The sequence below is a fragment of the Geotrypetes seraphini genome, chromosome 6 (assembly GCF_902459505.1).
Source record: "Geotrypetes seraphini chromosome 6, aGeoSer1.1, whole genome shotgun sequence".
Classification (NCBI taxonomy): Eukaryota; Metazoa; Chordata; class Amphibia; order Gymnophiona; family Dermophiidae; genus Geotrypetes; species Geotrypetes seraphini.
Genome location: NC_047089.1, coordinates 138,935,274 through 139,007,362, shown reverse-complemented (window position 1 = coordinate 139,007,362; position 72,089 = coordinate 138,935,274). Strand labels below are relative to the sequence as shown.

At 43.7% G+C, this 72,089-nt stretch overlaps 1 protein-coding gene across 1 annotated transcript; it reads left to right on the top strand.

The window, feature by feature from the left end:
• The first annotated feature begins 30,196 nt into the window (after window positions 1–30,196).
• On the top strand, window positions 30,197–71,247 carry LOC117362363 (inosine-uridine preferring nucleoside hydrolase-like). The gene is given in 7 exon segments (XM_033948636.1): window positions 30,197–30,293; window positions 32,294–32,483; window positions 53,149–53,328; window positions 54,765–54,876; window positions 64,219–64,355; window positions 70,209–70,433; window positions 70,435–71,247. Coding segments are annotated over 7 exon segments (987 nt in total). The 5' UTR covers window positions 30,197–30,237; the 3' UTR covers window positions 70,522–71,247.
• The last annotated feature ends 842 nt before the right edge of the window (window positions 71,248–72,089 follow it).

Sequence of the window (72,089 nt, the reverse complement as noted above, 5' to 3'; positions counted from 1 at the left end):
GTTCATGTGTACACTTAGCTGCTTTGTAGTAAATGTGTACATTTAGCTTCCATTGTGGTTCAGTTGTATATTTAGCTTTTCTTGTGTTTCAGATGTACATTTTAGGTGTTTTCTGGTTCTTGTGTACGTTTAGGTGCTTTGTGGTTGATGTGTACATTGAGCTGCTTTGTGGTTCAGTTGTTTATTTAGCTTTTTTTGTGTTTCAGATGTACATTTTAGGTGTTTTCTGTTTCTTGTGTACGTTTAGGTTCTTTCTGGTTCTTGTGTATGTTTAGGTGCTTTGTGGTTGATGTGTACATTGAGCTGCTTTGTGGTTGATGTGTACATTGAGCTGCTTTGTGGTTGATGTGTACATTGAGCTGCTTTGTGGTTCCTTTCTACATTGACCTCTTATTTCTCTCTCTACCTCCTCTCTCTCTTACCTTGCTACTCTCTTGCTTTGCTACTCTCCTACCTCCTCCATTAACAATTCTCCTGCCCTGGCCTAAAAACTACTGATTTTTTCAACTTTGTTGTTCATTCGAAATTTAGTTGATTTGTAGAGTTCATTTTAAAAGTGTTTGGAGGCATGGGTGTGGCTATAAGGGGAGATGAGGAGGCCACAACAGCTAAATTTATAATGTATTACCAAGTCAATGCTTGTTTCCTTATTTCTCTCTCTACCTCCTCCCTCTCTTGTCTTCTTACGCTTCTGCCTTTAAGCATACCCCATTAACAATTCTCCTGCGCTGGCATTATACCTGCACTTACTTGGTAGTTCATTGTAAATTAAGTTGCTTTGTAGATCATTTTAAAAGTGTTTGGAGGCATGGGTGTGGCTATAAGGGGAGATGAGGAGGCCACAACAGCTAAATTTATAATGTACAACAAAGTCAATGCATATTTTCCTTATTTCTCTCTAGCTGCTTTGTGGTTCATGAGTACACTTAGCTGCTTTGTAGTAAATGTGTACATTTAGCTTCCATTGTGGTTCAGTTGTATATTTAGCTTTTCTTGTGTTTCAGATGTACATTTTAGGTGTTTTCTGGTTCTTGTGTACGTTTAGGTGCTTTGTGGTTGATGTGTACATTGAGCTGCTTTGTGGTTCAGTTGTTTATTTAGCTTTTTTGTGTTTCAGATGTACATTTTATGTGTTTTCTGTTTCTTGTGTACGTTTAGGTTCTTTCTGGTTCTTGTGTATGTTTAGGTGCTTTGTGGTTGATGTGTACATTGAGCTGCTTTGTGGTTGATGTGTACATTGAGCTGCTTTGTGGTTGATGTGTACATTGAGCTGCTTTGTGGTTGATGTGTACTTTGAGCTGCTTTGTGGTTCCTTTCTACATTGACCTCTTATTTCTCTCTCTACCTCCTCTCTCTCTTACCTTGCTACTCTCTTGCTTTGCTACTCTCCTACCTCCTCCATTAACAATTCTCCTGCCCTGGCCTAAAAACTGTACTGATTTTTTCAACTTTGTTGTTCATTCGAAATTTAGTTGATTTGTAGAGTTCATTTTAAAAGTGTTTGGAGGCATGGGTGTGGCTATAAGGGGAGATGAGGAGGCCACAACAGCTAAATTTATAATGTATTACCAAGTCAATGCTTGTTTCCTTATTTCTCTCTCTACCTCCTCCCTCTCTTGTCTTCTTACGCTTCTGCCTTTAAGCATACCCCATTAACAATTCTCCTGCGCTGGCATTATACCTGCACTTACTTGGTAGTTCATTGTAAATTAAGTTGCTTTGTAGATCATTTTAAAAGTGTTTGGAGGCATGGGTGTGGCTATAAGGGGAGATGAGGAGGCCACAACAGCTAAATTTATAATGTATTACCAAGTCAATGCTTGTTTCCTTATTTCTCTCTCTACCTCCTCCCTCTCTTGTCTTCTTACGCTTCTGCCTTTAAGCATACCCCATTAACAATTCTCCTGCGCTGGCATTATACCTGCACTTACTTGGTAGTTCATTGTAAATTAAGTTGCTTTGTAGATCATTTTAAAAGTGTTTGGAGGCATGGGTGTGGCTATAAGGGGAGATGAGGAGGCCACAACAGCTAAATTTATAATGTACAACAAAGTCAATGCATATTTTCCTTATTTCTCTCTAGCTGCTTTGTGGTTCATGTGTACACTTAGCTGCTTTGTAGTAAATGTGTACATTTAGCTTCCATTGTGGTTCAGTTGTATATTTAGCTTTTCTTGTGTTTCAGATGTACATTTTAGGTGTTTTCTGGTTCTTGTGTACGTTTAGGTGCTTTGTGGTTGATGTGTACATTGAGCTGCTTTGTGGTTCAGTTGTTTATTTAGCTTTTTTTGTGTTTCAGATGTACATTTTAGGTGTTTTCTGTTTCTTGTGTACGTTTAGGTTCTTTCTGGTTCTTGTGTATGTTTAGGTGCTTTGTGGTTGATGTGTACATTGAGCTGCTTTGTGGTTGATGTGTACATTGAGCTGCTTTGTGGTTGATGTGTACTTTGAGCTGCTTTGTGGTTCCTTTCTACATTGACCTCTTATTTCTCTCTCTACCTCCTCTCTCTCTTACCTTGCTACTCTCTTGCTTTGCTACTCTCCTACCTCCTCCATTAACAATTCTCCTGCCCTGGCCTAAAAACTACTGATTTTTTCAACTTTGTTGTTCATTCGAAATTTAGTTGATTTGTAGAGTTCATTTTAAAAGTGTTTGGAGGCATGGGTGTGGCTATAAGGGGAGATGAGGAGGCCACAACAGCTAAATTTATAATGTATTACCAAGTCAATGCTTGTTTCCTTATTTCTCTCTCTACCTCCTCCCTCTCTTGTCTTCTTACGCTTCTGCCTTTAAGCATACCCCATTAACAATTCTCCTGCGCTGGCATTATACCTGCACTTACTTGGTAGTTCATTGTAAATTAAGTTGCTTTGTAGATCATTTTAAAAGTGTTTGGAGGCATGGGTGTGGCTATAAGGGGAGATGAGGAGGCCACAACAGCTAAATTTATAATGTACAACAAAGTCAATGCATATTTTCCTTATTTCTCTCTAGCTGCTTTGTGGTTCATGAGTACACTTAGCTGCTTTGTAGTAAATGTGTACATTTAGCTTCCATTGTGGTTCAGTTGTATATTTAGCTTTTCTTGTGTTTCAGATGTACATTTTAGGTGTTTTCTGGTTCTTGTGTACGTTTAGGTGCTTTGTGGTTGATGTGTATGTTTAGGTGCTTTGTGGTTGATGTGTACATTGAGCTGCTTTGTGGTTGATGTGTACTTTGAGCTGCTTTGTGGTTCCTTTCTACATTGACCTCTTATTTCTCTCTCTACCTCCTCTCTCTCTTACCTTGCTACTCTCTTGCTTTGCTACTCTCCTACCTCCTCCATTAACAATTCTCCTGCCCTAGCCTAAAAACTGTACTGATTTTTTCAACTTTGTTGTTCATTCGAAATTTAGTTGATTTGTAGAGTTCATTTTAAAAGTGTTTGGAGGCATGGGTGTGGCTATAAGGGGAGATGAGGAGGCCACAACAGCTAAATTTATAATGTATTACCAAGTCAATGCTTGTTTCCTTATTTCTCTCTCTACCTCCTCCCTCTCTTGTCTTCTTACGCTTCTGCCTTTAAGCATACCCCATTAACAATTCTCCTGCGCTGGCATTATACCTGCACTTACTTGGTAGTTCATTGTAAATTAAGTTGCTTTGTAGATCATTTTAAAAGTGTTTGGAGGCATGGGTGTGGCTATAAGGGGAGATGAGGAGGCCACAACAGCTAAATTTATAATGTACAACAAAGTCAATGCATATTTTCCTTATTTCTCTCTAGCTGCTTTGTGGTTCATGTGTACACTTAGCTGCTTTGTAGTAAATGTGTACATTTAGCTTCCATTGTGGTTCAGTTGTATATTTAGCTTTTCTTGTGTTTCAGATGTACATTTTAGGTGTTTTCTGTTTCTTGTGTACGTTTAGGTTCTTTCTGGTTCTTGTGTATGTTTAGGTGCTTTGTGGTTGATGTGTACATTGAGCTGCTTTGTGGTTGATGTGTACATTGAGCTGCTTTGTGGTTGATGTGTACTTTGAGCTGCTTTGTGGTTCCTTTCTACATTGACCTCTTATTTCTCTCTCTACCTCCTCTCTTTCTTACCTTGCTACTCTCTTGCTTTGCTACTCTCCTACCTCCTCCATTAACAATTCTCCTGCCCTGGCCTAAAAACTGTACTGATTTTTTCAACTTTGTTGTTCATTCGAAATTTAGTTGATTTGTAGAGTTCATTTTAAAAGTGTTTGGAGGCATGGGTGTGGCTATAAGGGGAGATGAGGAGGCCACAACAGCTAAATTTATAATGTACAACAAAGTCAATGCATATTTTCCTTATTTCTCTCTAGCTGCTTTGTGGTTCATGTGTACACTTAGCTGCTTTGTAGTAAATGTGTACATTTAGCTTCCATTGTGGTTCAGTTGTATATTTAGCTTTTCTTGTGTTTCAGATGTACATTTTAGGTGTTTTCTGGTTCTTGTGTACGTTTAGGTGCTTTGTGGTTGATGTGTACATTGAGCTGCTTTGTGGTTCAGTTGTTTATTTAGCTTTTTTTGTGTTTCAGATGTACATTTTAGGTGTTTTCTGTTTCTTGTGTACGTTTAGGTTCTTTCTGGTTCTTGTGTATGTTTAGGTGCTTTGTGGTTGATGTGTACATTGAGCTGCTTTGTGGTTGATGTGTACATTGAGCTGCTTTGTGGTTGATGTGTACATTGAGCTGCTTTGTGGTTGATGTGTACTTTGAGCTGCTTTGTGGTTCCTTTCTACATTGACCTCTTATTTCTCTCTCTACCTCCTCTCTCTCTTACCTTGCTACTCTCTTGCTTTGCTACTCTCCTACCTCCTCCATTAACAATTCTCCTGCCCTGGCCTAAAAACTACTGATTTTTTCAACTTTGTTGTTCATTCGAAATTTAGTTGATTTGTAGAGTTCATTTTAAAAGTGTTTGGAGGCATGGGTGTGGCTATAAGGGGAGATGAGGAGGCCACAACAGCTAAATTTATAATGTATTACCAAGTCAATGCTTGTTTCCTTATTTCTCTCTCTACCTCCTCCCTCTCTTGTCTTCTTACGCTTCTGCCTTTAAGCATACCCCATTAACAATTCTCCTGCGCTGGCATTATACCTGCACTTACTTGGTAGTTCATTGTAAATTAAGTTGCTTTGTAGATCATTTTAAAAGTGTTTGGAGGCATGGGTGTGGCTATAAGGGGAGATGAGGAGGCCACAACAGCTAAATTTATAATGTACAACAAAGTCAATGCATATTTTCCTTATTTCTCTCTAGCTGCTTTGTGGTTCATGTGTACACTTAGCTGCTTTGTAGTAAATGTGTACATTTAGCTTCCATTGTGGTTCAGTTGTATATTTAGCTTTTCTTGTGTTTCAGATGTACATTTTAGGTGTTTTCTGGTTCTTGTGTACATTTAGGTGCTTTGTGGTTGATGTGTACGTTGAGCTGCTTTGTGGTTCAGTTGTTTATTTAGCTTTTTTGTGTTTCAGATGTACATTTTAGGTGTTTTCTGTTTCTTGTGTACGTTTAGGTTCTTTCTGGTTCTTGTGTATGTTTAGGTGCTTTGTGGTTGATGTGTACATTGAGCTGCTTTGTGGTTGATGTGTACTTTGAGCTGCTTTGTGGTTCCTTTCTACATTGACCTCTTATTTCTCTCTCTACCTCCTCTCTCTCTTACCTTGCTACTCTCTTGCTTTGCTACTCTCCTACCTCCTCCATTAACAATTCTCCTGCCCTGGCCTAAAAACTACTGATTTTTTCAACTTTGTTGTTCATTCGAAATTTAGTTGATTTGTAGAGTTCATTTTAAAAGTGTTTGGAGTGCTTTGAAAATACAGCTCCATGTATCCACCACCTCTACCAGGAGACCATTCCATGCATCTACCAGTCTTTCTGTAAAAAGGTATTTCCTTAGATTACTGTTGAGCCCATCACCTCTTAACTTCATCCTATGCCCTCTCATTCTTGAGCTTCTTTTCAAATGAAAGAGACTCGCCTCATTTACATTATACCACATAGGTATTCAAATGTTTATCATATCACCCCACTCCTGCCTTTCCTCCAAAGTATATACATTGAGATCTTTTAAATCTGTCCCCATACACCTTATGACAAAGACCACTGACCATTTTAGTAGTCTTCAACTGGACCGACTCCATTCTGTTTATCTTTGTGAAGTGTTTATATCTTTGTGAAAGAAGGCAAATAGAATGCTGGGTATTATCAAAAAAGGCATTACAACAAGATCGAAAGAGGTCATCCTGCCGTTGTATCGGACAATGGTGCACCCGCATCCGGAGTACTGCGTCCAATATTGGTCGCCGTACCTTAAGAAGGATATGGCGATACTCGAGAGGGTTCAGAAAGGAGAAACGCGATTGATATGAGGTATGGAAAACCTTTCATATGCTGAAAGATTAGAGAAACTGGGGTTCTTTTCCCTGGAAAAGTGGAGATTTAGAGGGGACATGATAGAGATTTACAAGATCATGAAGGGCATAGAGAAAGTGGAGAGGGACAGATTCTTCAAACTTTCAGAAACTACAAGAACAAGAAGGCATATGGAAAAATTAAGAGCAGACAGATTCAAAACCAATGCTAGGAAGTTCTTCTTCACCCAAAGGGTGGTAGATGCCTGAAATGCGCTTCCAGAGGGTGTGATAGGACAGGGTACGGTATCAGGGTTCAAGAAAGGATTGGATGAATTCCTGAAGAAAAAAGGGATAGAAGGATATAGATAGAGATCACTATACAGGTCCTGGACCTGATGGGCCACCGCGTGAGTGGACTGCTGGGCAGGATGGACCCCTGGTCTGACCCAGCAGAGGCACTGCTTATGTTCCAGGCTTGTACACAATATTCTAAATGAGGTCTGAAAAAAGTCTAATACAGGAGCATTAATATCTCCTTTTTCCAACTGGCCATACCTCTCCTTATGCACCCTAGCATCTTCTAGCTTTTGCCATCGCCTTTATAACTTGTTTGGCCTCCTTAAGATCATGTGATGCAATAGTGTACAGTTTTGTAGAAGCCTAAAGAAGTCTGCGGCAGCATCTATCTCTTTGCAAACATGCACATAAATGTAGTCTGTGATTAAAACAAAGAATATGTGAAAGGCAGTTCTATAACTGGTCACCCTCATTTATGTAACATTCGCACACTTAAATGTACAGAATACTAGTACTTTTGTGGGATATGTGAACCCATATGTGCATAAGTGACAGCAAAGTGATTAAGTGTAAGAGCCTGTTTAGGTTGCATACCATATAAATGGAAGAGGTATTCACATGGGTGGAACATGGAAGGGGTATTGACACTGTTGTAAGGATATTTTAAGTTACGTGCACTTTTGATGCATTTAGACTCCCAGTTATGCCAGGTCTATGGCTGATGTAACCATGGATGCCTTAACTTTTTGCACATTAATATCAGGTTATTCTAGTATTTTATAATAGAAAGTGGGAGCTCAGATGTCGTTACAGAGTACGCATTGCGTGACACTGGAGCAACTAAAAAAGAGGTATCCACTTATAGATTTGCCCCCCTAGAGCTCGGAAGATATGATAGAGGTTTATAAAATACTGAGTGAAGTGGAAAGGGTAGATGTGAATCACTTGTTTACTCTTTCTGAAAATACTAAGACTAGGGGCAAGCGATGAAGCTACTATGCAGTAGATTTAAATCATACCAGAGAAAATACTTCTTCACTCAACATGTAATTAAGCTCTGAAATTCATTGCCAGAGAATGTAGTGAAAGCATTTAGCTTATAAGGGTTTAAAACAGATTTGGATAATTTCCTAATAAAGCCATTATTGAGATGGCTTGGAGAAATCCACTGCTTAATCCTTGGATAAACAGCATAAAATCTTGGGATCTTGTTAGATACTTGTGACCTGGATTGGCCATTGCTGGAAACAGGATACTGGGCTTGATGGACATTTTGCTCTGGCCCAGTATGACAATTCTTATGTTCTTAATGACTGGACCCCATTTAGAGAGCAGATTATTAAGCTGGCACCATCATATTCATAAGTCTGTGCGATGCATCTCTTTATATCAATGCTTATACAAGGATGCAAGGAGGCTACATTCAGAAGTAAATGGTTGAAAACCAAAACACCTTTCATAAAGAACTGAAAAGGATTGCTGCTTACTTGTGACCCTAGTTTCATCAGCAATTAAAGCAAAGAAACCAGCTTGGTTAATTTCTTGTGAAACAGATTGCAGCATAATGGGAAATTCTCCCACTAAGCCACTGCAACCACCACTATTGCTGCTGCTCCTAATGAACAGCGGTGGTAGTCGCAAACCAAGAAAAAGCAGGCCAAGGCCTGCACTGTTCAGGAGTCTGAAGTTTGCTTTTCCGGTCCCCTGCCCCAGAATAGGAATTGACATTAGAGGGGCCAGAGGACTGGCATGCCTGAACACAGCCCCACGCCTCTTTCTTCTTGGTGTAACATCATGAGAATTTCAATAGCAGTTTGTGCTGTGCACAGTTCATCATTTCATTCAAAAATGAGTGCTTCCATTTCTGGACTTTGCAGCCCTAAAAGACAATGGGAAGAGGCTGCCTGCATTCTATTACAGCACTTATCTCTAGGCTTCTGCCCTGAGCAGATAGACAGCTTTGAGCCAGTTTCTTTTTTGGCCTTTCTGTGAACTTGCTGATGCTGCACCTGTCAAGAAATCACATGTTCACACTAGAAGCTTCCAGAGAATTAGAGAACTAAGGGGAATAGTATAGAATCCTCTAGAAACTGAAGGAACTAGGAGGGTTTATGATCACTTGGGCAGGGTCTGGTGGCAGCAGTGACCTCTCCCCTATGTGTTATAAATTCCTTGTTTCCTGCCAGATTTGTCATAGATTCTATCTCCTACCTTTGACCCATGCTAAGAGGGGCATCCCTCCTGTCCAGCCCGATGCAGTAATCCTCAATGCAGAATCAGCCTGCTATAATAGGCACCAAGGGCACTTGCTGAATAAGCAAGGATTCAAGGGACAAGTAACAAACCTGAAATCCACTTGCCAGCTTGTTTTAATAAGGAGATTTGGGGAACATTTCCATCCCTGTTAGTCTAAGAAGAAGAGAGAGGCGATATTCAGGTTACCTGCTGTGTCATACAGGCAAATCCCGTAAATTACAACCTTAGCAGGCAGGAGGAGGGAAGGCTTCCAGCTTAGCCGCGGGACACACATAAGAGCCACTGCCCGCGGCTTTGTGCAGAAAAATGACTGCAGCTGGAAGGAGGAGGGAGCCAGCCAGAAAAAGGTAAACACCTGCTGGAGGGAGGCACATACTTGGGACACAGAATGGACAGAGGGAGGAAGAGAGAGAGAGTTACCTTGGGACTCAGAATGGAGAGAGAGGGGCGCATTGGGACACCAAAGGTAGAACGAGACCCCCATTCGTAAGTATAAGTCCGACATAAGTCGGATGTTCATAAAAGGGGGACTGCCTATATAATTTAGGGATCTTTAAACAATATAAAATATTGTTAGAGAAGTAGAATGATTAATTTAAGCTGAATTAAAAATAACTCACTATGACAAAGGCCCAGGAGGTCTGTTTGCAGAGGGTTGCTGGAAGAAAAAGTTCTTCAGTTGCAGATTGGTTGGGAGTGGAATATGGAGATGCAGAGAGATTCTAGCAAGATTTGTCCAGCAGCGAGCCAAAGAGAGAGAGCTTAGATAATTCTCTCCTTTTTATGAATCATAGGAGCTTGAAGTTAGGTTCAGTCCCAAGATAGGAGTATTGTCCAAACACAAGTCAGAAATCAAGTTCAAACTTGTTTCTGTTCATGCTGGATGATGTCATCTGATTTGGCTAGTCATTTGATTACTAGCAGTGCATAGCCTTGAATGGATTTTAATAGGGTCATATCCAATGGTTTTTGTCATATCCAAACCTCTAATTATTTAGTATTGGTCATGTAAACTGGAGTAGTTTACACTTCTGCTCCAGACCTCGTGCCCTTTTGATCTACTGCAACCTCTCTTTGCTGCTCATGGCAACTAAAATGGTTAAGGGGCTGAAGGAGTTGCCGTACAGTGAGAGATTAGAGAAACTGGGCCTCTTCTCCCTTGAAAAGAGGAGACTGAGAGGGGATAGGATCGAAACATTCAAGATAATGAAGGGAATAGACTTAGTAGATAAAGACAGGTTGTTCACCCTCTCCAAGGTAGAGAGAATGAGAGGGCACTCTCTAAAGTTAAAAGGGGATAGATTCCGTACAAACGTAAGGTTCTTCACCCAGAGAGTGGTAGAAGGAATGTTCTTCCGGAGGCTGTTAAAGGGGAAAACACCCTTCAGGGATTCAAGACAAAGTTAGACAAGTTCCTGCTGAACCAGAACGTACACAGATAAGGCTAGACTCAGGGCACTGGTCTTTGACCTAAGGGCTGCCGCTTGAGCAGACTGCTGGGCATGATGGACCACTGGTCTGACCTAGCAACGGCAATTCTTATGTTCTTATGTAAAAGTTCTGCTTTTCAGTAAAAAGAAGTGGTATTCTTTCCATCATTGTGTGCAGTGTGACATTCTGCCCTGGCCCCAACCAATAAATAATAATATGCACTCCCATTGTCCAACTATCCTGGGCATAGTCTAAGCAGCCATCTAGACCGCATCAACCAAGAATTTACATTGTTTATTTTGTTTTTTTGCTGCTGCTTGTCAGGAAAAGCAGCAGCAGCAAGCAGACACTGAATGAAAAGGGAGAGGGGGAGTTAGAGAGAGAAGTGGGAGATGCTGACTGAAAGGGGGAGGAGACATGCATAGAAGAGGAGACACTGGATGGAAGAGGGAAGAGAAAGAAGAGACGGCTAGAAGGAGGGAGAAAAAGATGACATTGGATGGATAGAGAAAGAGAGGAGACACTCATATATAAGGAGGGAGAGAAAGAAGGGAGATGCTAGAAGAATGAGAAGAGAAAGAGAAGATGCTGAATGGATGGACAGGGAGAGAAAGGCGAGATGCTAGATAGGATAGAGAGAGAAAGAGAAAGAGAAGAGACTGGATGAAAGGAGGGACAAAAAGGGAAGATGCTGGATGGAAGGATAGGGAGAGAGAGACTGAATAGAGCAAGGGGAGAGAGAATGAGACACTGGACTGGAGGAGTGGGAGAGGTGGTAGATGCTGGATGATGATGCAATTGTGAGCACACTCAAATAAAAATATGGAATCTATGAGCCATGCAAGACACTTTGTCCATAAACAATGCCTGAATGTTATGACTTATTAAAAAAATTTTAAAAAAGAAAACAACAATAAAAACTGCTGTATTAAGTAAATTAATAAACAATACACAGTAATGTCTTTAAAATCTACATTAGTGGACAAATAAGCAGAAGTTATTATACAAATTAGCATACGTCACAAGATATGACATTAACATGATCAAATAAATGCATAAAATATGCATAATTGGTGGCAGAAAGCAAATGACCACACTTATATAATAAAATGTATGATATGAATGACAACATGCATATATTGAAATATGATTTGAAAATTTGAGATATGTTAAACGTATATATGTTAAATCTAAGAGGCCTGAATGGTCCATTTCCCAAAAAAAATTTTTTATGGTGTGACCAATCAATGAAAAAAATATATATTTAATAGTTGAAGAAAAAATATATATTTAGCAGTTAAACTCAAGATCATGCATATAATTAACTGTGTGAACAGAAATAGTGAATGATGAAAATCAGAAAAACGGATGAAAATCAATGTCTGAGTTAAGACTTGCTGGTCCAGGTCTAAAGGTCTATTATCTTTATTTTCCTTAGGGCTCCTTTTACTAAGCTGCGATAGCGGTTTTAGCATGTGCTTAGCGCACACAGAATTGCTGTGCGCGCTAGAGGCTAATACCAGCATTGAGCTGGCGTTAGTTCTAGCTGCATAGCATGGGTTTAGTGTGCACTAAAATTCTGCACGCGCTAAAAATGTCAGAATTGACATCAGAGTTGAAGTCTTGTGAGTCCGGCGCTTGTATGCGCCAGGCCTGCTTGGGGAAGCGGCAGGAAGAAAAAGATCGCAAAGGCAACGCGATCGACTCGCGTTGCCTTTGTGATCTACTGGTCTATCGTGATCGACCATTTGGGCACCCCTGATGTAAACAATTTAGAGCTCCCCTGGGTGAAGAGTATAAAAAAATTGAATAAATCTGGTAATTAGTTTCAATAAGATTGACCAGATTACTGAAATTCTAAATCCAAAGTATTGCTGTTCTTTTTTTAACTCTGTGTGATAAGTTATAGCCTATTTTTTACTGCCCCTCTGGCTATCATTCTGCAGGGAGTCCCCGCGCTGACGTCTTCTCCTTCTCTGCTGGTCTGCCCACACAGGAAGAGAAGAACATGTCATAAGGGGCGGGACTGGCAGAGAAGGAGAAGACGGAGTTGCAAGCCTATTTTTATTCCCGTCTGGTTGGCATTCTAAACTAAAGGGAGTCCCCGCGTTGACGTCTTCTTCTCTGCCTCTCTGCCCACACGGGAAGAGAAGAGCATGTCATAAGGGGCGGAGAAAGAGAAGGAGAAGATGGCGTTGTAGGGGACTCCAGTAAATGCATAGCAGCAGTTGTGGCAATCAAAAAAATAAGAGGTCTGCTGTTAAGGTGGACCAGGATCCTGGAAAATCCTGCAAATCCTGCAATTTTACCAGGATCTCAATACAAGTCTATGAGGATCCTGCAAATCCTGGTTTTACCCAGACCCTTTCCTGCCTTATAGCTGGTTAAGGGTGCTGAATCCAGATAAATGCAGCCCTTCCTAGAGTCAGAATTGCAGGATCCTGGCAGATCCTGACACATCCTTGCATATCCTATGCTTTTGATAGGGAAAGAGTGCATGGAATGGATGTTTCCTGCTTTAAAGGTGGTTGAGGGTGCTGAAACCAGATAGATGCAGCCCTTTCTGGGGTCAGAATTGCAGGATTCTGGTAGGTTCTGTGCTTTTGATAAGGAAGGAGTACAAAATGTGGATGTTTCCTGCCACTGTCTCTCCCCCCCTTCACTTTACTTTGTATGCTATTTTTATTTCTTCTTTCTGGAACATATTGATTGTATTTTATGCCTCTTTCAGTCCTCCACAATCACTCCCTGTATCAGCTTCCACTATTTATCTCTGCAATTTGCATCAACTGTGTTGACTGATTTTCTGTCATTCTGCAGGAAGTCCCCTCCCCTTTTGCTGACATCATTGTCTTCTGCCAAGCCCACCCACAGAAGAATAGAACTGCATCATAGGAGGCGGGACTTTACAGAGAAATTCCCCACTGAAAGACAGCCTGTTGCTGTCATTAAAAAATGAGCATTCCATTCTTAAGATGGTCTGCCCTAGATTCTGAGAATCCTGGTTTTTACCACGTTCCCCTGAATGAATCGAGAACCATAGTCTGTCTACCATTAAGCAATGCAAATTCAAGGCTGAATGCATGGAGAGGTTCATACTAGATACTCAAATTGCAAAAAAAAAAAAATAAAAAAAGAGCATATACTGTACATGGCCATTATACTGTATATTTACAGCATCAGTGATTGTATTTCTCCACAGTGGCTTCATCGCTTTGTGCAAGACAGTTATTTATAGGTGTGCTTCCCTATTGAGCCCAAGCAAAGGCTCGCATTGCTTGTACTCTCCCATGCTTTTGTAAGTTGTACAGCAGGTGCACAACCTCTGTTGAGTGATTTCTGCTTCTGTAGGAGCAGCCGGGCAGCCCATGCTGAGCACAACCCCCACAGCAAGGGGAGGGAAAGCAAACACGTCAGCAGTTGAGAAGCTCTGCTGGCTAAGAAACGAAAACTTCTTTTCACCTGCCAAACATTAGGGAAGACTAGGCAGTCGCCTAGGAGAGCAGCTTGGTGGCTGGAGGGAGTGCCAAGAGCAGCTGCATGGAAATCAAAACACAAATTCAAAGAACCATCAAGGTGTAATTTTACCTACAGAAAGGGTGCACAATTTTCAAAATAGCCTGTTAACTGAGTAAATGACTTCATTGGAAATTGCTCTCATTAATGTGAGTATAATATACACCCTCCCCATCCAAAGTTTAATATTTAAAATTATGGTATATTGGCAGTGGCGTACCTAAGGTATGTGGCACCCAGGGCCCATAATTTTTTGACACCCCCCCCCCATGTAAAAAAATATTTTTTGTAATAACCATGAAACTGAATAAATGGTCATAATAGAAACAGGCAGTGAAAATTTTCTTTTATTGAACCTCATATATGTAACCATTATTCCAAACATACCATAACATAACATAAATTATGTCTGAATTGTCATGACATCAGAAATACATATGGAGTAGTTGCAGGTGATGCTTGGGACATTTCTGATTGTGTTAGTTCGGTTTTATGTGTTTTTTGAATAGAAGGGTTTTTATTTCTTTTTTGAAGGTTTCGTAGTTTGTAGTCGAGGTCAATAGGTTGTAGAGTTGGGGGTCGAGTGTTGCAGCTCGAATGACTAGGAGGTTGTCGAACAGTTTTTTTCTTTTGACGTTTTTGGTTGGAGGGTGTGTGAATGGTGCGTGAGTTCTCCTATGTCTGGTTGAGGTGGATTGAATTATTTAGCTGAAGAAATTAGTTACCCCCCCATTCCACACACATTAATTCTCTTCCATTTTTATTCCCATTATAAAAAACACTGATAAGTTATCAGAAAAAAAATACATTAAAATAAGAAGTGAAAACAAAGGCCCCTACAGAAGAGAACATAACATAAGAATAGCCTAACCGGGTCAGACCAATGGTCCATCATGCCCAGTAACCCATTCTCATGGAAGCCAATCCAGGTCACTAGTACCTGGTCAAAACCCAAAGAGTAGCAACATTCCATGCTACCGATCCAGGGCAAGCAGATGTTTCCCCCATGTCTTAATAACAGACTATGGACTTTTCCTCCAGGAATTTGTCCAAACCTTTCTTAAAACCAGCAACGCTATCTGCTTTTACCATAACTTCTGGCTACTTCATTTTTAAGCTGAGATCTTTCCTTCCAAACAGAGACTTTGCTAGATGTCAAATACAGCACAAGGTAACTTCACACGGACTTAGCTGTGCAGGAAATGTGAATCTCCTCATACACCCACCATATAGTGCAAAAATGTGCAAAGGTCTGGTTTTTTCTTTCGATCACTACATAGACTAATGCCACACAAGCAGCGCTGTTACAAATATATTCTGTAGGTCAGTGCTAAGGTTAACAAAGTTTCCTTTCTTGGACCAGAAGGAGATAATGACAAACCACTGGAAGAGATCCCAAAACAACTACCCAGGAACCAGTGTGTGAACCAGTTGAGTGGAGTGGACTAACTGCAGAGTGGAAATGGGCCCGGAGTTTGCTCAGCAGAATTTCCCAGACCACCTCTTCCACTCAACACATTGACACGCTGCCACCACCACTACTAGGAACACCTCACCGGGTAGGCCAGCAATGTTATAAACTTTATAAAACACATTATTATATTTTCTTATAAAGCACATATTTTAACTGAACTCTCTGACATCCTCAGCCTTGCCATTCACAAAAATAGAAGGAAGAAAAGTTCCCATTTCCTGCTGTCTCATGTCCCCAGCCTATACAATATTTTTCTTCTGCAGAGTGCAGACCCTTCAAAAATCTGACCAAATCCTCATTTCACTTGCATTATAAAGTACTGATGATGCCATCTCTCCCCAAACCCAGGTCCTAAAGTCTAAGACAGTAGCGCAAACTAGTGCTGCCAGATTCAGGAAAAAAAAATTTCGATTCGATTCAGCCTATTGAATTGGTTTATCAATTCGATTTTCCTGCCCAATTGGGTGTTTTTTTCAAACATCCTGCTGGGTTTATTTTATAGCTTTTTCACCCCCCTTTGGCTTCTCCTAACCACACTGGCGCTGTGGTGTAAATAAAATAAAGAAACAAAAAGGACTTTTCCTCTCTCTATTAAATCCTAGCTCACGTTTGCGGTCTAACACCAGCTCTGGCAGGATACACATTTCAAATCTGACATATTGTAATCACAAAACAGAAAATAAAATTAGTTTTTCTACCTTTTTGTTGTCTGGTTATTTTTCAAATCTTGTTGGTCTAAGGCTCTGGTTGCCTTCTGATAACTTGCTTGCCAGGGTCTCCTTCTTTCTTCTTTCTCCGTGCTAACCATCCATCTGCCATCTCTGTCCTCCCCTTCCATTTCCCTTCCCTCCCCCGGCTGTCTGGCATCTTTCCTTTTTTGTCTCCCTCCACAGATCCACCTTTTCTTTCTTAACTACCCTTTCATCCAGCAGCTCTCCCTCCTTCCCCACCACCCCAGGGTCCACCATCTCTCCCTTTCTTTTCCCAACTACCCTCCTAACCTGTATCTCTATCCCCCCCTCCACACCATCCCTTGTGTCCAACTTCTCTCCCTTTCTGTTCCTTCCCTCCCTAAAACTCATGTCCATCATCTCTCTCTCTCTCCTCTATTTTCAGACCCATTATTTCTTCCCACCCAAAGTCCGGCATATGCATGTCTCTTTGAACCCTTCCCTCTGTGTACTTCTACACCAGGGCCCCCCCCCCTCCCCTGAAGGCCTGTCCCCCCCTTAAAGGTCTGCATCCCACCCCTGAAGGCCTGTCCCCCCCTTGAAGGCCTGCCTGCCTGCTCCCCTTGAAGGCCTGCCCCGCTGAAGGCCTGTCCCCCCCCTTGAAGGCCTGCACCCCCCGAAGGCCTCCCCCCCCTTGAAGGCCTGCCTGCCTGTTCCCCTTGAAGGCCTGCCCCCCTGAAGGCCTGTCCCCCACGAAGGCCTGTCCCCCCCCTTAAAGGTCTGCATCCCACCCCTGAAGGCCTGTCCCCCCCTTGAAGGCCTGCCTGCCTGTTCCCCTTGAAGGCCTGCCCCCCCTGAAGGCCTTTCCCCCCTTTGAAGGCCTGCACCCCCCCGAAGGCCTGCACCCCCCAAAGGCCTACACCCCCCTCAAAGGCCTGCCCCCCCTTGAAGGCCTGCCTGCCTGTTCCCCTTGAAGGCCTGCCCCCCCTGAAGGCCTGCCCCCCCTTGAAGGCCTGCCTGCCTGTTCCCCTTGAAGGCCTGCCCCCATGAAGGCCTTTCCCCCACGAAGACCTGCACCCCCCCAAAGGCCTACACCCCCCTCGAAGGCCTGCCCCCCCTGAAGGCCTGCACCCCCCCGAAGGCCTGCACCCTCCCCCGAAGACCTACACCCCCCCAAAGGCCTGTGCCCTCCCTTGAAGGCCTGTTCCCCCCCCCCGAAGGCCTGCCTGTCACCCTTGAATGCCTGTCCCCCTGAAGGTCTGCCCCCCCCTCCACAAGGTCTGCCCCCCCCCCCACTACCTCGAAGGACCGCTCGGCCCTACCACCACCATGAAGCACTGCTCATTCCCCCGGCCTCCCCGCTTCATTTCCCTGGGAAACAGCCTGCAGCAAGATCGCGCGATGCCAGCGATCTTTGCTTGCTTCGGCTGTTTCCTCCGCCGCGGTCCCGCCCCTCCTCTGACGTCAGAGAAGGGGCGGGACCGCGGCGGAGGAAACAGCCGAAGCAGGCAAAGATCGCTGGCATCGCGATCTTGCTGCAGGCTATTTCCAGACGCGACACCCGGTGCAGGGGGTGGGGAACCGGACCGGACCAGGAGCACCCCCTCAGGGCTTGGCCCCCCCCCTTGGTACGCCACTGTATATTGGGGTTAGATAAGGCCCTGAAGGTTAAAGAGGACACCTTTGAACTGAACCTGTAACCAGTGTAATTTGATTCAAGAACTTCTTAACTCTTATTTTTTGTCCTTATGCTATACAACTCTTGCTTTACATTTACAAGCACCTACATTTTACAGGGAGGAAGTGCTGTTAAGAATGTTTTTTTCTTTCCCTCCCATCCGGTAGATCTGGTTGCATTTTTGGAAGAGCGCCATGCCCAGGATTACCACATGGAAACAGCTTTCAGATAGTATCTGATAGACCTCTGATCTTTCAAACTAACCAACCATGAAAACCACAGAGAAACCTGCACACCCACGAAATACAAGGAATAGCTGTCAAACCTCCACCACCTTATACTTCAGCAGCAAGCTGTTCCAAGTTCAAGTCAAGCTCTCTCAAGTTATGTATCACACCTGACCCGCCCCTTTTACATTGCATGGCTGCAGTGGCGTACCTAGGGTATGTGGCACCCGGGGCCCATCATTTTTTTACACCCCCCCCATGTAAAAAAATATTTTTTGTAATAACCATGAAAAATAAATGGTCATAATAAAAACAGGCACTGAAAATTTTCTTTTATTGAAACTCATATATGTAACCATTATTCCAAACATGTCTGAATTGTCATGACATCAGAAGTACATATGGAGTAGTTTCTGGTGATGCTTGGGACAGTTCTGATTGTGTTAGTTCGGTTTTATGTGTTTTTTGAATAGAAGGGTTTTATTTCTTTTTTGAAGGTTTTGTAGTTTGTGGTCGAGGTCAATAGGTTGTAGAGTTGGGGGTCGAGTGTTAGGAGGTTGTCGAACCGTTTTTTCTCTTTTGACGATTTTGGTTAGAGGGTGTGTGAATGGTGCGTGAGTTCTCCTATGTCTAGTTGAGGTGGATTGAATTATTTAGCTGAAGAAATCAGTACCCCCCTCCCCCCATTCCACACACATTAATTTTCTTCCATTTTTGTTCCCATTCTAAAAAACACTGATAAGTTCCCAGAAAAAAAATACATTAAAATAAGAAGTGAAAACAAAGGCCCCTACAGATGAGAACATAACATAAGAATAGCCTAACTGGGTCAGACCAATAGTCCATCATGCCCAGTAGCCCATTCTCATGGTAACCAATCCAGGTCACTAGTACCTGGTCAAAACCCAAAGAGTAGCAACATTCCATGCTACCGATCCAGGGCACGCAGACACTTCCCCCATGTCTTAATAACAGACTATGGACTTTTCCTCCAGGAATTTGTCCAAACTTTTCTTAAAATCAGCAACGCTATCTGCTTTTACCATAACTTCTGGTCACTTCATTTTTAAGCTTAGATCTTTCCTTCCAAACAGAGACCTTGCTAGATGTCAAATACAGAAAGAGGAGGGACGGGACTGCGGTGCAGGAAGCAGCGCTGAAGCAGCTCAGGGATCGCTGGCATCACGATCCCGCTATGGGCTGCTTCGTAGATGGTGCGGGGAGGCCTGGGGGGGGGCTAGCGTTCCTTCGGGGGTGGGGGGGACTGAACGCCAAGGCCGGGAGCACTCCCTCAGGGCTTGTACCCGGGGCGGACCGTCTCCCCCCCTTAGTATGCTACTGCATGGCTGACTTGCTATTGTAGCACCCAGGAGATGTGAGAGTGAAACATGCCCACATTTTAAACAGCTACATTAATCACCCTCCCCCACACCTCCATTCTCCTTCAAATGCTATTTTATGTCATTCATTAGAACCGAAGATAAAATCGGCTCAAACTTTCAAATATTTCTAATAGGGGAGCACAAACAACCAGTCGTCAAATAATTCCTCTATTTTTGTGCTATTTTAATAGAGTTGTTTGAAGATAAGTCATTGGAGCATTTCCTATGCCCATGCGGTGTTTCAGTCTTCACCCCCTCCATGAAATGTTGTTTTCGCTTTACAGCAGATTAACAAGTCCATGCAGGAATAAGCTGTTCCAATTTCTTTCTATTCCAGTTGTTATTAGCGCTCACAACAAAGGAGAAGAGGGAGTCATAGAAGAAGCAGCCATAGGTCTTTCTCCAGAAAAAAATATAATGGCACATCTATTCTACATTTCTCCTAGAGAAACATTTCCTCAGCAGCTCCCGTGCATTCCCCTCTTCTCATCTGCTGTTGGGAAGGGGTAAAACACGGACCTCGCGGATCTAAAACCGCACGTCCTTAAAAATCTGAGGTCCGGTTTTAGATCCGCAAGGTCCGTCAAGTTCGTGAGGTCCACGTTTTACCCCTTCCCGAAGAAGACGGCGTTGTAGGGGGCTCCAGTAAATGCATAGCAGTAGCTGCGGCAATCAAAAAAAGAGGAGGTCTGCTGTTAAGGTGGATCAGGATCCTGGAAAATCCTGCAATTTTACCAGGATCTCAATACAAATCTATGAGGATCCTGGAAAATCCTGCAAATCCTACAATTTTACCAGGATCTCAATAGAAGTCTATGAGGATCCTGGAGATCCTGCAAATCCTGGTTTTACCCATTGCCCCAGATACATTAAATCAGGGATGTCCAACCTGCGGCCCAGTGAAGTATTTTGTGTGGCCCCGGTCGAGGGCGATGCAGTGTTTTCCTTTGCTGCCCCTGGGTGTTTGCCCTCCTGTGTCTTACTGCAGTGGCCCCAGAAACATTTTTTTTTTTTTTGCCAATGCGGCCCAGTGAAACCAAAAGGTTGGACACCCCTGCATTAAATAGATTGTGAGCTCACCAGGACAGACAGGGAAAAATGATTGAATACCTGAATAAACTCATGTGAACCGTTCTGACCTCTCCTAGGAGAACAGTATAAAAAAATTGAATAAATAAATAAAAAAGAATATGAAGAATTGTTTGCATTCAGTCCAGGTATATGAAACTTCTACAGAGCTGCTGTTCATCAACAAAAAGTAACATAACCCTGCAATTCAGATGCTACAGGGTTAATTTGCTGGGGGATGGCTCATAACACTAGGACCAATGGAATATTTACTTCCAGTTTCTGTCAGCATGGGGTCCTGTACAAAGGGTTGTCCCTTATTGCAGACTTGCAGGAAAAAAGAAAAAGAGACGTTCCTTCGAAAGTAGCAAGGAAAAGAAAAAAGGTAGACGGGATTCCAGAAGGAGTGCCGAGAGAATTTCTATTCCTTCCTAAAGCAAACGACAGAATTACTATCGGTAAGAGAGAGAAAACGAGCATGCTAGTATGGAAGTATGGAAAGGAAAAAAAAAATCCTTCCTCTTTATGTGTGCGGCCGATTGTGCTGAGATTGCAGCAAGATAATTGCATTAAAAAGGACAGTGGCTGAGTCAAAAGCAGAGATTTATATTTTTTATGCTGATTTCAGGATATTCACCGGATTATAGATTTATTTGCTTTTTGCCAAAGGCAAACTCAAGATGAGTTATTTACTCAGGTCCTTAAGCTACTTTTTTCCTAAACTGAGTTATGATCTCGTTGTACTTTAAGCAATGGAGAGTGAAGTGACCTGGCCAAGATCACAGTGGGAGGAGTAGGATTTGTACTGTGGCTTCCCGGCTTCACTAACCACTAAGCTACTCCTCCATTCTGCTGGAAAATTGGGATTTCTGCATCAGCAGTTTCTCAATTCCAAAACCTGTTTCTATTACATACTTAAGTCTAAGCTGCCACTGAAATGCTAGCAGACTACCAGAACAACATTAGCCTCTTGGAGGAGAGTATGGCATAGTGGTTAGAGCTATAGCTGAGGCTGTGGTGGGTTCAAGCCCTGTGCTGCTCCCTGCAACCCTGGGCAAGTTACTTAATCCTCCACTGCCTCAGGTACATTAGATAGATTGTGAGCCCACCAAGTTTCAAGCTTTATTTGTACAGTAGTTTGATATACCGACCATCACAAGTATCTGGTCGGTTTACAATACAGTAATAGAAATTAAAAAGATATTTAAAATATCTAAAATTGCATTAAAAAAATGGGGGAAGTTAAGGATAACACAAGGACATAATTGAGACGGGTGGGTGTCAAGAGGAAGGAGGAGGAGAGGGAGGTTTTTAATTACATTATGTAAATAAATAAATAATAAATAAAAGGAAGGAAAAAGGGGAGGGATAAAACAGGAGGGGAAGGGAAATGTCGCTTCTTGAAAGCGTTTTTCTATTAGTTTTTGTTTTTCCTTTTAACAGGTTCTCAATTAGAATTTAGATAGGTGTCTTTGAATAGAAATGTTTTAAGGTGTGTTTTAAACTTGTTTAGAAAATTTTCAGAGCGGAGGTGAGGTGGCATTGTATTCCAGAGTGAAGGTGCGACAGCGGAAAATATAGTGTTTCTAGATAGATAGGGAAAATGTTTGAAGTACCTGTATGTAAACCAGTGGCATAGCGAGGGTGAGAGGCAGCCAGGGCAACGGTACCCCTCCCCCATCCTCTTCCCCAACCCCCCTGCTGCACACATGCACCCCTTCTTGTTCCCCTTACCTTTTTAACTTCTCCAACACAAGCAGCATGCCCGCCTCTGTGTCGGCTCGCCCTGTGACATCATTTCCTAGGCGCTAGACCCGGAAGTGACATCAGAGAGAGCGCCGATACCGACACGGGCAGCAATGTTGCTTGCCCTGGAGAACTAAAAAAGGTACGGGAGAAGGCGAGGGACACATGCATGAGGCATGGAGAGGAGCTGGGGGGGGGGGGGAGGCAGAGAGGAGGAGGGTTGCTGGCACCCCTAGCAAGACGACACCTCCTCTTACTACGCCACTGTTGTAAACCATTTTGATTGTATAACTACAAAAAGGCAGTATACAAGTCCAAATACTTTTCCCTCTAACAATCAGCCCCCAGCTGGAGTAAGTGAAAGGCTGTGCTGCCCTTGGGCAGACCACCACTAGAAGGCAAAACACCAAGCAGAAGGTAACCCTTAACTTCCACTGAAGACCCCCAGATAGGTCTCTGAGGGTGTATTGGGAGGAAGGGAAGGGCTCTGGAAGTAGCGACCTGGGAAGTAGCGATCATCAAACGGTTTGGTTTGATATAGTGGCTAAAGTGGAGAGCGGCTGCACGATACTTAAAGTCCTAGATTTCAAACTTACGGACTTTAATGCAATGGGAAAGTACCTGAAGAAAGAGCTGTTAGGATGGGAGGACATAAGAGAAGTGGAAAGACAGTGGTCTGGAGGGGCTTGGTTTTATGTTGGAGAGTGGAGCCTTGTGTGGTGGGGGCAGATTCTGATTGGGATAATGAGGGCAGTGTTACGATGCTATTTGGGGCATGGGGGCAGTGTCAAAGCTGTGATTGGGAGATGTAAGAAAGGAATTGGACCTGCAGAGGGGAGGGTAGAGAGGGCAGACATGACCCCGGGAGAGAGGTGCAGCACTTCAAAAATGTCTGCAACTTACTGCCTCCTTCTATAACTCCCAGATCCTGCCCACTCCTGTATTAGACTGCAAACATGGGATTTTTAATTCAAAGGCTTCCTTTTTAGGGCGGTAGATAGTAGCGCAGGTCTATGCTATTGTGCTGAAATATCCCATGTTAGCTGCTTAACACAGCTTAGTAAAAGGGTCCCTAGATGATCCCAAGTATGCTCAGCTTGTGTACACCACATCTATTTATTCTATTGTGTGACAGCCATTATACAGATACTCAGAGGGGAACTTAAATGTATAGGGGTTCATAATCGAAACACAAATACGTCTAAAAACCCGCCCAAATTGGCACTTGGATGACCTAAAAGACAGGCCGTCCAAGGGCTGATAATTGAAACGAGTTTTTAGACATATCCAGAGACATTTTAGGCCTCTGAATGCTGCTGTGCGCCCATAGCTCAAAGGGGCGTTTTTGGAGGAGTGGTTAGGGTGGGATGTGGGCCGACCTAGATTTAGTTGTCCTGCAGAGATAATCGAAAGTTTGACGGAATGCCTAGATGGAATTTAAACATTGTGACTTAGGTGATCTAAAAACAGGTATAAGTGCCCAGAAGTTATCCAAAGTGACCAGATAACCACTGCAGGGACAATGTACAGACCCCCACACACTCCCCCAGTGATCACTGATCCCCTCTCACTGCCATAAAAATCAGAATAAAAATGTTCATACCTGCCTCCGGAACATCAGCACCTGGCATAGGAAAGCCTAGTAGAGCTGCACATAGGTGGCTTAAGTAGTATGGAGGGTGGGCTAGTGAACCATAGAGAGGAGGACCCAGACCCATAAGCCACTCTAGCCACGGCATTCATGGTGGAAAATGTGAGCCCCCCCAACCCCCCCAACTCCACTCTACTGCCATATAGGTGGCACCTGCACCCATAAGGGCTATTGGGGTTGTAGACAGGTGGGTATAGTGGGTTTTGGGGAGCTCACCAAGACCTGCAAGGGAGTTGTGGTGAGATGTTTATGTGGCATCCTTTTTTGTAAAGTTCACAGCAGTGCCCTGTAAGGTTCCCTACTACTCTGTTGCCATGTCTGGGTGGCCAGTCCATCATTTTGCTGACTCCTCCCTCGTCCAAAAGGTCTTGTTCTGGGTGTTTGGGATATGAACGATTTTTTGGACGAGAACTTGGCGGTTTGGACGACCAAACAGCTGGACGTATAAGTAGATGATTTAAAAAAAAAAAAAAAATTGGACGTATTTTCTAGAATATACTTTAGATCAGGGGTGTCCAATGTCGGTCCTCGAGGGCCGCAATCCAGTCGGGTTTTCAGGATTTCCCCAATGAATATGCATGAGATCTATTAGCATACAATGAAAGCAGTGCATGCAAATAGACCTCATGTATATTCATTGGGGAAATCCTGAAAATCCGACTGGACTGCGGCCCTCGAGGACCGACATTGGACACCCCTGCTTTAGATGCTGCTGATTTTGGGCAGCTAGCATCCTAGGCCCAAAATAGACTTATATGTTTTTTTAAATTATGCCCCTCATACTGTTCTTTTATACGCCTCCTGTAGATGTGATTCAGAAGTAGGAGTAATTTTATAACACGGCATATGTAAAAATTTTCAGAAACATGCTTATTTTATGCATATATTAAGGGCCTTTTTACAAAGGCTTGTAGAAATAAGCATATCGGGAACAGATTTCCAGTGGATTTCCTTGTATGGTTTATGGTTTATTTTATTTAATATACCGCCCTTCTTTAACAATAACAGAGCAGTTCACATAATCAATAAAACACACTTCAAAGATCGCACATTCATGGTCACTCTTCCTTCCTGTACACTTCCCCCTCCATATTTGTGGGTTCGGCATTTGCAACTTTGATTATTTGCAGTTTTTATTCCCCTCCCAGACCTCACTACAACTTATTTTTTAAAGCCTCCACAACTTAGGGCCAACTCTGACCCACCCCCGCCTCCCTCCTGGACCTCTCCACAACTTACTTAGGGCTGAATCTGACTCATGTCAGAGGGAAGGCTTCCGGGTCAGCTGCGATCCATGTGCAGGAATCAGCGGCTACAGCTTTGCGAAGAGAAGTGCGACTGGGAGGAGAGAGCCAGCCAGAGGAGGTAAATACCTGCGGGAGGCCCGAAGGGTCAGGCTGCCTGGTCAGCCATGAGCCGCGTGCAGGAACCACGGTTCCGGCTTTGCAAAGAGAAGTGCGATTGGGAGGAGGGAGCCAGCCAGAGGAGGTAAACATCCACCAGAAGTACGAATTTGGGATGCAGAACGAAGGGAAAGACGATGAGGGGCACGTTGGGACATGGAAGGGAGGAAGAGAGTCGCATTTGGACAGGAAGGGAAGAAGGGGTGTGTTGGCACAGGAAGGGAAAGGCAGGGTCACGTTGGGACACAGAAGGGAGGGAACACAAACTTCGGACAAAGAATGGAGGGAAGAAAGGAAGGGAGCATGAACTTGGGACATAGGATGGAACAATGGAGAGAGTGAGGGAAAGAGATGCTGAAGTGGGGAGGGAAAAGAAAGGGAGAATTGTTGGACATGAGTGTCTGAGTGAGAGGGAAAGAGAGATGGTGCACATGGAGAAATGACGAAAGCAGTGAACTGTTGGCCAAAGGAAGGGAGAAAGAAATGTTGGACATGGTGGTGGGAGAGGCATGAGGTACAGATGCATGATTAAGAGAGAGATGAGAGGGAGAAATGTTGGATGTGGTGGTGGAAAGGGAACAGTGGGACGGATGAAGAACAAAAGTATAAACCTATCTTTTTTCTTTCAATTTAATGTTTCTTTAATGTTTAATGTTTTGATAGACTGTGTGCTGTACAGTATCCGAGTTACATACAAATTCAACTTAAGAATGGAACTCGTTCTTAACCAGGGTACTGCCTGTATTGTAATTAAGCCTCCTTACAACAGGGAGCACTAGCTGATGAATGAAAAAAGTAAGCCACCTTAAGGTAGATGGGACAAATCTGTTGAGCCAGAGGGGCAGGGCTCAGGCAGGGAGGAGTTTAAATGCTTTGAAGTTGACAGGTTCACAGAAGCCCCAACCCAAGGCAAGAGGTCCTCCCAGGGTATTCCTGTTGGCTGTAGTACCTGCAGAACAGGTGCCTAACAATTCATGTCGCTGTGCAGCACACTATAACTCCTGAGCTAGATGGTTTCTGCAGCTTAGTAAATAGAAGCCATAACAAATTAAAAAGTGACAAATTCACTGTTCTGCACATTTTGTTGCTTTCATATTTACTTGTAGTAGATTTTATACATCAGATTGGTTTTATATTTATTATGCGTGTTTTACTTCTGCCCATGGTGTGGGTATACATACTTTTTTCTAGTGCCTTGTTAACTCTTGACATGTTTATATCCATTTTCTGTTATGATTTTACTGATTGTATTTTATTATCATTTTATAGTTTCCTTGAGCCCATGACGCAGCCCTTGCGTGGGTGAAACACAGTCTATGTCAGTTCTTTTTATGTGTTGTTTGTCTCCGCAACAATAAAGTTACTTGGATACTTCACTTTGTCCCCAGACGAGCCCCCTGCACCAAAAATAAAATATATTTTTTAGCACATGGGCAGCATGCGCAGGATGCCTCAGTGTGCCTTGTGGTACACCATTTATTTTTGCTGTGGTAAGCACACGTTAGTGTTTACTACAGCTTTGTAATAGGGCCCTTAAGTCTCTTTTGAATTGGAAAAGCAACATAATCACTGGGTGCCACTTCTGAGTCATATTTAGATCTGTTTGAAATCTCCTCTGCTGTGGATCCACAGAATTTTTACTTGAGTCAGTCATTGTCAAAATTTGAAGACATGATTAGTTGATTTTATCATTTTTAGCAATTGTGCATCATGATAAAATGGACTTTGTGATGTATTTTATAAACTTCTCAAATTCTTTTCACTAGTGCTTTGTTATCCTTTCAGCTTTTAGAGAACACAGCAGCAGAGATAGGGAATGGGGAACAGTTCTATCATGAGCCCAAATTATGAATAAGGGGATTTTCTACTAAGCTGCATTAAGAAATAGGTTTAGCACATCCTTATACAGGACTTTGCCACACTCTAAGCCCACTACTAGCAAGGCCGCAAATTCAACATTTATTTCCAGAATATATGGATGTGCACTGTTACCATTAACATGTGACATGTAAAAAGATTACCGCAGGGTTCCTACATTATGGACACACTAACCAGTTAGTTCGCCTCTAATATCATTATGTTTGCTGATTGATGCATCCATGCTCATTCTTTGCTCCTGACACTCTCTCTCTAAAACAAAACAACAAGGAAAATACACAAGCAGATGGCAAAACTAATGTGGAACATTTTAGCGCATCCTGTGTCAGGCCATTTTTCCTGAATTACCGTATTTTTCGCTCCATAAGACGCACCTGACCATAAGACGCATCCTAGATTTAGAGGAGGAAAAGAAGAAAAAAATACCATTCTGAACCAAATTCTCCCTGCCAGGCTCTGCACACTGTCCCCCTTCTTGTGGTCTAGTGGTACGCCAGGACATGGCACAGTGCAGGCGGGGACAGGGCAGTGCCTAGTGGCTGGCAGGTAGTTAGGAACAGGGCACAGGGCAGGCAGGGAAGTCTTTCTGTTTCCTGCTTAGCTTTGGAAAATGCACATCTTTGATACCTTTACATTTTTATTTCCTCTTTTTTAATTTTTTTAAAGTAATTCACATGTCCAGCACAAGGCCTCTTGCCTCAGCTGTACATTTGTTGTAAATTTAAATTAGTGATTAATTTACTGCAATTCCAGCAGGAGGGCCCCCTTCCCCAGTACTCTTCTGCAGGACCCCTCCCTCCCCCCCCCCGGTACCTTTCTGGATGACCCCCCCCACGGTACCTTTCTGCAGGACCACCCCCCCCCTCATGTAAAGGGCAAGGAGGGAACAAATGCCTTCTAAGGCTTAGAGCTAAGTAAGTAGGTCTCAAAGGTTTTATTGTAAACTCATTATTGCCTCTCATGCAACCTTTGCTCCATTACCACCTCTCATGCAACCTTTGTTCCATCTTTGAACAGGGTTTCTTTTCATTTGCCAACCTCACTGAATAGATATTTACCTTGGCCTTTTTTTTAGCTTTAAATTAGATGATTCAATCCCAAAGTTATTGTTAGAGATGTGCATTTGCAATTTAGCCAGCAGAAGTCTTAGGTCTTTATAATTTATTGATGTAATGAAAATAGAGCAATGATCAAGTTCCAAAAGATGTAAATCTGAAATTGGATGTTGGCTGTTTAACAAATCCAAAATCAAAACCAACAGAGCACAGGGTTGGCTTGCTTCTTGTTTTTATCTAATATAATAAAATGCTAGGCCGCGCATGCGCACTAAAAAAAACGTGTTCCCTGATCCGTCCCGAAAACACGAGTGCGCATGCGCGCGTTTTACGTCATCACCTACTCTCCACCTTGCGCCACCAATCACTGTCATCACCTGCTCTCTACCTCGCGCCACCGATCACTCCTCCTGCACTATGCCACGCCAGGCATGTCCGCAACCGGCCTCGAGCTCCTGGGGGCCGGCGGCGTGAGCCGCCCGGCGGTGCAGTGCTGAGGTCCCGCCTCCGCCAGACCCGGCCCTACACTGAGATCCGCGATCGGGTTGCCATGGAAACCCCCGCGCAGCCTCGCGGCTAGGTAGGGGGACAACAATCGCGCTTATGTTCAAGCCGCCGCCACGACTCCTCTCTCGAACCGCACCAGGATCGAGAGAGGAGCTGCGGCGGGGGCTTGAGCATAACGCCATTGTTGTCCCCCTACCTAGCAGGCGGCCTTCCTCACCCGGGCCCACCGTTCCTTCCCTTCATTCAGCTCCGCCTATGTTAAAAGGAGCTGCTTTTAAATTGGAGCCCTGCCGCCACCGTAACACTTTGCCGCGGTCCCATATGTCAGAGAAGGAGCGGGACCAAGGCAGAGGGAATGTGCTACGGCAGTAAAACAGCTAAGTTTTTAAAAGATGGCTTTTCACACCCCCCCCCCCCAACAACGCCGACGAAATACCTTTTAAAACCCTCCCCCCCCCCCAGACTTTGTGTGTAAGGCCTGGCTTTTTCGAGCAGCAGCAGCGTTTAAAATTCTCAGCTGTTGCTGGCTTCAGGCCTTCCTCTCTGGCGGATCCTGCCTACTTCATGTTTTCATAAAGTAGACAGGACCCGCCAGAGAGGAAGACCTGAAGCCGGCAACAGCAATTAATTATAAATGCTGCTGCTGCTGTCCGATAAGGTGAAGGAGGAAAGGGAGCAAAAGGGGAGAGAATGGTAGGGCATGGAGTTAAGGAGGAAGATATGGGGGGGGGGGGGGGTGGAAAATACTGCACATGAGGCCTACTGCTGGACAGGGGGAGCAGGAAGGAGGTGATGATGGACAGGGGGGAGGTAAAAAAAGGGAGAAGGGTTGCTGCTAGATAAGGTGAGCAGTGATGGGGTGGTGGAGGACACAGGGGAGGTAAAAGGAAGGGAGAATGGATGGGAAGCAGGCAAGGGGTGGTTGTGGACAGCCAAGGAAAAACAAACAAACCAAAAGAAAGAAATACAGAAAGCGGCTATGGAGAGAGAAAAAGAAATAAAGACAGACACACACACACATATATTCTAGCACCCGTTAATGTAACGGGCTATAAGCTAGGCCGCGCATGCGCACTAAAAAAAACGTGTTCCCTGATCCGTCCCGAAAACACGAGTGCGCATGCGCGCGTTTTACGTCATCACCTACTCTCCACCTTGCGCCACCAATCACTGTCATCACCTGCTCTCTACCTCGCGCCACCGATCACTCCTCCTGCACTATGCCACGCCAGGCATGTCCGCAACCGGCCTCGAGCTCCTGGGGGCCGGCGGCGTGAGCCGCCCGGCGGTGCAGTGCTGAGGTCCCGCCTCCGCCAGACCCGGCCCTACACTGAGATCCGCGATCGGGTTGCCATGGAAACCCCGCCGCAGCCTCGCGGCTAGGTAGGGGGACAACAATCGCGCTTATGTTCAAGCCGCCGCCACGACTCCTCTCTCGAACCGCACCAGGATCGAGAGAGGAGCTGCGGCGGGGGCTTGAGCATAAGCGCCATTGTTGTCCCCCTACCTAGCAGGCGGCCTTCCTCACCCGGGCCCACCGTTCCTTCCCTTCAGTTCAGCTCCGCCTATGTTAAAAGGAGCTGCTTTTAAATTGGAGCCCTGCCGCCACCGTAACACTTTGCCGCGGTCCCATATGTCAGAGAAGGAGCGGGACCAAGGCAGAGGGGAATGTGCTACGGCAGTAAAACAGCTAAGTTTTTAAAAGATGGCTTTTCAACACCCCCCCCCCCCCAACAACGCCGACGAAATACCTTTTAAAACCCTCCCCCCCCCCCAGCTTTGTGGTTAAGGCCTGGCTTTTTCGAGCAGCAGCAGCGTTTAAAATTCTCAGCTGTTGCTGGCTTCAGGCCTTCCTCTCTGGCGGATCCTGCCTACTTCATGTTTTCATAAAGTAGACAGGACCCGCCAGAGAGGAAGACCTGAAGCCGGCAACAGCAATTAATTATAAATGCTGCTGCTGCTGTCCGATGAAGGTGAAGGAGGAAAGGGAGCAAAAGGGGAGAGAATGGTAGGGCATGGAGTTAAGGAGGAAGATATGGGGGGGGGGGGGGGTTGGAAAATACTGCACATGAGGCCTACTGCTGGACAGGGGGAGCAGGAAGGAGGTGATGATGGACAGGGGGGAGGTAAAAAAAAGGGAGAAGGGTTGCTGCTAGATAAGGTGAGCAGTGATGGGGTGGTGGAGGACACAGGGGAGGTAAAAGGAAGGGAGAATGGATGGGAAGCAGGCAAGGGGTGGTTGTGGACAGCCAAGGAAAAACAAACAAACCAAAAGAAAGAAATACAGAAAGCGGCTATGGAGAGAGAAAAAGAAATAAAGACAGACACACACACACATATATTCTAGCACCCGTTAATGTAACGGGCTATAAGACTAGTGTATGTATAATATGGTGGTTAGAATACTTCCATTCAGTTATACCAAACTTTAATGGCACTTGGAAAACATCTCTCAAAAACACAATTCACAATAACAATAATCATGAAATCAGATGTTTGCGAAATAATAAAACTGAAAATATGCCTACCTCAGACTGCTATAAATCTGTATTATAGGGGTGTTGAAGCCTACACAATTTTCATTGCTTTGTTCAGGAGCAGTGCTCGGTCCAGGCTGCATCGGCAGGCTCCCCCATCTGTTCCGGAAGTGAAAGGCAGGTGTGAGCCCCAAGCGCGCCTGCTTGGTCCCACGCTGCCGCGAGAACCAACGGCACCATTTGGGTGGCGACACAGAACCAGGCAGGTGTACTCGGAGCTCACGCCTGCCTTTCACTTCTGCGGCAGATGGGGGAGCCTGCTGATGCAGCGCTGGACCAAGCTAATTGCACCATTCGGGCGGCGGCACAGGACCAGGCAGGCGCGCTCGGGGCTCGCACCTGCCTCTCACTGCCGGGGCAGATGTGGACTCGGGCGGCTGTCCAGTAGGGGAACCTGCCGAAGCAGGGCTGGACCACCAGGATTACATCAAGGTATTGGGGGGGGGGAGGTGTGCGCGTGTTATTCGCTGCATAAGATGCACCCTTATTTCTACCCACTTTGGGAGGGGGGAAGTGTGTCTTATGGAGCAAAAAAATACAGTAGGTGTGCTTTAGTGCCTTATGCAGCATAATAAAAGGGCCCATTTTAAGTTCTAAAATTCAGGTTGTAGAGTTATAGCAGGAAGTCCAAGTACTTAGGGGTTCTTTTACTAAGGCGCACTAGCCGTTTTAGAGCACGCTAAATATTAACGTGCACTAAATGCTAACACGTCCATAGAATATAATAGACACGTTAGCGTTTAGCACGTGCTAGTATTTAGCGCATGCTAAAACTGCTAGCGCGCCTTAATAAAAGGACCCCTTAATGATAATGAAGATTACATGATCTGGACTAATCAAGAATTGTCACATTATACTTAAGAATTAATGTGGAGATGATTGGGCATTTGTTTTATGTTTTTAATATGTTTTAAAGATTTTGTATGCATTGTTATATACCGCCTAGAATGGTAGATAGCGCGTTATAGAAATCTTTGAAATAAATAAGTCTTAGTGGTTAAACTCTCCAGGACCATCTTTTGTGAGCTGACATAGAGCATCTCTTCTTCTCATCAGGATCAAGCCTTCCCTGAAAGACTATATTTTTTTTGGCATTTCTTACTTGAACCCATATCAGTTAATCTTTACTGTACATTTCTGTTTTTATTCCAGGTATAAAATGGCTAAGAAGTTGCTGCTGGTGGATGTTGACTGTGGGGTGGATGATGCACAAGCCATCATGATGGCACTGGCTTCCCCCAATGTTGAAATTTTGGGGATTACTTGTTGCTTTGGCAATGCATCTATTGAGAATGTATGCAGGAATGTGTTGCGCATTCTCAGCGTATGTGACAGGACAGAGGTATGTCCATTTTCAATTGTGCGCCTAACTGCAAAAGCTTGTATATAAGTTAAGCTGATTTTGAAGCATAAGGAGGCTGATGTATGCAATAAGCCATGTGTTAAAACGGTTCACTAAGCTTCAGTGCGCAGTGTTCTAATGTTCATGCTGAAAAATCTTTAAGTTTGAGTGTAGCAAACTAATGGCATGCAAATTATTGTGGCATTCAAAAATGACATACAACAGAAAAACAAGTGGGGAGTGGGATAGACCACATCAACCTTTATACATTAACCTTTAGACAATCTTTATTTATATAAATCAATTCACAATAATAATACACATAAATTCACTTCAAAATTCACATAAGAAAGTCCAAATGATTGAAAGTCCTGGTTGGAAAAGATGTGACCCAACACAGTCCGTAGTAACATAGTAGATGACGGCAGATAAAGACCCGAATGGTCCATCCAGTCTGCCCAACCTGATTCAATTTACATTTTTTTAATTTTTTCTTCTTAGCTATTTCTGGGCAAGAATCCAAAGCTTTACCCTGTACTGTGCTTGGGTTCCAACTGCCTAAATCTCTGTTAAGACTTACTCCAGCCCATCTACACCCTCCCAGCCATTGAATCCCTCCCCAGCCCACCCTCCACCAAACGGCCATATACAAACACAGACTGTGCAAGTCTGCCCAGTACTGGCCTTAGTTCAATATTTAATACTAGTCACAAAACGATACTGTAAAGTCTCCTGACGGGCCACATCTGTAAAGTCTCCTCGGGTCACATCTTTTCCAACCAGGACTTTCAATCATTTGGACTTTTCTCATGTGAATTTTGAAGTGAATTTATGTGTATTATTATTGTGAATTATTTTATACAAATAAAGATTGTCTACCCCAAGGTTGATGTGGTCTGTCTCACTCCCCACTTGTTCTTCTATGGTTGACTTTACATGGGGTTTCTGTTCCCGTTTTTTGTTCTGTATTCAAAAATGACATGCACAAACTGCCATGGTAATATGCAATGTTTTTTTCCGCGCTTTTGCAGCACTGGCTGTGAGACTGACAGTTTGGTTTTCTTGCCTTTCTCTTTAGCATACCATGGGCGCTATTGGAAGCAGACTCTGCTCTTTGACATCTTTTGACATAATACATCCAACAAAGTTTTGGTGAACCCTGAAGCAGGCAGTTATCTGCACAAACATGGCCCCATGTCAGGTCTTTTTAGCTATTGATGCTTTGATAATAAAAGAGTGCTTTATATTCTACATTTGTGTGCAGGAAAGTTCTTGGTCCACCCCTGCTTCTGTGTGTTCAATAGTTTGCTACATCAGGAACGAATGTCTCCCTTCTCTTCGGTGTGTGAGGAACATAAGAACATAAGCAATGCCTCTGCTGGGTCAGACCTGAGGTCCATTGTGCCCAGGAGTCCGCTCACGCGGCGGCCCAACAGGTCCAGGACCTATGTAGTAATCCTCTATCCCCTTTTGCAGCAGGAAATTGTCCAATCCTTTCTTGAACCCCAGTTCCGTACTCTGCCCTATTACCCTCTCTGGAAGCGCATTCCAGGTGTCCACCACATGTTGGGTAAAGAAGAACTTCCTAGCATTCGTTTGAATCTGTCCCCTTTCAACTTTTCTGAATGCCCTCTTGTTCTTTTATTATTCAAAAGTTTGAAGAATCTGTCCCTCTCTACTCTCTCTATGCCCTTCATGATCTTGTAAGTTTCTATCATATCCCCTCTAAGTTTCCTCTTCTCCAGGGAAAAGAGACCCAGTTTCTCCAATCTCTCATCCCCTTTATCAGACGCGTCGCTCTCCTTTGAACCCTCTCGAGTAACGCCATATCCTTCTTAAGGTACGGCGACCAATATTGGACGTAGTTCTCCAGATGCGGACGCACCATCGCCCGATACAATGGCAGGATAACTTCTTTCGTTCTGGTTGTAATACCCTTCTTGATTATGCCTAGCATTCTGTTTGCCTTCTTAGCGGCCGTTGCACACTGTGCCGTCGGCTTCATTGTCATGTCTACCATTACCCCCAAATCCTTTTCTTGGGTATCTCATTTAATAACATCCCTCCCATCATACCTCGGGTTTCTGTTTCCCACATGTAATACTTTACATTTCTCAACGTTGAACTTCATCTGCCATCTCGTCGCCCATTCCCCTAGTTTGTTCAAGTCCCTTTGCTATTCTTCGCAGTCCACTTTAGTCCAAGCTCCACTAAATAGTTTGGTGTCATCTGCAAATTTTATTATCTCACACTTCGTCCCTGTTTCTAGATCATTTATGAATATATTAAATAGCAGTGGCCCAAGCACCAAGTACTGCGGGAACCCACTCGTGACCCTCCTCCAGTCCGAGTAGTAGCCCTTCACTCCTACCCACCAACCAGTTTCTGATCCATCTATGTACATCTCTTTCCACCCCATGGTTCTTCAGCTTTCGGAGTAGGCATTCATGGGGCACCTTATCAAAGGCTTTTTGGAAATCTAGATATATGATGTCTATGGGGGTCTCCTTTGTCCATCAGTTTGTTAATTCCTTCGAAGAAGTGCAATAAGTTCGTTAGGCACGATCTCCCCTTGCAGAAACCATGTTGGCTGGTTATCAGAAGTTCGTTTCTTTTAAAATGTTCATCGATGTTTTCTTTTATCAGTGCTTCCGCCATTTTCCCCAGAACCGAGGTCAGACTCACCGTTCTGTAGTTTCCCGGGTCACCTCTTGATCCCTTTTTAAAGATGGGCGTAATGTTAGCTATCTTCCAGTCCTCCGGGATCACGCTTGTTTTCAGGGATAGATTGCAAATTTGCTGCAGTAGTTCCGCTATCTCCTCCTTTAATTCCTTCAGAACCCTTGGATGGATTCCGTGCGGACCCGGGGATTTGTCAGTTTTTAGTTTTTCTATCTGCCTGCGTACATCTTCAAAGCTCACTTCCATGGATGTTAATTTTTCTGCTTGATTTCCATTGAAGAATTGCTCAGGTTCCGGTATGTTGGATGTTTCTTCGTATGTAAATACAGACGAAAAGAACATGTTAAGTCTTTCTGCCACTTCTTTCTCCTCCTTCACCACTCCCTTCCTGTCTCTGTCGTCCAGCGGTCCCACCTCCTCCCTAGCCGGTTGCTTCCCTTTAACATATCTAAAGAACGGTTTGAAATTTCGTGCTTCCCTGGCTAGCCTCTCTTCATACTCTCTTTTGGCTTTTCAAACCACAAGGATGACATTCTTTTTGATACTTCCTGTGCTCTTTCCAGTTCCCCTCAGTTTTGTCCTTTTTCCATTTCCTGAATGAATTTTTCTTATTGCCTATCGCTTCCTTCACTGTTTTAGTTATCCATGCCAGGTCTTTTGTTCGACTCTTTTTGGACCCCTTTCTGGATCTGGGGATATACAGATTTTGTGCCTTGCTCACCGTGTTCTTGAGAAAAGACCAGACATGTTCTACCGTTTGCCATTTTTTGGAAGTGTTCCTAAATTTCTTCCTTACCATTTCTCTCATTGCTTCGTAGTTTCCCTTCCTGAAGTTGAAAGTTGTCGCTATGGTTCTCTTTCCTTTCAGTATTCCTACCTCAACCTTGAACTTGATCATATTATGATCGCTGTTTCCCAACGGTCCCACTACCTCTACTTCCTTTGCAGGTCCCCTTAACCCATTTAGGATTAGATCCAGAATGGCATTTCCTCTTGTTGGTTCTCTAACAAGCTGCTCCATGAAATAATCTTGTAAAGCCTCCAGGAATTCTGTCTCCCTAGCACATTTTGAGCTTCCAAGACTCCAGTCTATCCCGGGGTAGTTGAAGTCTACCATAATAACCGTGTTACCGCTTTTGCATTCTCGATTCATCTTGGCTTCCATTTCTTCATCGATATCTCCTGTTTGCCTGGGTGGATGATAGTATAGGCCCATCTTTATTTCAGGCCCTTTCCTTCCCGGTATTTTAACCCATAGCGATTCCAGCTTGTTGGTCGTCTCTGCTGTGTCCATTTTTGTCGATTGTATGCTTTCTTTTATGTGTAGGGCTATTCCACCTCCTTTCTGTCCTGGCGATAGAGCTTGTACCCCGGCAGTGCTGTATCCCATTTGTTTTCTTCATTCCACCACGTTTCAGAGACTCCAATGATGTCTATGTCCTCTGCATTGGCCATGGCTTCTAATTCCCCCATTTTGTTTCTTAGGCTCCTTGCATTAATATACCATATTTTCGCGCATACGCGTATAGCGCATGGGAAAACAACATTTATGTAAATAAATTGCCATATAGCGCGCACACGCTTATACCGCTCATGCTGCTCATTGAGGTAAAACCTCCTCCTGCCTTGCTGCCCCGACTCTCCTCTCCCCGCCCTCTAACCCGAATCACCGCCCTGCTCCCAGCTCTGTAAGCATGCGCAGACCATCTACAGACAAAGAAGATGGTCTGAGCATGCTTGCACTCAGTTTTCTGCGCCGGGTTGTCAGCGCGCCTTTGTCGCGGCGCGCTTTTGACCTGTCACCAAGGCGGGCCTTTGTTGTAGCGCGCTTTTGATCACTGTGGTCGTGTCCCCCCTCATCCTGTTCTGTTGTCTATCTGGCCTTGTAATTGGCCCAGTGACCCATTGAATAGTATTTGCCTATACAACAGCATCCCAGCCATTGGGTAAGCCTGTAAAAGATCATTAGTGCTGCATGTAGAGCCCACATTTTAATTTTGATCTCTTCAGATTGGTATTCTGCATTTATCTAGTAGAGTTTATCGATTAAATTTAAATTCACAGGTAAAGTTTTTTCTAAAACGCCATAATGCCAGAAATGAGACGAAAGTCATATACAGTGGATTTTAAGCTTAAAGTCGTTGCAAAAGCTGAGGAAATAGGCAACCGGGTCGCAGCGAGAGAGTTTGATGTTGGAGAAACATTGGTGCGTGAATGGAGAAAAGATAAGAAGGAACTGGAGAAATGCAATCCGCGAAAACGGGCAAGTCGTGGGGCCAAACCAAAATGGCCTCAGCTGGAGGATGACTTGAAGCAGTGGATTCTGGGGAGAAGGGAGCAAAATCAATCAGTCTCTACCGTTGCAATTCAGATGAAGGCAAAACTACTTGCCAATGGAAGAGGAATACCCGACTTCAAAGCTGGCTTCACATGGATCTCGAAAATTTATGAAAAGGAATGGACTATCGGTTCGAATGAGAACAACTGTTGGCCAGCGACTTCCGGATGACTGGCAGCAAAAACTGATCGATTTCCGTGACTTTGTCGCCAAAGAAATATCTGAACTTGTCATCACTGCAAAGGACGTCATCAACATAGATGAAATTCCAATGGCATTCGACATTCCAGTGACAAGAACCGTAGCCCCCAGGTACTAAATCTGTTGCCGTCACCACAACTGGGCATGAAAGAACGTGTTTTACAGTAGTTCTTGGTTGCTCAGCTAGCGGGATTAAGTTAAAGCCCATGGTCATTTTCAAAAGGGTCACTATGCCCCGTGAAAAACTGCCCACCAGTGTGGTTGTGCACTGCAACAAGAAGGGATGGATGGACTGCGACGTAATGAGATTGTGGGTAGATAAATGCTTTAGGGCAAGACAGGGTGGATTTTTTTCAAAAAAATCCTTGTTAATTTTTGATGCCATGGCTGCCCACAAAGAAAAAAATGTTCAGGCCTACATTAATTCTACTGGTGCCCACATCGCTGTGATACCTGGAGGCCTGACGTGTAAACTGCAGCCACTTGACATCGCAGTGAATCATCCGTTCAAGACTTTTGTTAGAAGGGAGTGGGAGGAGTGGATGCAGAGCAGCACGCACGAGTACATACCCACAGGGCGGTTGAAGCGGGCAACTTTCACAGAAGTCTGCAAATGGGTGGCTTCAGTATGGGCTAAAATAACACCAGATACTATTCGAAACGGATTTAGAAAAGCGGGCATTGTTTATGAAACTAATGACACCACTACCGGTAATCATGCAGCGGAAGGAGGCAACAACACGAATATCAGCGATGATGATGACGATATCACTTCGGAAATAAACGAAGATCGTTTGCAGGCCGTGCTCACTTTATTTAATGACGATGATGACAATTCGGATTTTGATGGATTCAACGATTCAGATGACTGTGATGATGATGACTGAATAAACCAGTAAACTTTGTTTATTTACAACTTTACCGTAATTATGGTAACTATTTAGATTATTTTGTCCTCGATACTTCATTTGATCTAGATTACCGGTAAATGTTATAGTTTATAAGAATGAACATGTGATTTCTGTTCTTGTTGCTGAATTCGTACTCACTAACTCTAGATTAAAAGTTATACGGTAGTTTATAAGAATGAACAGTTTTTTTCTTTTGACGTTTTTGGTTGGAGGGTGTGTGAATAGTGTGTGAGTTCTCCTATGTCTGGTTGAGGTGGATTGTATTATTTAGCTGAAGAAATTACGGTAGTTACCCCCCCCCCCCCATTCTACACACATTACGGTAATTCTATTCCATTTTTGTTCCCATTATAAAAAATACTGATAAGTTCCCAGAAAAAAATACATTAAAATAAGAAGTGAAAACAAAGGCCCCTACAGATGAGAACATAAGAATAGCCTAACTGGGTCAGACCAATGGTCCATCATGCCCAGTAGCCCATTCTCATGGTAGCTACCGTAATCTAGGTCACTAGTACCTGGTCAAAACCCAAAGAGTAGCAACATTCCATGCTACCGATCCAGGGCAAGCAGATACCGGTACTTCCCCCATGTCTTAATAACAGACTATGGACTTTTCCTCCAGGAATTTGTCCAAACCTTTCTTAAAACCAGCAACGCTATCTGCTTTTACCATAACTTCTGGCCACTTCATTTTTAAGCTTAGATCTTTCCTTCCAAACAGAGACCTTGCTAGATGTCAAATACAGAAAGAACAAGGTAACTTCACAAGGACTTACCGGTAGCTGTGCAGGAAATGTGAATCTCCTCATTCACCCATCATATAGTGCAAAAATGTGCAAAGGTCTGGTTTTTTCTTTCAATTACTACATAGCCTAATGCCACATAAGCAGCGCTGTTACAAACATATTCTGAAGGTCAATGCTAAGGTTAAGAAAGTTTCCTTCCTTGGACCACAAGGAGATACTGACAAACCACTAGAAGAGATCCCAAAACAACTACCCAGGTACAACACCCAAAGACCCACTCAGTGTGTGAACCAGTTGAGTGGAGTGGACTAACTGGGGGGTGGAAATGGTCCCGGAGTTTGCTCAGCAGAATTTCCCAGACCACCTCTTCCTCTCAACACATTGACACGCTGGTGGGTTTATTTTATAGCTTTTTCACCCCCTTTGGCTTCTCCTAACCACACTGGCCCCCCCAACCCTGAAGGCCTGTCCCCCCTTAAAGGTCTGACTGTCCCCCCTTAAAGGTCTGCCTGTCCCCCCTTGAAGTCCTGTCCCCCTGCTTGAAGTCCTGTCCCCCCTGAAGTCCTGTCCCCCCTTAAGGGTCTGCCTGTCCCCCCCCTTGAAATCCTGTCCCCCCCTGAAGTCCTGTCCCCCCTTAAAGGTCTGCCTGTCCCCCCTTGAAGTCCTGTCCCCCCCTGAAGTCCTGTCCCCCCTTAAAGGTCTGCCTGTCCCCTCTTGAAGACCTGTCCCCCCCCTTGAAGTCCTGTCCCCCCCCTTGAAGTCCTGTCCCCCCTTAAAGGTCTGCCTGTCCTCCTTGAAGTCCTGTCCCCCCTTGAAGTCCTGCCCCACCCTGAAAGCCTGATGCCCCACCCCGAAGGACTGCTGGCCCCCCCACCCTGAAGGACTGCTTGCACCCCCCCGACGTCCGGTTCATCCCCCAGCCCCCCCCCACACCGTTTGCGGTGGAGAAGCAGCCTGCCGTGGGTTCGCGATGCCAGTGAGCCCTGCGCTGCTTCCTCTGCCGCGGTCCCGCCCCTTCTCTGACGTCTCTCTCTCTCTCTCTGCCTGCTGCTGGTGTCCTCTGTCTCTCTGTCTCTCTCTCTCTCTCTCTGCCTGCTGCTGGTGTCCTCTCTCTCTCTCTCTCTCTCTCTCTCTGCCTGCTGCTGGTGTCCTCTCTCTATCCATCTCTGCCTGCTTGCTGTCCTTCCCTGGTGTCCTTGGGTGTAAGTGACTTGGCCCTTCTTGAGGCCCTTCACAAAGGCGCTCTCGCTAAGGAACGATTGGCTCTTGCACTGATTAAATGGGACCTCCAACCCCCATTCTTTAAAAATTCCCTGGTGACTCTGGACTAGAGAATGACACGGTGGCAGTTTACCCACGGCCACTGCGTTTAGCCGCAGGTAACCCGCCAAAACGGGGAACGAAAACTAGCAGTCGCTGCGGGGACGGGGACAAGGCCATTCACCACCCCGTGGAGCGGTGAATGGTCTTGTCCCCGCAGTGAGGCATGAAGGATCGCGCGGTCCCCGCAGCCCACACCCGCCTGCCCAATCGATCCTAGTAATTAGCCAGCTCTCTCCCTTCTCCTCACCTTAGTTTGTAGGTTTTCTTTTTTGGCGACCCGCACGCTATCAAAGAGCCGCGCACCCGCTGCTGCTCAGTTTCGATCTTCTGCTCTGACGCAACCGGAAACAGGTAGTTGCAGCAGAGCAGAAGATTGAACACTGAGCAGCCGCGCGTGCAGGTCGCCGAAAAAGAAAGCCTACAAACTAAGGTGAGGAGAAGGGAGAGAGCTGACTAAAAACTAGGATCGATTAGGCAGACAGGTGGGGGCTGCGGGGACTGTGCGATCGCCCATGCTCCCGGCTCAAACTGGAAGGAGGGAGTGAAAGGGAAAATGATTCTGGGCCAAGGGGATGAAGATGGAAAGAAAAACCCACAGCAGGAAAGAAAGGGAAGGACAGGCAGGTGAGCCAGATGCTAGAAGCAGGGGGGGGGGGAGGAAGAAAGAGGGAAAAAAGCTAGATGGGGTTGAAAAGAAGAGGCACACTGGTATGGAAGAGGAAGATAGAGGAAATCTGGACACAGGAAGGTAACAATAAGAGGGGAAATTATGTGCATGGGGCATAGGGACAGAGACATAAAGGGGACATGCCATGGGGATGGTATATGGACTCAGGGGGGGGGCAATGGCAGATACATAGGGGAGATATTAGAAATGGGGAAAATAGAAGCACAGAAGCGAGATGGTTTGTGGGGATGGGACAGGGACTGAGCTCACAGGCTCCAGTGGCTTGCACAAATTACATTGTAACGTGCCATAAAAATAAGAGGGAGGAAGGTAGATAGATAGGCCACGCGAGAAGAGCTGAAGGGTGATAGAAAGGAACAGATGGTAAAGGAGGGAGGGAAGGGTGGTAGTGGAAAGGAATAGGACAGACATTGAAGGAGGGTGGAGAGGAACAGACCCTGAAGGGAAATGTGGAAGACAGAATGGGAAGAAGACAGATACCAGACTATGGGGGAGCGGAGGGAAGAAGATGGGTGCTAGACCAATGCGGGGGGGGGGGGGGTGAAGGGAGAGACACAGTAACAGCAAATGGAAGACGCAGAGAGAAGACACACAGTGGATGGAAGGAATTGAATGAGAAGATGTGGAAAGCAGAAACCAGACAACAAAAGTAGAAAAAAAATTATATTTATTTATTTTTTGCTTTAGGATAAAGTAGTATATTAGTTGTGTTGATAAAAATTTATAAACAAAGCCCTGCCAGCTGAACATCTCTTTCTCTAGTTCAGCAGCAGGAACTTTGATTTATAAGAAAGGAATAAGCTAAATATTACAGTACTAAGGCTTATATTGATGCAGCGGGGACGGTGACGGGGCGGTGAATGGGATGGCAGTGGCGGTGACGGGGCATTGAAGGGAACGGCGGTGACGGGGCGGTGCAGAGGATGGTGGGACGGGGACGGGGCGGTGACGGGGACAGATTTTTTCCCCATGTCATTCTCTACTTTGGACCTTCTCCCCCCAGGGTTAGCTGGTTCAGAGCTTCCTTATACCAGGGCAGACACATATTTTTAGATATTTTTAGTTTATTTTTTGATTTGTATGATTGTTTACTTGTTTGATTGGTTAACTTTGTTTTTGGCTTTGGCATTCTTTTCCATGTATGTATAAATTGTAAGCTGCTATGACCTATTGCACTAGTGGGATATCAAGTGAACAATAAATGTAAACAGAGAGGCCCTCAACCAGAGAGATTTCTATGCTATAATTAAGAATTGCTCCCGATGTAAAAAAAAGCCAGGCTGAATTTCCTATAGTGCCATATCTTTACCTCTTTAAAGTTGAGGTGAAAATCTTTGTGGGAGTAACAGAGCTATCAAAGGTGAGATGCAGTGCTTTACTTCAGAAGACTCATGGCCCAAGTGACCACTCCAACTCAAAGATTTTCTGGTCCAGGCACTGCCGAACCTCCCTGGACCAATAATACTTTCCTGGTTCAGTGAGGGTCCATTAGTGTCCTTCTCTTCCTGCGGTCATCTTGGAAAATATTTACTGAATCTGGTTTTGAATGTATATTAACATACAAATTATGCATGCACAATCAATTTGCATGCATTAAAAAGTTCTAAAGAACACTGGAGATATGATTGAGGTCTGCAGAATCCTGAGTGGTGTAGAACAGGTACAACTGAATCAATTTTTTAATTCAAAAATTACAAAGACTAGGGGACACTCAATGAAGTTACAGGGAAGTACTTTTAAACCCAATGGGAGTAAATATCTTTTTCATTCAAAGAATAGTTAAGGACTGGAAGTCGTTGCCAGAGGATATGGTAGCAGCTGTTTGGGCTTCTGCCAGATATTTGTGGCCTGGATTGGCCATTGTGGAAACAGTATAATGGGCTAGATGAATCATTGTTCTGACCCAGTATGGCTATTCTTATGTACTTAACATTAAAATTTTTACTAAAATCAATGCCTCAAACAACCGAAAAAACCCCAACCTACCAGAAATTGGGAGAAAATATGAAAAATCCACAAACTAACCAAAACTTTTTTCATCAGTGTATATCCCATACTGTGTACACACGATAACTTGTAAACCACATCTCCCAGCTTCTAGAATGGGTCTTTTCTAAGCAGCCAAAAATATTTGCCTTCTGAAAATACCTGCATGCTTTCAAGAGAATAAAATAGTGTTTCATTAGTGGAGGGGCATTTTCGATAGGATCTCTTAAGTCCAACTTTGGACGTTATGAGAAATTGGGTGGAGAAAATGTCAATTTTCAAACCCATAAGATATCTATTTTTTTTTTTTTTTTTCAAAAATGCCCCAGCTAAACATCTAATTTTTTTTTCCCTTATCAGAAAAAAAAAGTCCAAATTAAAAACGTCCAAAATAAGCCATTTCAATGTAGGAGGGGCCAGTATTTTTAATGGACTGGCCACACAGACATTCCAGCAGAGCAGTGGGACACCCTATGGGGCACTGCTGTGAACTTCACATTAAGGGTTCCAGGTATTCATCTCACCATAACCCCCGTACATTATATGGCAAGCCCTTCAAAACTTCACCCAAACCTACTATACCCACCTGTCTACCACCCCAATAGCCTTTATGCCTGCAGGTGTCACCTATATGGCAGTACAGTGGGTTTTTTGTGGGCTCACATTTTCCATCAGAAGTATACTAGTTAGGGTGGCATGTGGTCTTGGGCCTCCTTTTCTGCAGTCCACTGCACTGCCTATCAGGCTACTCTAGAGATCGGCTTGCAGCTCTTCTAGGACTGGCCATAGTACTGTATGTGCAGCTGTCATAGAGACAGATATGTACTATTTCATGCAGTTATTTTGGGGGTGGGAGAGGATCAGTGACCACTGGGGGGAGTATGTAGGGGCCATATTTTCATCCCTCCAGTGGTCATCTGGTCAGTTTGGGTACCTTTCTGGCCCTTTATTAATTTTAAAAACAGGTCTAGCCCTTAATGTCCAAATTGTGCCCTGGACCTTTTGTAAAATGTTTGATTATTGCTGTAAAATGTCCAATTGCCAAACACGCCCAAAACATGCCTCTAAAATGCCCCCTTGAGATTTAGATGCACTGGAGACAAAACAACCAGAAAGACATCTAAAAAGTTAGTTTTAGAAATGCCTACTTGGTCATTTTGACTAGTAAGACATCCACGTGCCGGTTTGTGCCATCTTTTGGACGTGTACAGTATATTTTTTGAAAATGAGTCCCTTAGCCTGTTTTAAAATTTGACCAGAGTGTGTATCTAAATCTTTGCATGCACCAAGATTTATTTCACCTGAGTGAGGCCTTTACTGGGGGAGAGGGTGCTGGTGTGTAGATTTCAAGGATCAACACTGAGCACTCCATTCTGTTGTCATAGGACAGGGGTAGGCAATTCCGGTCCTCGAAAGCCGGAGCCAAGCCAGGTTTTCAGGATATCCACAATAAATATGCATGAGATAGATTTGCATCTCAAGGAGGCAGTGCATGCAAATCCATCTCGTACATATTCTTTGTGAATATCCTGAAAACCTGACCTGGCTCCGGCTCTTGAGGACCAGAATTGCCTACCCCTGTCATAGGGGATGCATATTTTTGCATTTAATATCCACAAAGTTAATATTTATTCCTTACTAGTCTCCTCATTCCTTATTCTCCCCAACAAAGGATCTGTTCTTCCTGGCAACATTTGCTTGTTGTTCCTTCATTCCATCAGGTCTATCTGTACTCCACCGGAATTTCTACTGCAACAATTTGGATTAGTCTTCCTCTATACCAGGGATCTCAAAGTTCCTCCTTGAGGGCCGCAATCCAGTCGGGTTTTCAGGATTTCCCCAATGAATATGCATTGAAAGCAGTGCACGAACATAGATCTCATGCATATTCATTGGGGAAATCCTGAAAACCCGACTGGATTGCGGCCCTCAAGGAGGGACTTTGAGATCCCTGCTCTATACACTAGATCCAAAACTTATTGTAATAGATTTAAGTCTTCGCTCATAACATATTACTTTTCACTTGCCTTTTCTGACTGTCTTCCAGCTTAGGGGGCCTATACTGGGGCCTAGATTCAACTCCCCTTCTCATATTTATCCAGTTTTGGGAGTTCCTTGTGTAATATTGTATCTTCGCATAGTTTCCGTTCGTTATTGTATGTGTTGGTTATTTATTGTGTCTCACCTATTTAACTGAAATTTTATAAACTGCTTAGATCGAGAGTGTCAAATGTCAGTCCTCAAGGGCCGCAATCCAGTTGGGTTTTCAGGATTTCCCCAATAAATATGCATGAGATCTAAGCATACAATGAAAGCAGTACATGCAAATAGATCTCATGCATTTTCATTGGGGAAATCCTGACAACTCAACTGGATTGCGGCCCTCGAGGCCCGATATTTGACACCCCTGGCTTAGATATTCTCTTATAGGCTATATATATATATATATATATATATATAAAATGAAAGTGAACTTGAACTAAAAATACAACTGCATCAGAGTAGATCATGGTAGAGCTGCACTGGGCTCCCATTGTTAAACCATAACGAGCCTTCATAGGCAACTGAAATGATGTTCACAGAGAGGCAGTTATAGCCATATTACTACTATCATCAGGCTTCCAAGAGAGCTATGTTTGTTTGCAAAGAGAGGCCAGTGGTTAAACTCAAACACCTAGCAGCTGAGGAAAACCAGAAGTATTCAAACAATTGCCAGTTTTGAGCAGGTGCATGAATGTTGCAAAACGTGTCAGAGTGGGTGCCCTATCAATCCATTTGAATGCAATGAAATAAGTTACTAATAAAAACAACAAAGAATATAAGGCAATACCTTTTTATTGAACAGACTTGATACACTTCTTGATCCGATTTTGGCAGCTGACATTACCAGGAAATAAAAGCGAAGCATAAAAGCAATTCCAATGAGATACAAACGAATGATAATAATGATGATTCCAAAGTGGAAATGGGGGGGGGGGGGGGGAGAATGACAGGTGATCAGAAAGCAATAGGCTGTATAATTTTATGGAAAGCCCAAGTCTTCTTTAAGTCCTATTTTGTCAGTATAAAGGTGTTTGATCATTTTAATGTTAAAAGTCTTAAAGTATCTGCATTGTTTTAACACTGTAAATAGCCTGTTTTATATGATTATTGATGCAGTGGGTTGGTCCTGAAAACCATGGTCTCCTTTATGACATGTGATTTTGTGTTAATTTGAACTGGCTCTTGACTTTAACATCTGGTTCTCTCACCAAAGTAACATATTCTGCAATGAATAAGGTACTGTATTGTAGGAGCAGCGTAAATAGGATGTCACATGTTGAATGTCTTTCTTATGTGGGTGACTGGTTTTATCCTGTGATGTGTATTGGTATACTTTGCATTATGGTGTATTGGTGGGATTTGTGCTTTTCTTTCTGAGTTTCTGTTAGGATTTAGCTTTTTACTGATTTTTGGCCAATTGTCAGAAAGCTATTAACAGCAAAGCAGGGAATATCTGTTCCAGTGAATCATCCTACAAGTATACTAGCTGTAGTTTTTTTTTATGATTGATCTCAACTTTTCCAGCTTTGGATTGTGTGCTATAGGGGAGAACACCTCTGTGGTTTTCTTTGCTTCTTTATTTAACATTTAGGGCAAACCAGTATAGTATATTTTTACTGAAAATGTTTTGGGGTATATAATGTTTTTGTTTGAAGTTTTCAGTCAGGACTTTAGGTATTTGTTCCTTTCCTTTGGGTCAGAACATACACAGTGGTATCATGTGGCTTGGTTGGATACATTAGACTTTTTTTTTTTTTAATATGTAAGGGATGGAAACTTGATCTGTGAACTGCATCTGTCATCTGGTTTCTACATAAGAACATAAGCATCCGATCCAAGATGGTGAAAGGAATGTTTTGCTGAGAGCTTCGTAGCAGAGTTATCGTGCACTGTTGTTTTTCCTGATTACTAACCTGTGGCAATGCCGAAGCGGAGGGGCCATAACGCTGCTGGAGCCTCGTGGCGTTCTGCCCCGGGCTTCGCTAGGATTGATCAACTTTTGCGTCGAATGCAGGATGTCACAGTGGTGTCGGCGTCGGCATGCCCGTAGGAGACGCGCCGGGGTGATATTGAAGCGTTCTCCATGGGCCTAGAGACTACCTTGAGCCCCGACGCCAGAGTGCCTCCTCCTCAGATCACCAGCTCCCCATGGTTGGAAGAACTACCAGAAGGCGGTGAGGGACTCCTACCGGAGGCTGTTGGGACCAAGAAGGGGTGCATGGATTTGGATTCCCTGTCATCACAGGGTAATCTATTGGGACCTGAGGACTTGCCATCGCCTCGCATTGTTCGAGAGAAGGAGAGCCACAGCCAGGAAGGCATATTGGTTGGTGAGAGTTTTACCTTTAAAGAACCTCCTATTACATTAAAGAAACCCCAAGAAGTAACTCTTGAGGCCATTTGGGATCTTGTGGCGGATCTAGCTAAATCCATTAAGCCCCAATTGTCTCAGTTGGAGAGTAAGGTTCATATCCAAGAAAATGAAATCAAGAATATAAAAGTTGATTTGCAAGATTTAAAAAATTAAACACTGGTTTCTTCCCAACTTATAACCTTCTTGTCAATGGCTCCCCTGAAAAAAGGAGGAGAGATATGAGTACTCTTTGATTGTTTGACCTTCTAGCTCAGCTTATACAATCCTTAATCTATAGATTGCTATTTTGTAATTTCTTATTATATTTTTCGCCGATTCTACATCTTGGATTAGATGAGGACTTGAGTTAAAGTTAAGCTATATATATCTGTATGTATATATATATATATATATATATATATATATATATATATTTGCATTAATGATAACAGATAATAATTTGTTTAGTTTTGTATTGTATTTTCTTTTCAGCCTAACTTTACCTTTCTGTACAAGTTTATACTTGTTACGTTAATTGAAAAATGATAAATTAAAAAAAAAAAGAACATAAGCATTGCCTCTGCTGAGTCAGACCATAGATCCATCGTGCCCAGCAGTCCGCACCCGCGGCGGCCCCCCCAGGCCCGTGACCTGTAAGTGATCCTTTACTTAAGACGTTTTGTTCTGTATAGTACCCCTCTAACTATACCCTTTAATCCCCCTTTCCTTCAGGAACTTGTCCAACCCCTTTTTGAAGCCTAAAATCGTACTCTGCAAGCCTAAAATCATACTATGCCAAGCCTAAAATCGTACTCTGTCATTAATGACAGAAGCTGTGGTGTCAAGAAAATTAAGAACAACAAAACAGTGGGAATGACCAAAAGGATGGAGCCAGTGATCCAGATAAAACAGCTGCCTGATATGCAAGGGATGGACTTGATGCGAGCCATGCTTTGCCCTCTTCCTTCATCAGGAACCCATAAGTACTAGGAAAAGAAAATCAATGCTTTATATGGGGGGGGGGGGGGAGCAGTTTTGGGTCCTGAAGGTGGGAGTGAGGGAGAGAAGGCTGGAGGGGAGCCTCAACTTATATAAGGGTCACAGCATTGTTAGATCTAGTTGTAGAACTACTTTTGACTTATGCATAACATTGACTTGTAATCAAGTATACAGGTATATGGTAATTTCATAAAGGCACATAAGTGCGGTGCAGTGGTTAAAGCTACAGCCTCAGCACCCTGCGGTTGTGGGTTCAAACTCATGCTGCTCATTGTGATCCTGGGCAAGTCACTTAATCCTCCCACTGCCTCAGGTACATTAGATAGATTGTGAGCCTGCCAGGATAGACAGGGTAAAATGCTTGATTATCTGAATAAATAATAACTTTATAATAATAATAATAATAACTTTATTCTTATATACCGCCAACCATCTTGCGACTTCTAGGCGGTTCACAACGAAGAGAAACTGTACAGACAGCGACTTACAGAGTATAGCTGAGAACATCTGATAGTAACAACAGTGATAATAATAGCAACAGTTTATATAATGCAGGACCGTGAAGTCATGTAAACATTCTAAGCTCCCCTGGGATGGTATAGAAAAATGTATAAATAAATGGTATAGAAAATTGTATGAATAAATAAAATAACTGCACATGTATTTGAAGTGTAAATATTTCCATTTTGAGTGTGCCATTATTGAGTATAATTAGTCTGTTAGGACTTCCAGGTTTGTGGATATTAAGCAGCATGTAGAAAGTGCCAACAATAGGATGGGTTGTTATGAGGTTTTTAAAAAAATGCATTCATAAGATTGAGAATCCCATGCATGAATACACTAACCACTCAGTATATATTTTTCTTGTTTGTATTGTGTGCCTGTCTATGTACTTTGGTGTATCCTTAATTGCTATGGCGCCTCTTTTGTCTGCAGAGTTGATGATAATGCTGTAGAAGGTCCCTAGGATTTTTATGGCAGTTCTTTCTAAGGGACAGGTTTTATAAAAAATTTTTCTGTTTGCTGATTTCACCCTCCGCCTGATTTATTGTTTTATTTTGGTGTAATTTATTAACTAAGTGAATATACATAATCACTTTGTCTAGAGACACTCTGCCAACTAACAGAAGGGAGTCCCCTGACTAGCAATTTCTAGAGAAGGTGGTCTAGGGCAGGGGTCAGCAACCTGTGGCTCTTCTGCCATATGGCTGCGGCTCTCCAGGTCTCAACCATTTAATCTCCCTCCCATGATTTGCCCCCTCCCCAGCCCTACCAAGGTACCTGGTGGTCCAGCGGGGGTCTTTGTGGCAGGGGAGCGGCCCTCTCACTTCTGCATTCTAAAATGGCTGCTGCGATCTCTCACAACAGCTCAAAGTACTACAGGAAATGCCTGAGCAGCCGTGAAAGGTCACAGCAGTTGCATGGAGGCAGGAGCAAAAGAGCTGCCCTTTCATGAAGACCCCCATTGGACCACCAGGTACCTCGGTAGGCCCGGGGGGTGGGGAGGGGAGAATCGTGAGATTGGGAGGACGATTAAAGGGTTGGGGCCTAGAGAGGGGAGAGAATCTTAGCTATGGGTTGGGGGAGGGAGGAGAGAGGGATGAGAGATGCAGAGACCTGTGAGAGGTTGGAGAGAAGAAAGAAGAGAGAGAAGCTAGACCTTTTAAGAGGGAAGAGAGAGTGAGAGACCTGGAATATCTCAAACTCCCTTCTGTACTCATTGTGGCTCTGTAAATCTTGGGTCAAATTTATAGGATAAATTGGCTCTTTGCTTTAAAAAGGTTGCCAACCCCTGGTCTAGGGTAACTGGTGGGCTACAATGTCACCGAAGTTAGCAAAGCTCTATCTCAGTCTTTCCCAATCAACAATGCCAAGGTGGAATATAAATATATTTATTAAAATAATAAATATTTGTGATATTAGCAAAATGAATATGAATACACAATAAATGCTACAAAGACTACAGGACATACAATAACAGCTATTACTGCAGAATACCAAATAGAATCTAAATAAGTATTTTGTTACAGTGCTAAAGAAATTTCCAGAGAAGAATTCTAGCAGCAGAATATCTTAAGCTTACAGCAAAGCCTTTATGTTATAACGCTGAATGTCACAGCCATCTGAATCTAGCTATCCCCAGTAGGAATCCCCAGTAATGCTCACCATAGCTCAGACTCAGCTGTACTGATGAATGAGGTATTCCCCTTGCACATGTTGATTAGATGCAGCAATCACTTAAGGTTATCTGAAGCAAAGGGACTGCTTCATCTCAGCTAGCAACCATAACTGGTCACTCACATAAGGTGGGAAGCTTGGAATATGAGCTTGCCATTCTCTGTAGAAATACAGAGGCCTGTAATTAGGCTAGGAGGGTCTCTAGGAAAGAGCTCATAGAAATCTGTCTGTCCTCTCCAAAAGTCAAAGTTCCCTTTTAAGTTTTTCCTTCAGACCAAAGTCTGCCAGCAGACCTTGGTCCAATGTTCAGCTGTCTGTCTTGGCCCAATCAGACCACACACTCCTCCTGTCCAGATGACAGAAAACAAGCCAAGTGATCTCTCTGGTCTGTGTTGATTCAGACACCAGTGCTGATGATACTGGCACCACTAAAGGGTCTTTTGATGTTCTGGTGCCCCATAAATCGGTCTTCTTCCCCTCTCCATACACTGCCATGAAGTGCAGATGTTCCTTGGTATGCTAGTATCCATGGTGATGGTAGGGCTGAATGCAGAGATGCAGGAAGCAGGTATGCAGCTGTGACAGATTTGGACCAGGCTTAGTCAGACTTTGATTCATAGGCCTCTGTTGCATAAAAGTGACACACCAGGGATATCAGTACAATTACACTCAGGAAATGCTTTAAAAAATTACCGTCTTAAAATTGTAGCAGATAGTTGATGTGTATAAATAAACAAGATTCCTATCTGGAACCCAAATCCCTCAGTGTGTCGTCAGAGATAGGGGATTGAATATACACTGATTCGCTTGTATCTAGTAACAGACTATGGTTATTTGGTCTGTTCTGCCCATCAGTTTATCTAGGCTTCCTCTGGTGGGCTGAAACAAATATTCTTTTTAATTGTAATCCAGTGTATTGGAAATATTTGTTTCTCTTTGGAAATTAATCTAGCAGAAAGTGGCCTTAGCAAACACTTCCAGTGTGCTAAGGCCATTTCTACCATGAATTAATGACCTTGTGCTAATGTTGCTTTTAGTGGGTGGCTATTACCAAAAATTAGCACGGAAGCCCTTACTGTCACCTATTTTGTGGGTGCTAAGCCTGCACTAAACGTATAGCAATGCCAGTGTACTAACTGATTAATGCATAAATTTGACTCTCTGCCCCCAGGCACCCCCCTCAGCCAAAAAATAGATATTTTTTAATGTGTAGGTAGTGCACACACATTTGAAACTTACCATAATAAACCCTTTTTAAGCTGTTATAATCGCACATTAGTGCTTCCACAGCTTAGTAAAAAACAGCAAAATGAAAGTCCCTTAGAATAGATAGTACTGAGGGATTTATTATCTCACTTGATTTATTCTTCTATCAATGTGGTCAGTGGAATAGGGAATGTGGTGACTCACTCTCCTGGTGTATTTGCATTTTGATACTGTTAGTAAGAAATGAGATGCGATTATAAATTTTAAATGTGAGAGCACAGAAGAAGATAGCAAATTTGGGTATATATTGTAAATGACAGCAGATAGACCCATAAAGTCAATCCAGTCTACCTAACAAGGTGGCTAGAGCTGCACCTTCACTCTGTGCAGTCTCCAGTCACCCATGCTTAAACACTATTTGTCAGGTCTCCACCATGCCAACCCTATATTGCAGCCAAACATGACGGAGTCTTGGTTATTGCAGACAGTATATCTATACTTATTCAATAATCTATTAAAGGTTATGAGGAAGGCCGCACTTGGAATAAGAACATTCTTTGGCTAGTGGTAGAAACTGAGTTGAGAAGTTGAAAAAACCTGATGACATAGCAGGTCATGCTGGTATGAACAGGCCATACATCCTTGTAAACCAACCAATTTCTTGCCAACAGGTAGGTGGTCGGGTACTTTCCCGAAGGTTCAAGAGAGCCTAAGTGGCTGGATGTTTGGGTACTGGACTGCTTTGCTTGTTGCTGGATTTGGAGGGTGAGATGGAGGGGGGCCGATGGATGTTCGATTGGGTGTGGAAACTGCCTGGACTGGGGAAGAACCAAAGATGAAGTCAATAAAAGCTGACTTGCACAAGGAGAAATATCCTACATGTGATCTGGGCAGACCAGGTGGCCTTTTTTCTGCTAACATTCCAGCAATTACCATATTATGCTACTGTATGAACATTTTTTGCTAAGGTAGTCGCATTAAAACTAGCTGTGAACTCTTCCACTACAGATTCCTGTATTTCGTGGTGCCTCAGACTCACTTCTTGGGGAAAGCAGTCATTCATTTTTGCATTTTGGAAGAGATGGTTTAGGGGATGTTCCAGACCCAGACAGTCCTGGATTGGAGAATTTACAAGGCGAGAATGCTGTCCAAGCACTTCTCAGGATTGTCTCTGAGCATGTTGGTCAGGTGAGGAATGAAGCAAAGATTCAAAACTATATTTATAAACTACCAGATAGCAGCAAAACACTTGTGGCAGCCCCAGCAAGGGCTCCCTTCCTTATAACGCCTACACCACAGTACACTTCCTTCAATTTTCATTAGTCATTTTAGTTCAATAAAATTTATTTATTTAGATTTCTATCCTGTTCTCCCAGGATCTCAGAACGGGATACAATTGACATTCATTTATTTTTCTCAAGTACTTTAGCAAGATTGTGAGCCTTTGGGACAGTCAGGGAACTCTAAGTACTTTTTCTTCATTTTAATTAATCTTACTTAATTGCATCTCTTCTGTATCTACTATAAACCGCTTTGAACCTCACGGTATTGCGGTATACAAGAAATAAAATTATTATTATTATTATTATTCACAATAAAATTACAGGCATTCGTAGAAGAGATAAGTGAAGAAGACGTAGAGCGAGAAGGAGAGGGGGAGCATGGGATGGGAGGAGGGAAGAGGAGGGTAGAGATGGGGGAGTGGGAGGAGAACAAGGAGTAAAGGAAGGGGAGCAAGGAGGAGGCTGTCCATTAGCACTGTTCAATTGAAGAGATGGGTCTTCAGCGTTTTCTGTTATAAGAAAACCAGCATGAAATCTGGAAAAAGTTCCTATGGGAGCAATTCTATAACTGGGAGCCTCCATTTAGGTGCCATGAGAATACATGGTAGAAGCCCATTTTATAGAGGAACCCAGGCACCTAGGTTTTGTTATGAAATACTAGTGTATTTGAGTAGGGACTGTCTCTTATGTGACTCTGTACAGCTCTGTGTATGTCTGGTAGCACTCTATAAATAATTAATAGTAGTAATAATCCATCAAGGTGCCTAACATCTAGGATACACAAACTTATACCAGTGATAGGGCAAGCGTATGTGCCTGCACCTAAGTGCAGCAGGGACATGTGCAACTTACAGTATTTGGCAAGTTAATGCATGTAATTCAGAGCCCTTATGATCCATTCTTATGTATGCCCTCTTGCAAAAACGCTTCATAGGGCCCATTTTCTCCCTCCCCCCCACCCATCCACCCAAACAATTATCAGTCCATATAACACAAACATATATTATCATAAATATCCTATCTATTCTGAATAATGATATCTGCACACCCATCCCAATTATAAATATTCAAAAAACAATTCATGACCTAAAGAATCCCTCTCCCCTCTGCCCTGGATATGTACCATAGTAACGAACAAACTGATTCACAGTCAACAAACAATTACAGTGAGGTGACATAAGATGCAATAAGATGCTTTTTAAAAAAAAAAATTGCCTTCATATGTATACACTAGAATAGATGACATGTACATCTATAAATGTTATGAGAGTCTTTGGGCTCCTTTTACAATCTTATCTTAATGTGTCGTTTATGTGTTGTTTTTAATCTGTTTCTTAATAGATCTCTTTGGTAGCAACGGGACCTTTGACCAATCTGGCCTTGGCAGTAAAACTGGACCCCACCTTTCCACAGAAGCTGAAACATTTGTACATCATGGGAGGAAACATGGATGGTATGGTGGTTAGAATATAGGAAAGGGAGGGGTAAGCAGGGGAAATGAGCAGGGCAGAGAGGGAATAGGAAAGAACAAAATGAGATCTGTCATCACAAGTGCAGGAGCTAAGGGGATAACTTTCAAACCACACATATTGCAAAGTCTGTGGGAACTCTTTGCCCTTTGGCGTTTATCCCTGTTCACAAAGTAAACATATGTCTGCAGTTTTGTATGTTGAAAATTGATGAAGCAGACATTTGAGATCCCTGCAAGTACTTTATTGGACAAAATAATATGCTCAGTTTCAAAAATTCAAAATATGTGCATTTAGGGGTACATTTACTAAGCTGCAGTAGAAAGTGGCCTTGGCGCACCCGTATGTGAGATTTTCCTGCCTGCTATGCCATTTTTACTACAACCAGAAAATGGTTAATTTTTTTTTTAAAATGAATGACCACACGCAAAGTTTCCATTAGTATGCGGCCATTAAAAAATGTATTGCATGAGCACTTACCGACACCTATTTTGTAAGTGGTAAGGGTTTACGTGCTAATTCTGTAATCAGTGTCAGTGCGCAGTAATGTAGTGCACAAACTCGCTACCTCCCATATATGCCCCCTACATGGAAAAATTAAAATATTTTTTTTGTGCGCGGTTTGCAGATTAAGAACTTACCACAGGGTACGGCTTAGTGAAAGGACCCTTTTTCTTACCCTGCTTCACATCAGTCTGGGTAGAAGTATAAGCACCTGTTTATTGGCAGGTTGGGCAATTTTCAAACAACTGATATATGCAGGTGAAATATTTTTCACCGTCAGAAATTACTTTGTGCATTACCTTTCCTAGGACAATTTTCAAAGCTACTTCACTCACTAAATGTGATCTACAAAAAATGCATTTTTCAATTCAGCTTAAAATACACTTGGGGATCCACAATGCACACCCTTAGGCAGATTGTGAGGGAATGTTTCCAAGTGGAATGTTTTGGAATGTTCATATCTATTGGAAGTAGTACAAAAAAGTTAATGACTACTTTTTACCATGGGCTTTCCATCAACTTTGTTTGGGAAAGGGGGTCCTTTATTTATTTATTTATACCCATGAAAATTAAAATTATTTACCTCACTTTGTTCTACTAAGTCCTTGATCTCCTAACTTCCCATCAGCTTCTCCAGTCTTCACCACCTCTCTCTCCCTCTCATGCCTTCTCCACTCCTACCCCTTTTGCAGACCAATATCTCTCCCTTCTCCTTCACCCCATTTTCAGCTAGTGTCAGGTTTTCAGCCTAACTACATGGACAAGTCAGTCCTCCAGGTCATAAGATTAACTTCATTTAAGTACAGGGATAATAATACAAACATGCAACTTCAATTCACCACAGTGTTTCAGAAACTCGACACCTACTACCAATCATTTCTATAGTGCTACTTGACTTATGCAGTACTTCTGCTCCTGGGCAATGGAAAATTAAATGATTTGCCCAAGGTCACAAGGAGTTGCAGTGGGAATTGAACTCAATTTGCCAGGATCAAATCCTGCTGCGCTAACCATTAGTTTACTTTTTCACTCCACTTAATGGGTTCCTTTTACTAAGGCATGCTAGCCGTTTTAGTGTGTGCTAAATGCTAATGCGTCCAATATATCCTATATAATAAAACCCTAGCCGCGCATGCGCACTCTTACCTGCGTGCTTCCGTGATCTCTGATCTGTGATCAGTAGGTCCGTGGGCAGCAGGAGTGCGTATGCGGCGGCCAGACAAATCGGAAAGCACTGGGCAGACAAATTTGAAAGCGCTGGCCTCCCTGCTCGCGCAGACCTCCATCAACGAAAAACGGCACCACCAGCCGAAGTTTATTTTAAAGTTTAAAGCCACTGCGGCGGCTCCTCTCAGAGCTGCACCTGCGTCGGAGAAGGCTTCAGATGCAGGCGGGGATCATTCAAGGAGTTGCCGCGGCAACTTTAAACTTTAAAAAAACTGATCACTCTAGCCACACCCCTCCTGCCCTCATTCACCAACCACTGGAGGAAGCGCAGGCAAGCTCTCTCCCTGCCTGGATGAGCCGGACCCCTGAGACACGAGCGCCTGCAGGAGGAGGCCCCCGCCGCCACTTGCCAACACCTGCCTGAACCGTGGCCTCGCCCCCTCGATTGCCGACCGTGGTCGGCTGCTGACCAAGTGCTGTGTCCCTCCGTGCCGAATTCCATTTTCGAATTCGAACACGGAGAGACACAGCACAGCCGGCGACTCCCCCTTCCTGCCCTCACTCATCGCTAAAACCAGCTAATTTTAAGCCTCCTCCTTCTCGTCGGCTCACCCGCGTTTAAATTCAGAGAAAAGCGCTGCACTGCGCTACCGCTAGCCTCGTCGTCTTCTGTCCACTGCGGTCCGCCCTCTCTGACTACTTTCTGTTTCCACTAGGGTTGGCCGCAGTGGATAGAAGACGCCAAAGCCAGCGGTAGCGCGGTGCAGCGCTTTTCTCTGAATTTAAACGCGGCGGCTGGGAAGGGGGCAGCGGGAAATGCTGCTGCTGCACAGGGAAGGCTGGGAAATGCTGCATCTCCACAGGAAAGGCCGGGAAATGCTGCTGCTGCACAGAGAAGTGTGTGTGTGGGGGGGAGGAAATGCTGTTTCTACACAGGGAAGGCCAGGAAATGCTGCTGCTGCACAGGGAAATGTGTGTGTGGGAGGAAATGCTGCTTCTGCACAGGGAAGGCCGGGAAATGCTGCTGCTGCACAGGGAAGAGTGGGAAATGCTGCTTCTGCACAAGGAAGTGTGTGTGTGTGTGAGGAAATGCTGCTGCTGCACAGGGAAGGGCGGGAAATGCTGCTGCTGCATAGGGAAGGGAGGGAGGGAAATGCTGCTGCTGCTGCACAGTGAAGTGGAGGGGACGGAGAGGGAAAGGGGGCCTGGGAGCAATCTTGGTTTGCTTTGGGGGAGGGGAGACAGAAGGGGGCCATGGAGAGACAGAAAGACAGGCAGGCAGGCAGGCAGCGCATTACAACGAAAGACAGACACACAGAAAGACAGCAGGCAGGGAGAGAGAAAGAAAGAAAGACAAACAGGGTGCCAGAGAGAGAACCAGAAAGAAAGAAGGACAGACAACGGGAGGGAGAAAGACAGAAGGTAAGGAAGAGAGAGACAGAGGCAGGGAGAGACACAGAAAGAAAGAAAGACAGACAGACATATATTCTAGCACCCGTTAATGTAACGGGCTTAAACACTAGTATAATATATAAAACCAGTCTGGTCTCTAGAATAAGCTCTATTATTGTCTACTGTAACCTATTTGTTGTCATGACTAGTCTGTTTTCAAACGATTGTGAATGTCTACCTGTAACCCTTTCTGAGCTTCTGGGAGAATGGGATAGAAATCAAAATAAATAAATAAATAAAATATTCTATCGATGCGTTAGCGTTTAGCGTGTGCTAAAATGGCTAGCATGCCTTAGTAAAAGGACCCCATACTTAGGTAAAAGTTTTGTCACTTTTACTTGTAAAGAAATACAGAAATATTTGTTACTTCTACTTTTACCAAAGTAATAATTTCACCAATTTTATTACTTTTACTTAGTTACTTTTACTTAGTTTACTTCAGCTGTTTCTGTAAAAGTAAAAGCATAAGCGAGATGCAAATGACAATTACTTGGTAAACCAAATGAAGCACCAAGAATTAGGACAGGATTTTGCTAATGGTGATCTTATCACGCAAACAGTGGATCATTTCATTTGAAATTTTGTTGTTCAGGGAATACCGTTTATGAGAACAGTGGAGTTTCCTTTGTTTGAACTGGTTACTAATTCCAGCAAAACAAAACATTGGTGAGTTAGGCCACTTTGAAGCAGAGATGATATTGGACATGGCTGCAAATTCTTCTTAACATAGATATGTCTCTCTCATAATAGACTGCTGCTCATTCCTTTAAAAATTTTACATTGGGGTGACTGTTCACTGGACTGATAGAGAGGGGTAGTCTTTTTGGCCTTAAGAAGACTGAAGAATTGAATAAAGGGGCGGATCCAAGATAGCTGCACGCTAGTTTTGGTCTTTCTTACCTCTCGCTAAGGAACCGGCTAATACCGCTGGAGAAATTGTCTCTTTCACAAAATACCTCACACTAAAAGGAAAGGTGCTGTTAAACCTGTTCCCTCCCAGTTTAGCAGCTCATCGTAGCAATAGATCCTGGAGCAGTATTTGACCCAACTCTCAACTCATTTGCCGGGAGAAGGGGGTCCTGCTAAAGAAGTAGACGATGGAGCATCTAGTCTTCTCGGACATGAAGTATCTCTGTCCCCTCCGGATTCCAATATGCCACCGTGTCCGGCGTTCAAATGGGTTGCCCTGACGGTGATTTCAGGGGCAGAAGTCGCAGAGCTGGACTCAAGCTTAGAGGGAGGACTGCCCGAGGAAGTGAACGCTGAGCAATCTACACTTAGAGTGGTGGTGGGTTTTTCACCACCTACAACTCCTCCGGTGGTGACTCTAGAAATCATTTGGCAGGCCTAGCAAAGGATGAACGGTTTACTGATTAAATCAACTCAAGAGGTACTTAATCTCTCAGAAAAAGTTGATAATCTTTCTAAAAGGTAAAGGAAAGGGCAACATTATTCATTTCTTTTGTATTTGAGCAGGACTTGAATTCTGTTATGAGACTTTATTTCCAAAATTCTCATCTGACTTTCTCTGGACAAAGGATTTGGATATATCCGGACATATCAAAACCACACAGGACCATATAAAGGAATTCCTACCTATGCATGAAGAAGTTAAAAAGATTGGGGCTTCCTATTTATTAGCATACCCTGTAAATGTTTAATTTGATATCTGGGGGTTAAGTATATCTTTTTTGTATCATCACAACTGAGAGCCTTTCTGGACCTTAAAAAGATTTCTAGTAATTAATAGAACTGGAATAAATAGAAAGTTAGGGTCTTGTTAGCATAGTAAGCTTTCTTGTATAATGGTTTTTCTTTTTCTTCTTTTGAATCCTCTCCATGGGTTTATGAATGCCCCTTGTCTAATGGTGGTCTAAGAAAGGGAAAAAAAATTATTGACCTCTTTAAACAATTTTTTTCTTTGTGTAACTAGTTTACTTACTTTTCTGTATTGCTGTAACAAGTGTTTACTTGTATTTTATTGCAAATTACATAAAAAAGAAGACTGAAGAATTGCATTTGACATTTTTGCATCAGTTCTCGAAGATATTCATATGGAGTTTGCCTTTAGACAAAAAAATTGTTAGAATAGACAATGAATCTAATTTTGTGAAAGAGTCAAGAATGTCTGTCTCTCTGGGGGCAAAACAACTCTTGGAAATTTTAAAAACCTAAGAATAGCCACATTGGGTAAGAACAATGGTCCATCTTATACAATTCCTTTACATCTTGTTAGGTTAGAAAGAAATATGAACTTTACATTCACTTCAAAACATTAGTGGTTGAAAAAATATCTCTGCGATTGTTATATGGCTTTATATGACTGGAAAATCCTTAACTGAAATGTGTACTTGAGTAATTCCTTTTGGGTTTTTTTTTGTTTTTTTTTTAAATTATTTATTTACAGTGGTGCCTCGCATAACGGACGCCTCGCACAGCGAACGCTGCGCACAACGAACTTTATGTCTTGATCCGTACAACGAACTTCGTTTCACACAACGAAGTCGCCCGAGCTGCATCCTTCCGCGCAGGCACTGCGCTTAACTGCCCTCTCTCCGCCTGGTTCCCTCTTGCCCCCCCGACTCCCCGACACGATCGGGGCAAGAGGGAGCTCAAGCCCTCTTGCCCCCCCCGACTCCCCGACACGATCGGGGCAAGAGGGAGCTCAAGCCCTCTTGCCCCCCCGACTCCCCGACACGATCGGGGCAAAAGGGAGCTCAAGCCCTCTTGCCCCCCCGACTCCCCGACCCGATCGGGGCAAAAGGGAGCCCAAGCCCTCTTGCCCCGCCGATTCCCCAACTCCCCGACAATATCGGGCCAGGAGGGAGCCCAAGTCCTCCTGGCCACGGCGACCCCCTAACCCCACCCTGCACTACATTACGGGCAGGAGGGATCCCAGGCCCTCCTGCCCTCGACGCAAACCCCCCCCCCCCCCCCCCCCCCCCCCCCAAGAACCTCCGACCGCCCCCCCCGCCGACCCGCGACCCCCCCTGGCCGACCCCCACGACACCCCCAACCCCCTTCCCCGTACCTTTCTGTAGTTGGCCGGACAGACGGGAGCCAAACCCGCCTGTCCGGCAGGCAGCCATCGACGGAATGAGGCCGGATTGGCCCATCCGTCCCAAAGCTCCGCCTACTGGTGGGGCCTAAGGCGCCTGGGCCAATCAGAATAGGCCCGGGAGCCTTAGGTCCCTCCTGGGGGCGGGGCCTGAGGCACATGGGCTGACCAGTTTTTGCCGCTGAGACTCTGCCCTCTCACTGTAAAATTAGACTCTACTTAGTCTGTCTTTAAATTTAAAAAATGTGTGTTGTTTTAAAAAACAATTATGTTTTTAGATGTATCTAAATAAAAATAATAACCAAAAATTTATCTTTTTTTATGTCATCTTAGCATATTTTATGCTACAGAACGAATTATTTTTTTTAACATGTATTGTTATGGGAAAACGCGTTTCACACAACGAACGTTTCACATAACAAACTTGCTCCTGGAACGGATTAAGTTCGTTGTGTGAGGCACCACTGTATTTGCTTTTCAAAATATAAACACAAGAATCCTCTTGTTACAGAAAAACAGAGAAAATAATCAGTTGAAAATAAAACAGATACATTGGATGTTTATACATTAAGGGGCTCATAAAGAAAAAAAAACATCTAAAAAGTGGCCTAAATGGGTACTTGGACGATCAAAAAACCTGATCGTCCAAGTACCCATAACCAAAGCTGATTTTAGACGTATCTAAAACCAGCTTAGGCCTTTTCCCTGCCTCTAAATGCATAGAGCAAAAAGAGGTGTTTTTAGAGGAGGGGAAAGGGCGGGAGGTTGGCCGACCTAGACATAGTCGTACAGCAGATATAACCAAAAACAGGCTGCCTAGTTGGCACTTATACGTTTTGACTTAGACCAAGTCAAAACAAGTATAAGTGTCAAAAAAGGGGCCGCTGAGCTGATTGCGGCTGCTACGAGGTCAGTGGCCCCGGCAACCTGCCCACCCCCTACCACAACCATTGCGGCAGGAGAGATGGCTCATCTCTCCTGCTGCAACAGCGATCGGCCACCCCCCCTCCCCCGAAATGTGGCACTTCGGGGTGAAGATCACGATCCTCACCCCTGAAGTGCCGCAGTTCGGGGGTGGACAATTGCCATTGGAGAGATGACCAATTTCTCCTGCCGCAATCCACCCTTCCCTGCGACAAGATCAGGGCAAGAGGGAGCCCAACCCCTCCTACCCCTGCAACCTCCCCGACACGATCGGGGCAGGAGGGAGCCCAACTCCTCCTGCCCTCAATGCATCCCCTCCCCACAATCGTCCCCCGAACAACCACTCTGCCCCCCGAACCCTGTGACCCTCCCACCTTGCGACCCCTCCAGCCCCCCACCCCTGTCCTCAAAATGGCAGACTTTAAGGTCTGATTGGCCCAGGCGCCTCAAGCACCTGGGCCAACTGGAGTTGGCCTAGTTGTCTTAGGCCCCTCCTGTGGGCGGATCCTTAGACACATGGGCCCAACCCAGAAAAGTAGCTCCAGTTTTAGTGTTTCTTCCCTCATACTAATAATTTCCTACGTTTGTGAGTGGATTTTGTAACATCAGGAAAAATCCAAATTTTTTTCTCCCAAGAATGAACTTTGGGAGTGACAGAAAAAAGTCTTCATGAGAATATTTAAATCCTGTTCAAAAACCAATAAAACAATTAGTACCCCAATATTGTATTTCCACCTGGGAAGTTTCAAATATTGCTGTGATATTATTTAAGTCTATTTCCTGAGGTTTATCAGGGCATTTATCAGCATTATTTTCAGGACTTTCTGACTTCTTTGGAAGATAGCAAATCCTGTTTATGTGTGGAATTAAATCAGGAGGGATATTAAGAATTTCCATTAGATATCTTTTAAAAGCATCAATTGATGTGGTTAACACAATTTTATGAAAATTAAGAATACACAAATTTAGCCTATGGTTAAAACTCAATCTTTTGTCGGAACAGAAGTCTATCTTTTACCATGGAAGCCGAGAGAGTTTGTAATGAGGAAATATCCTTGTTAACTTGCTCAAATTTCGTGTTTGTTTCAAGCTGAAACTTTTGTACTGAATTAGAAAGTTCTTCCAGTTTACTCACGACTTTAGTTGTATCTTCAGCAGATATTGTAACCGCGGTTTCAAGTCTCTGAAGTACCACCCAGATATTTTCCAGAGTTACTGCGAAAGAGCCCAATCACTCTACTCCTCCCAATACTCCTCCCGATGTTGACTCGACGTCCCGGACAGCATGGAGACCCCCTCGGCATGGTAACGCTGGGCTCTTCGTAGCTTCGGCTCTCTCACGTCCCATGTCGTTTAGCAGTGAATGAGCTGCAGGAGGGGATAATGAGATCTCGAGGCCCAAGGCTCCAGCGGCTCCTTCCACCAAAGCAACAGCAGGTGAATTTCCCCCTCCAGAATGAACCGGCGAGCTCGTTAGGAATCGGTCCATCAGCGACTGTCCGGGCGTAGAGGGGTCCAACTGGAGGATGCCCTTGCGCTTAGTGCGAGGCATATTGCAATATCCTCGCAAAAAGAAGGTAATTTTAGTTGAGAATTGCAAGGTAAGACGGAGCCTTCTAATCTAATCTAATCCTTAGGTTTGTATAGCGCATCATCTCCACGTTCGTAGAGCTCGACGCGGTTTACAGTAGGAGAAATAGGAAGGAACTACAACAGAGGGTTAGAGGTAGAAGTGTGAAGAAAATTTAGAGGACTTGGGATGCCAAGATATAAGAGTTTCCTTGATTCCTAAATTGGAGGGAGACTTACATTTTTTGAGAAAAGCCAGGTTTTCAGATGTTTGCGGAAAACTTGGAGAGAGCTCAAGTTCCGAAGAGGGGAGGTAAGGTTGTTCCAGAGCTCAGTGATTTTGAAGTGGAGGGGGGTCCCTAGCTTTCCTGTGTGGGAAATGCTTTTTAGCGAGGGGAAGGATAGTTTTAATTTGTGGGAGGATCTGGTGGTATTAGGGTTTGAGGAATTCCAAGAAAGAGGGATAAAGGGAGGGAGGATACCATATAGGATTTTGAAAGTTAAACAGGCGCATTTATAGTGGACCCTGGCGATTATCGGAAGCCTTCTGTAACTTCTTTCATGCCGCCACTGCCATCTTGGTTTCTTAACTTTTCTAGTAATTCCTTTTGTTATGTTTTATAAGTAAGCATGGACATTTCTTCTTTTATAGGGACAGGAAACAGAACTGTGTGTGCAGAGTTTAACTTCAGCTTAGATCCTGAAGCAGCTTACATTGTGCTTAATCAATTTTCATGTCCCACCTACATTGCTACTTTGCAGTTCACTTACAACAACAGCCTCTCCATGGTAAGGATGATAAAATATGCCTATTTAATTTAGTTTTTAATTTTTTTTATATACTGTCTGCAAGCTCACAAGCTCTTGAAGCAGTATACAATACATATTAAAAATTGTTCTCCTTTGTAACTAAGGGGTCTTTTACTAAGGTACATACATTAAGGCTCTTTTTTCTCAAGCCACAGTAGCGAGTGCTACGCAGCTAATGCACTGAAGCCCATTCAATCCTTATTGGCTTTGGTGCATTTACCTTGCTGGCCTGTGCTATTCGACTTGTTAAAAAAGAGGGCCTAAGACTTTTCACTTAACATGCTCTAACAGCATAAATTGGCGTGTGTTAAGTGCAAGGGTTGCATTCTAATTGTTGAGGACATACCAGCATGTCCTCTGGAATTAACCTATGGAAATAATGCATTAGCATGTGTAGAACCTGGTTGCAAATAACACAGCTGCACATAGCACCTCTTATTTAGGAGGTCTAAGTAAAGTCATACTAATTAACTGTACAGATAGATATTGGCATATGGTAATTACTATGTGCTTACTGCATTTTCTATGTCCATTCTCCATCCATGATCCAACTAGTTCCTGCCCCATATCATGATTTCCATATGAGAAAAGGCTAAAGATATTAGGGCTCTTCAGCTTGGAGAAGAGATGGCTGAGGGAAAATATGACAACAGCCTACAAAATCCTGAATGGAGTGGAGTGGATAGATAAATAATTTGTTTACTCTTTCCAAAAGTACAAGGACTAGGGGTACACAATGAAGTTACTAAGTAGTACATTTAAAATAAATCAGAAAATATTCTTCTTTCAACATGTAATTAAGCTCTGGAATTTATTGCCATTGCCAGAGAATGTAGTAAAAGTGGTTGGCATAACGGGGTTTAAAAAAGTTTCCTGGAAGTAAAGTCTGTAAGTCATTATTAAGATGAATATGGGAAACTCCACTGCTTATTCCTGGGATTAACAGCATAAAATCTGCTTTACTTTTTTGGGATCTTGCCAGGTAGTTATGACCTGAATAGGCTACTATTGAAAACAGGATAACTGGGTTTGATGGACTGTTGATCTTTCCCAGTATGGCAATTCTTACGTATTTATATGCAGTTAATGGTCAAGTTAGCACATGCTTTAACATGCTTTTGCAATAGTAGGTAGTGTGCCCTAATTCGTATGTTAACAGCTTAGTGCACTTTAGTAAAAAGGACTCCTAAGAAAAACAAGTATACCTATAATAGGCATCCAGGAAAACAGCTGTAGAAAGGAGAGTTGAACCAGTTTTCCTGATTTACATGCTTCCTGATTTACATGCTTTGTATTAAAACTCACCATAGAAGTTATAGGCCTCCAAGGCTTTTTATGCAAGTCCTACCTGTGCAAAGTACATTTTTTTAATTCAAGGAAGTTTACATTCCTCTCCCCCCCCCAAAAAAAAAAAAAGTTAAGACACATTAAATGAGGAGGGAAAACATTTGCATCGGTGGATTTGTTCTGGCCACTGCACTATACAAACAAATTGTACTCTTTTATATTGAAAAAAAGAGATAAGATTCTTACCTTGATAATATCTTTTCCAGTAGATAGGGATGGTATGCTGAACCATAGGGTTATCCATCTGTGCTCACGAGCATACTACAGAAGATGTCAATCACAGATTTTCAACTCCTACTCCTCCACAGTCTTGCTGCCCCCTTCGGTTTGTACCAAAGCTGGTGACAGCCCTACAGAAGACAGGAGAAGGAGGGATACAAGTGAATTCCCTGAAATCAGGTGTCTGATCTGCTCAGATGGAGTTAAAACAATCAATGAAGAAACAGTAATGTAGTTAAAACATTAACAAGCCTCTAAGAGGTACAATGAATCAAAAAAAAAAAAAATACAAGTTAAGTAAGAAACATAAACAGCCTGAACATTTATGCAGCTCAACCATTCCTCCCTTATAACCCTATATACAGTCTCTTCCTAATCAAGTAGTCCAGTTGACAGTGAAATCTTAGCTACAGACCTGACCATTAAGCCTGAGTCAGAAAGCAGGTGCATCAGATAAATTGCTGGGCAGGGGATTCATAGAAACATAAACATAGAAATCGACGGCAGATAAGGGCCACGGCCCATCCAGTCTGCCCACCCTAATGACCCTCCCCTGCCTTTACTTTGCGAATAGAACCCACGTGTCGATCCCATTTGGCCTTAAAATCAGGCACACTGTTGGCCTCAATCACCTGAAGTGGAAGACCATTCCAGCGATCCACCACCCTTTCGGTGAAAAAGAATTTCCTGGTGTCACCGTGCAGTTTCCCGCCTCTGATTTTCCACGGGTGTCCTCTTGTTGCCGTGGGACCCCTGAAAAAGAAGATATCTTTTTCTACCTCGATGCGGCCCGTGAGATACTTGAACGTCTCGATCATGTCTCCCCTCTCTCTGCGCTCCTCGAGCGAGTATAGCTGTAATTTATCTAACCATTCTTCGTATGGGAGATCCTTCAGTCCCGAGACCATCCGGGTGGCCATTCTCTGGACCGATTCCAGCCTCAGCACATCCTTACGGTAATGTGGCCTCCAGAATTGCACACAGTATTCCAGGTGCGGTCTCACCATGGATCTATACAAAGGCATAATGACTTCAGGCTTACGGCTGACGAAACCCCTGCGTATGCAACCTATGATTTGTCTTGCCTTGGAAGAAGCTTGCTCCACTTGATTGGCAGCCTTCATGTCCTCACTGACGATCACCCCTAAGTCTCGTTCTGCAACCGTTCTTGTTGGGATCTCGCCATTAAGGGTATAAGTCCTGCATGGATTCTGGGTACCCAGGTGCATAACTTTGCATTTTTTGGCATTGAAGCTGAGCATACCATCCCTAACTACTGGAAAAGATCTTATCAAGGTACAAATCTAATCTCTTTTTCCAGTGCAATAGGGATGGTATGCTGAACCATTGGGACGTACCAAAGCAGTCCCCAAACTCTAGGGATAAATGAGCCTGCTCGTAGTACTGAGGACCCAAAAGTGGTATCCTCCTTTGCTGCTATGTCCACCCTGTAGAATTTGGTGAAAATATGAAGGGAGGACTAGGTTGCTGATCTACAAATCTTCTCAGGTTGGATTGACTGAGCTTCCACCCAAGAGGAGCCCACTCTTCTTGTCGAATGTGCCTTAACGAAACCGGCGATTGTTTGCTGTAACCAATGTATATCGGGCCCAGGTCTCTAATGTAGTTAAATGTTCATTATTCAACTTAGATTAAATTCAGAAGCATTAAATATATTAGTACACATAAGAACATAAGAATTGCCATACTGGGACAGACCAAAAGTCCATCAAGCCCAGTATCCTGCTTCCAACAGTGGCCAACCCAGGTCCCAAGTACTTAGCTAGATCCCATGTAATAAAAAAGATTCTATGCTGCTTATCCTAGAAATAAGAAGTGGATTTCCCCAAGCCACCTCAATAATGGCTTATGGACTTCTCTTTAAGAAAATTATCCAAACCTTTTTTAAACTCCACTAAGCTAACTGATTTCACCACATTCTCTGTTAACGAATTCCAGAGTTTAATCACACATTATGTGATGAAATATTTTCTCCAGTTTGTTTTAAATCTACTATTTAGTAGCTTCTTTGCATATCCCCTAGTCCTAGTATTTTTGGAAAGAATGAACAAGCGATTCACATCTACCCACTCCACTCATTATTTTATAGACCTCTATCATATCGCCCCTGAGCCGTCTCTTCTCCAAGCTGAAAAGCCCTAGCCGCTTTAGTCTCTCCTCATAGGGAAGTCGACCAGAACTGCACACAGTATTCGAGGTGTGGCCATACCATAGAGAGATACCAGGGCATTATAACATTTTCATCTTTGTTTTCCATTCCTTTCCTAATAATTTCTAACATTCTATATCAGGGGTGTCCAACCTGCAGCCCAAGGGCCGCATGCGACTCCATGAAGTATTTTGTGCAGCCCCGGTCAAGGGCGATGCAGTGTTTTCCTCTGCTGCCCCTGGGTGTTTACTGTCTTGGTCTCCCTCCTCTGTCTTGCTGCAGCATTTGTGCGGCCCCAGAAGCATTTTTTCAGCCAATGCAGCCCAGCGAATCCAAAAGGTTGGACACCCCTGTTCTATATGCTTTCTTAGCAGCTGCCGAACATTGAGCTGAGGGTTTCAACATATCCTTAACAATGACACCTAGATCCTTTTCCTGGGCAGTGACTCCTAACACAGAACCCAGCATCACATAGCTATAGTTCGGGTTCCTTTTTCCCACATGCATCACTTTGCACTTGCTCACATTAAATGTCATCTGCCATTTTAATGCCCAATCTTCCAGTCTCACAAGATCCTCTTGCAATTTTTCACAATCCTCTTGTGATTTAACAACTTTGAACAACTTTGTGTAATCAGCAAATTTAATTATCTCACTAGTTATTCCCATCTCTAGATCATTGATAAATATGTTAAAAAGCAGCAGACCCAGCACAGAACCCTGGGGAACCCCACTAGTTACCCTTCTCCATTGAGAATATTGACCATTTAAACCCACTCTCTGTTTTCTGTCTTTCAACCAATTCTTGATCCATAATAGATCATTACCTTTTATTCCATGACTTATAATTTCCTCAGAAGTCTTTCATGAGGTACTTTGTCAAATGCCTTTTGAAAATCCAAATACACAATATCAACTGGTTCACCTTTATCTGCATGTTCATTCACCCCTTTAAAGAACTGCAGTAGGTTGGTGAGACAAGATTTCCCTTGACTGAAACCATGTTGGCTTTCTCTCATTAATCCATGCTTACGTATCTAATGTTCTGTCATTTTGTTCTTTATAATAGTCTCTACCATTTTGCCCAGACCTGCTTCCAAATCCCTTTCCCCAACAGATTAGAGATTTATTCAATTTGATATACCATTAACTTACAATGCAATATAAGCAGTTTACAAGTTTATATAAAATCACATATTAGAAAAGAACTCCATATTCTAGTTATGTACAGCCCACCAAAATACACAAAAACTTAAGTATTATTTAAAAAAACCAAAAACAAACTCTAAACAGTCAATTATATGGTTAAATCTGGAATGGCCTGCCAAAATAAATGTGCCTTAAGCTGTTTCCGAAAACAAATTAAAGAATGCTCTTCCCACAAATAAGAAGGTAGAGCATTCCAAAGAATTGGGGCTTGATTTAAAAAAAATGATTTATTACATGTACTCATTACATAATATCAACCATTCCCACCACCTGTGTGTCACCCAACTCTTACCAGGGGCTCTCCCCGGTAGACTAAAAGGAGCAGGAGCAATCCCCAGTCCAAAATGATACCACTGACTCTTACTGGTAATATATTAGACTACCACTAAGGTTGAGAGGAGCCATTTTGAACCTGGATGCCTGACAGCAGGAATGACTGAGAATCAATCTTTATACATAGTAGACCACCAGGAAGAACCTCTAAGAAGAGGTGGGGAAGGGAGGTTTAGGGACAACAATCAGGAGGGGTTCAGGAGAAGGGTTTAGTGAGATCCTGGGTTCCAGCAGCAGGATGAGTGGGGGGAAAGCTAAGGTTTCAGTCAGTCTTTGCAGCTGCCTCTTCAAGCTGACACTTTTGTGTAGATTAAGGCAAGTCTAAATCCGATGCAGAAATTTTTTGACACAAAGGTGTGTATACCTTTTGTTAAATAGGGAATAGACACTTGTTTTGGGCCTGCTGAGATACATACACTCCAAATCCATGCCCTTTGAAATCTCTGTATGATATGGATGTCAACAGTGAAATAGTGGTTATTTAAAATTATTATTTACATGTGTAACTGATCTATTTATTCCTCAATGATCCCATTCTCCTTTTCTTGTTACAGGACTTTTTTGAAGCTTTGGTAAATCAGAATACCTTGAAGGCTCAGTTTATGAAGAAAATAACTTCCCAATGGAGTCATAATAAAAGTGCCTTTGTGTCCTATGATTCATATGCCATGGCTGCTGCTATAGATGAGAGTGTCATTACAGAGAATCTGCGATGTGGTGTTACTGTGGAGCTGAGTGGGCAATTAACTAGGGGTATGCTAGTCCTTGACATGAATGATCGACAAAAAAAAAAAAAACAAAGTCTTCCTGATGAAGAGCTGTGATCTTGAGAAGTTCAAAAAGATGCTAATGTTGGCTTTGCAATAGCAACTTCAATCTGAGAGGGGGTACAAGAGGACTGAATAGTTCACCATTCAGTTCCGAGGAACACTGCCGTGGAAAAGAGAAGATTTCTTTCATGGATATAACAATACACAGATCTGAAAAAAGAAAAGTATTGTGCCTTGTTGGTAGAAATATGTGAACAGTCTCCTATATACTGTTTTTTACTAGTCAGAACCCAAAGACTTAAACATGTTGGAATAACTGGTCTATCTCAGTAAGGCAGTTCTTATGTATCGTATATACTCGAATATAAGTCGAGACCCCCATTTCCCCCCCAAAAAAGGAGGAAAAATGGTTGACTCGAATATAAGATGGGGGCTTAATATTCAAATGCCATGCCCTGCCAGGATGTGCACTCAGCCTCCCTCCCTGCCAGGTTCTTCACCCCACCCCCTTTCCTCCCTGCCCTACCGGGCTATGCAGCCAGCCCCCCTCTCTGTCAGACTCTGAACCCAGTCCCCCTCACTACTTGCCAGGCTCTGCCCCCTGTCCCACCTTCATGCCCTGTATCCTCTTCCCCCTCTGGTGGTCTAGTGGTAGGCAGGGACAGGAGTGATCCCTCCCATTCCGGATGACACTAACTTGATGCACGACCTACTCCTACTGGAGCGATGGTCTAGGACATGGCAACTCAACTTCAATGCCAAAAAATGCAAAGTTATGCACCTGGGCAGCCAGAATCCATGCAAGTCTTATACCCTTAATGGCGAGATCCTAGCAAAAACGGTAGCAGAACGAGACTTGGGGGTAATCGTTAGTGAGGACATGAAGTCTGCCAATCAAGTGGAGCAGGCTTCGTCCAAGGCAAGACAAATCATGGGCTGCATACGAAGGGGTTTCGTCAGTCGTAAGGCGGAAGTCATTATGCCATTGTATAGATCCATGGTGAGGCCCCACCTGGAATACTGTGTTTAATTCTGGAGGCCGCATTATCGCAAGGATGTGCTGAGACTGGAGTCGGTGCAAAGAATGGCCACCCGGATGGTCTCGGGACTCAAGGATCTACCATACGAAAAACGGCTTGACAAATTACAGCTATACTCGCTCGAGGAGCGCAGAGAGAGGGGGGACATGATCGAGACGTTCAAGTATCTTACGGGCCGCATTGAGGCCGAGGAAGATATCTTCTTTTTCAAGGGTCCCACGACAACAAGAGGGCATCCGTTGAAAATCAGGGGCGGGAAACTACGAGGTGACACCAGGAAATTCTTTTTCACTGAAAGAGTGGTTGATTGCTGGAATAGTCTTCCACTACAGGTGATTGAGGCCAGCAGTGTGCCTGATTTTAAGGCCAAATGGGATCGGCACATGGGATCTATTCACAGGGCAAAGGTAGGGGAGGGACATTAAGGTGGGCAGACTAGATGGGCCGTGGGCCCTTATCTGCCGTCTATTTCTATGTTTCTTTGTTTTTTTTAAATCTCCTTCCCCTCCCTGCCTCATACCTTTTCTCACATCCCTAGTGGTCCAGCGGTGTATGGGCAGGAGCGAACTTTCCACGCTCCTGCCCTGCGCCCTTCTTTTTGATTTCACAGCCAGCGGCGCACTGG